We start from the raw sequence: 72089 nt of genomic DNA, 5'->3' as shown, positions 1-72089 counted from the left end.
ATCTAGTCAAAAATAGGGAGACAAATGAATGGCAACCTCAACCTTGCAGCCAAAACCCAGATTTAATACACATATCCCTGGTGCATGATAAAGACATAGTAAACCATATTTTTAATCCAGATTTGCAAACATGGAAATCATGAGAAGAAACACACATTGAGAAATTTATGACAAATCTTCAAAAATTTGTGTGCCATCATTTGATCTCTCTTTGCAAAATCTAAACTTAGTTTTTTGTTTTTTTTCCATGAATCTTTCTCTACTGAAAAGAATACCACCCCTTTGTTTTCCTTACCAAGAGTCTTCCTGGTCTTTTCCCTTCAAGAGCTCACCTTTTTAATTATTCCAAAACCAATTGAAATATTGGTTTTCAAATACTTTATTTCTTGGCCTTTCACATATGGGTCGACTCTTTGCATTTTTCTCTTTTCATGTTCAAACCAACTTTGTCTCATTCATGCTCAACATGATCTTTCATCAAAGAGGACTCACTTTGTCATTAAACCTTAATGTTCAAGTTTGTTACGTGTATATTAAGTATGTGTTCAAAATGTAGGTCTATTGATGATTGTTCGCAGGTGCCACAGATTCCAAGTTAGGGCCCGTCAAAGTTTGATAATTTTTAGCACTTAGGGTGCTCAAGGGATGATGCTGGTAGGGTATGACCCCGAGCGTTCGATCGAGTGGGGGGGGGGGGAGAAATAAGAGCATGCATAGGGTAATAATTCCTAACTGGACATGTCAAAGCTGATGATTTGTTATGATAACGAGTGAAACAATAAATTGGCCATGCGACAACATTCGATTGAATGAGACTGATGATTTTTTTGCCAACCGAAAAAATGCTGCCCTAATAAAACAATAGGGAAAATTCAAAAACCGAGATAGGATTTTGTAGGGACCCCTCTCGTGGACCCATAGGTTCAAACGGATCATTTACAGGTGCCACGGATTCCAAGTTAGGGCTCGTCAAACTTTGATAATTTTTAGCACTTAGGGTGCTCAAGGGACGACGTTGGTAGGGTATGACCCCGAGCATTCGAATGAGTTGGGGGGGGGGGGGGAATAGGAGCATGCATAGGGTAATAATTCCTAACTAGACATTTCAGAGCTGATAGTTTGTTATCACGATGAGAAGAACAAGAAATTGGCCACGCGACAACATTCGATTGAATGAGACTGACGATTTTTTTGCCAATCGAAAAAAAATTGGTGTAATAAAACCGTAGGGAAAATTGAAAAACCGAGATAGGCTTTTGTAGGGACCCCTCTCATGGACCCGTAGGTTCAAATAGATTATTTGTAGGTGCCACGGATTCTGCATTAGGGCCCGTCAAAGTTTGATAATTTTTTAGCACTTAGGGTGCTCAAGGGACGACACCAATAGGGTATGACCCCAAGTGTCAAGTATTGTTCATTAAATGAATTGTATTGTTCATTATACAAACAACACTTAAGATGAAATGAAATAAATTGTATTGTTCATTAAATAACAATTATTAACCATTGTTAATTATTGGAATGAAGATTAAAGATTTCCATGATAACACCATGCATAGATGAGCAACAATTTATATGATCAAATATCAACTTCTGTATATCTGAAAATGTCAAATGATTACAAGTGTATGTCCATACACAAATATGGCATAAACGCTAACTCAAACAAAATGTATGTCTATATACATGAATGTATGTCCATATACAAAATATACATGCCAACTAGACATGTAAGCATCCCAAAACTATCTATAACATCCTAAGCTTCTAATGGATCATCAAAATCGATCTTCACTGCACTGTTCGACTCTGAAGGATCTTGCATAAGAAGAAACAAACCATGATTAAGATTAGTTATATTATATAACTCACATTCGAAAAGTTAACATAAAAATGAACTATAATTGAACTATTCTTGTTTAACTCATCTTGACATTTTCTCTTTGGCTTTGCAGGACTCTTGATGTATGTCTTTGATAGAGGAGGTATGTTTTCAATATTTTCATACACAACCTACATACGTTCACAAACATGACATTGATACAAGTTAGCATATAATTTTCACTGATAATAACAAATTATATCTACTAAACATAAAATAAAATAAACACACATGTACTCAAGGCATCTCTTCTTCTTCTTCATCTTCAGGTAAACTGGGTGTAGTCAACAAGGATGTGAAGCCAATAATTCTCTGTACATATACACAACAAGTATATGAAACTATCAATCTATGTCTAGACATGTATAATCACTATAAGTTATTTAAACTATTCATTCAGTCATATTTGCATTCAATTACCTTTCCCTTGTCTCCAACTACACTACTAGATCCTAAATCACACTGCCCTGCACTCATGATGCTTGTGCCCTACAAGAGTAAAATAAGATATACATGCAAGTTACTACATAGTCTAATTAATACCAATATAAATGATGAGCATGTATGTACAATAAAATGCAAACGAATAGGTGCAATAATATATCTACCATCAAGCTATCAAGGCCAACTGAAATGGCCATCAAGGTGCCCTCCTGAATCTATGTCAAATCCTCCTTGGTCATCAAATGTTAAATAGACAATGTAAATAAAAATTAGTACTTAATATTATCTATATTATAAATATTCATTTAAAATATAGCATGAACTGTGAAAATACAAATCTTACCACTACATCATCAATGTATGATGACGGTGCCTCCTCGCCTCTAGCATGGGAGGACTCCCCGAGGTTTCCTCCAGTTTGTGTCATAACATCTGGTGCATCGTGCATCTCATGCACCTCATAATCTACATTGTCCATAGGAGGATCAATAGGTTGTCCAACTGGACCCAAGAATACGTGCCCACACACAACACAACTACGGGGCACACAAATGTGTGGAGCCAAGGATGACATGTCAATGCCAACCATCAAAAGTAGGCTGAGCTACTGACCCAACCCAAGAAACCAAAAGGCTACTCAAAGAGTGAATTGTCGATATGGTCTGTGATGCCACCTCACAAATGATATTTGGATGCTGCACTGGAGGTGGGGGATCAATAGGAGGAGGGGGGATATATGGGCCCTAGACTACTTTGACTACCCCAGGTCTATTTTGGGGCATACCTAAACCCACACCCTAGAAAGGTTGGATGTCAAAGTAGTTCACATGTTTTTCTAAAACAAACTCAGCATACAATTTTTTATGAAGTAGAAGGGGACATCAAAATTGTTGTTGGGTGGTTTGTTGAAAATCTTCCACCAACGATCCCAATTTTTTTTCAAAATACCATCATTTGTGCACCATTTAATAGAGAGTTTTATTTTTTTGGGGTCTACGGGTTGACCAGTGTGGGGATTCACAAACAATGTGGTGATAGCGGCTTTGGATATCTCAAGATCATTGATCTCCTTATAGGACAAGTCATCCACATATTGTTCCCTCATAGAATCTCGCCACAAAAGGGTGGCACTGTGCTTTGTAGTCATGGTTTCCATACTCTTTATGATCGATGTGAGAGGATCAAACATTGGGTTTAGGCGAGGGATCCTACGATATACATCTACAATCCACCTTAATTCATTCAAATTTTGTGCAATTAAATCCTCAATTAAGGAGGGGTTTGGCAAAGGAGGGTTTGGTTGTTGCGGTTGCGGTTGATCAATGTTTTCACTGTTATCCCCCATTTTTAACCTAATTGAATGTAAACAATTGAATTTAGTTAACAAATTTAAACAATTTTGTATATGATTTAAAAAAACCATATTTTCAATGAAAAAACAAATAAACATTAAAAAAAATACAAAAATTGAATGAATATGATTGAAAACAATAAAAATCTTACCTTTCAATGTATTTTTTTAGCAATTTTTGGGTGAAAAACCAGATACCAGATCCAACTAGATATTGGATTCCCAAAAATCGCCCAACCCATGGGTTAAAAATAACTCACGGGCTGCCATAGTCCAAATATGTTGTCTCAAAAAATCGAATACCGATTTTATTGGATATCCGGTTTTTATACTTAAATTATTTTAAAATAACATTATATTATATAATATAATAATATATTATATAATATAATAATATATTATATAATACGTATTATATAATATATATAATATAATATATTATTGTATTATATAATAATATTATATATAATATAATATAATATTTTATAATCTAATATTATATTATATATTATGCATTATATAATATATAATATAATATATAATATAATATAATAATATATTATATATTATATAATATGTAATATATAATATATTATTATATACATTATATATTATATAATTTATTTTTTAATTTAAAATTACAAATAAAAATCAGATATCCGATTTGCTTAGGTGTTTACCATGCCAAGGTGTATTGACACCCAGGCCAAGCAAAAAGTCAACATGGATTTTTGCATTTTTAGGCGAGTGGAGAAGGCTATTTTTTTCACATCGCCACTTTTTGGCCCCCCATGATCCTACACTAACCCTCATGCAAAACCATAGTAAAGTGTTTCCCTTGTCCATTTTTTAACATTTCAATTAAATCATTTAAGATCCCCATAACAAAATCGGTAGCACACATGGCCACATTCTTAAATAAGCACATAATGGCATAAAAATATAAAAAATATTGATTAAAGAACATATGCAAGTGATAATAGTATGTTCACAATTCAAATTCACTAGCACATGAACAATAACATACACAAAGCATTTCATGACGCATTTCATGGAAAAATTGGTAGACTATGATAAAAGCAGACTCAACCTAGCGGTTACCAAAGTTACTGAAAATTGGAAAAATGGTTCCTTCAAAATTCATGGAGTGAGATTCAAGCTGGATGCAGACCTCATTTCCATGGTCACAGGTATGCCCCATTCTAGTCTTAATTTCTTCTGAGACCTGAAAGTGTCTAATAATGCAGTGAATATTTTTCCACGTAAAGAGAAGGAGAGAGTAAAATTATGAAAAGCTTCAGGGGGTATTATGATGCTTCTAATATCAAAAAAATCTAGGTTTGTGTGCTTAATGCAATTATGGAATATATAATTGTGGAGGGTTGTTTTACCAGGGTCCACACCTACCATTTTTTTCTTCTAAATCACTTTAGACATGAGAAGAGGATTTCTTTGCCCTATTACCTTTTCAGGTCTTTGTCGCGGTCTTTGAATAGGCATAGTAAGAACCCCTCTTCTCCTATGCTTCATTACAACCTTATTTCGCTCATTTATGAGCATTGCAAGATTTTGGCTATACAGGAAAATAAAAGGTTATCAATGTCGCTGGGGAAAGGAAAGAGGAAAATTGAGGAATGTGGGCCCAGTGAGGATGAGTTAATACAGAGAAAAAAGGTTTTAAAATCTACTGTGGAGAAAATTCAAGAGGAAATGGGTAAACAAAAGGATATAGAGGTTGATTCTGAGGACATGGGAAAAGATGGGAGTGAGATGGAGACTGATGAGTCAGACAGAGAGGAGAGCTAAAAAGATGAGGAAGTGGGGGAAGAGGAAGGAGGAGTAGAGGATGTTTCTAATCAGAATAGCTCTACCCACAATGTCAGTATTGGTAATGTTAACAACCAGCCTATGGAGGAGAAGGACAAGGAAAGGGAAATGAAAATTGAGCAGGAGAAGGGTAAGGAGGAAATGAGAAAGGATCAAGATAAAGCTAGAGAATGGGATTATTTTGGATAATCTCAAAAACTAGTCTGAGGCTCGTATGGGTTTTGAAAGGTGGGTATATGAAAGAATCAAGAAATTGGAAAAAATTGATAAGCAGCAGGAAGAGCAGAGAAAGAAAGATGAAAGTAACTAGGAGCAATGGAATAAGGTTATGGAGGAAAAAGTGGAGAAGCGGGAAGCTCAGATTAGTAAGTTGGAGGAAGGAAAGACAGCCATGAAGAACTTTTTGGTTATGATCCTAGAGATCCTTACCTCTGTGACCAGGAATATGGAGGAAATTGCCAATTTCCTTGAAGGCTCCAGCACTTCCAAACCTGTTGTGGACCTAGATGGTGATGAGGATGCTATTGAGGTAGGGAACGTGGAAAGTGTTCCTGGTGGTGCGGCAAAAAGGACTAGGGCGAGTATGAAAAAAGTTGCTTTGGCCTCTTCCAAGGAAATCCCAATGCTCAGGGATAATATCAAAGATTTGCAAGGGATTAGTGGAAATTTGGCTAATGCCCTTAAAAACAATAAGTAATTTGTCTTTTGTCTTTTTTATATTTTGGCTGGATGTTGTTGGTTTTGTTGGGCTTTTATGCTGGTTATTGCCTAGAACTATGTTGGTTTTTTTGCAGATTGTCTTTTCTCGCTTCTTAATGCTCTTATCTTTTAAGGATCTTTTGTAAAGGGTTTCGGGATCCCTTCAAAACCTATTTTTCCCGTAATAAAAAACACACACAAATTTATTATGTTTTAGTATATAAAAAACATAAACAATACTCAACTTGCAAATTATTTTAGGTTTATGGTACATTATGTTTCTCTTGCCAAGGTGTTGATTGCATAAAGTTCCTAGGTGTTGATTGTGTAAAGTTTCTCAAAATTTCAATAAAATAAATGGGGTCTGGTATATCATGTACCTCCACCAAAAAAAAAAGTTTCTTTCAAGTAAATGCTTAAAGAAGTAAAAAAATAAAATAAAACAAAAATTTATGCAATTAAAAAAACTTCAAGTTATATGCATTGACATTACAAACATCCACTAACAAAACATTCAAATTACTTAATATTCATTTCATTTTGTGTACAATTAAAAACTCAATACTGAACTTGTAAATTATATATAATTATATTATACTGAATCCTCACAACCATCTTAAAGTGAACATGGTGATCAACCAATCTTATCTTCACATGAAATTTCCTCATTTGATGGCATAAATACCTCATCATTAATGGGTCTTAAATCAATAAATAAATTAATAGCATCTTTTTCATGGCCTTCATCACCTTCAAATGTAGGTAAATAAAAATCAATAAATTCATCATCTTCATAGGCTTGATGCCCGTATTGTTGCTCAAGCCCTTCAAATACTTCAACAAACTCATCATGATCTTCATCTTGGTCATATGCATCAGTCACAATAATTTTTTTTTATCATAGTCCATATTCTCCATCTATATCTTCATGGGGGACATTTGCATTTTCAAGTAAATAATGGTCCTCTACGTTTTCTTGGGTAATAATCAATCACAAATGACCAACTAGGTTGTTCTAAATTTGCAATGAGAAATATATGGTGCCATTGATTTGAAAACACATAAGGTTCAAAAATTTCATACCTAGATGTATTGATCACATGGAATCCATTGTTGTGCAACAAGATAGTTTTATGTTCACCCACTCTGATAAGCTTGTAACATTCAATATGAAAAGTAACTTTCTTGAAAGATATTAAAACAAGCTCTATAATATCCTCCAACACTCCATAATAGAAAAGTGTTCTTATGATTGGTTGTCTATCATTTGCATGTGAACAACATTCCACCTCAAATGATGTTGAAACTCCACAATCATAAGTTTTTCTCTTTTCATCAACTTTTTTGATGAAAAAATGATGACCAAAATTCTACATTCCTTTGTAATATACATTACCTAAATTCATACAAATATTAACTAATTAGATTCAAGGATACAAAAGTTAAAAGATAAATTAATAAATATGTCCAATATGTTAATATATATGTATCACCTCCCCATTTATAGATCTTTTAATGAAATTCAATTATTTTGTCACTCTATTCCTCCCCTTTGTTGCCTCATGTTCAATATTGTTCTTTAGTCAATTCCATAAGCATTTCTACGACCATTTTATTTTATGGCTTGCAGGCAGTCCTTGAATAGTGTTTTGAACATGTGTATTATATATTGGCCCATGCCTTTTCATCATCTAATTTCTTTTGTTCAGCATAATTCTCCATCCATTCCAATATAAAGCCAGAATTGTATGCAATATACAAATGTAATGCCTCCCACTCAACATCTACAATGAAAAATAGAATCGTTCAATGAATTAATAATTATTTAAAGCCATGTATTATAAAATTTGAGATAAAAAAAAAACTACTTCCAACATTTTTGTATACCTTTTATTCCTCTTTGAAGTCCCTTGACTCTCTAATTCTTCTCCTTCAAATTATTGAGGTTGGCTATAATTTTATAATCAGGGAGCTTCAAGATACAACTAGGGTAAGTAGTCACTCAAATGAACCATTTCTTGGAAAAGCATGTAACCCTCAACCATGGACCCTTCTGATCAACCCTTTTTCCTCATAAATTGTTTTAAAACCTTCATATATCTCTCCATGAACCACATTATTTGAATATGAATAGGAACACTCTATTAGGTGTATAAGGTAGTGCTCTTGAGAATCAAGAAAGCTTGGAGGGAAGAACATTTGAATATCACATGTCACAGTTGCCAATGTGGAGACCCTGGAGAATAATGTTATTTTTTCAGAATTTAATAAAGATAGCATCAATTATCCTATTGCCATGCTTCATATTGTGAAGGATGGAGTGATGGAGTTTTATAATATTATAGAATGTGTCTACTCAGATATTGAAAATTTGAAGACTAAACAGGCAGACTCTTCTAAGAAAGTGGACATTCTAGAAGCTGTCAGGACAGGTAATCTTAGTTCCTTGCCTAATTATCTGAAGGAATTAATAAAAGCCATCAATGATACATAGGCTATTACTATATCTTATGGTTCCCAATTTAAGGTTGTCGAGGATAGGTTCAATAATGAGTTGGAAAAGAGGGTTCACAGTCATGAGAATAACCTGAAGAAAATTGGAGAACAAAGCCAAAAATTTCTAAAAGCCTCAGTTGATAACTTCAGAGTGATGATTAGTAAACTGGAATAGATCTAGCTGGAAAAGAACATGATAGATATTTCTAAGGATAAGGTTTTGACCCTCAAAGGTTTGGCTACTGGACATGGTAAAAGAACTCAGGCGAGTACGAGGAAGATGGCTCAACAAGCTAAGGAGCTGGATGATCTTAAGAGTGTTGTTGCCTCAATGGTCCAACTGGAGAAAGAAGCAGTGGAGCTTCTCAAGATTTTTTCTTAGTTTTGTTGTTTTGTGCTCTTGGCTATATCATGTTTAATAATTTTCTCATTAAGCACTTTTAACTACCTTTGTAACTCTCCCCTTTGATGTGTAATATTCCCTTTTTAACACTTCCTCCAGTTGGATATTTAGATGGCTATTCATAATTTTTCTTAGTTCTGTTGTTTTGATTATAATTAGTAACACCATCTGAATAGCCAGTTGGAGGAAGTGTTATAAAGGGATTAAATTTATTGGAAGAAGAAATCTTGGGAGTTTTGGCTTCAAGGGGGGATAGAATACAAAAATATTTCATGATTTAGCTAAATGAGAAGGGTTGTTGACTTGATACACCAAATTCAGAATGGTTTAGGAGAAATTCTTATAGACAAGGTGAAGATTAAAGATGAAGTAGTTTTCTTTTTCTCATCACTATTTTTATCCATAGATGTTAGGGACAATGAAATAGAATTAAAAACCTACGAAGTTTTATAGCATATTCCTTCTTTGGTAGCTAATCAAAATAATATTAATCTCTTGAAGCCCTTCTCCCAAGAAGAGGTAAAGAAGGTGGTTTTTTCTATGCGTCTAGATAATGCTCCAGGTTTTGATGGATATGTTTTATTTTTATTTTTTAAATGTTGGGACCTTTTGGGATTTGATATTTGGAGAGTTGTGGAGGAATCTAGGATAAATGAAAATATATTGAAACATTTTACACAAAACTCATAGCCCTCATTCCTAAGATGTCAAATACTTCTTCTTTTGTTGGCTTCAAGCCTATATACCTTTGTAATATAATCTGTAAAATCATTACAAAAGAAATTTCAGTCAGACCATTGGCTAAGATTATTCCTAACATCATTTCCCAAGAACAAGGAGGGTTTGTTTGTAGCAGGGAGACATATGAGGGGGCTTTGGTTGCTCATGAAATCATTCATTTAGTTACAACTTACAAGTGGGAGGCAATGATTATTAAATTGGATATGCTTAAAGCTTATGATAGAGTAAGTTGACACTTCTTACATCAGGTTCTTCTCAAATTCGGTTTCTCTATGAAGTGGAGTAGGCGAATCATCTCTTGTATTTCTGGGGTGAAATTTTTAGTCATTGTTAATGGAACTCCCTTAGGTTTCTTTTCATCTTCTTAAGGAGTTAGACATGGTGATCCTTTGTCTCCATCCCTCTTCATTATTATGGAAGAGGCCCTTGGTAGCATCCCTCTTCATTATTATGGAAGAGACCCTTGGTAGGATGATCAAAGCACTTCATCACAATATTATGTGGAAAGGAATTTCTCTACCTAGAACTCAGATTGTAGTGTCACACATCTTGTTTGTTGATGACACAATGCTATTTGGAGAAGCATCTTTTAGGGATGAAAATATCAATAAATAGACTTTAGATAGTTATTGTCATATTCTAGGCTAAATACTTAATGTTTCCAAATCTAAAATATTTTTTCTCAATTGTGCCTCTCAGGTCTCTAACAGATTGGTATTTGTTCTTATCTTCAAGAAGGCCTCCCTTCCCTATAAATATCTTTGCATCCCTTTTTTGGTATTACATGAAGATTGCATTGAAGAAGTATATTAGGAAGTGTTGCCATTGATGTCAATAGCAACCTGTAATGAAGTAGTATAGAAACCAGTAATGAAGCAGTAATGGCATATGGTAATGAAGAAGTAGGAATGGTTATGATCAAACTGGTATATTTCATGATGAGTTTATGAGATATGTGAGATCGAAAAATATTCAAGTAATGCGGTTACAGGTGATGATTTTTGTCATATTCATGATCGCAAGTGTTAGTGTGAAGTACAGATTAGTTTTTGAGTCTCAATGAAGATCAACTGGTAACCCTATCTAGTTGAGAAGCAAAACTCTAACCGATGAATCTTGGAGATCCGTTGTGATGATTTATGATCAGATGATGATCGGTGATGAAGATTCCACAAAAGCATGTTGCATGTGATGAGTTTCTAGAAGGTTTTGGCGTGTAAAGATAGCCGTTTATCTTGAGAATGATCAAATTCATAGTATGAAGTGACAAATGTGTGTTGTGTTATAAGATTCAAAGTGTGATGATCTAGGAGCGGTTGTAGATGCCTAGAAGAATGTAAAGATGTTGCAATGTAATATAACAGTCAAGATTAAACCAATGTGTTTGTAATCTCTATGAGAACTTTAGTGTTTGTGTTGTGTTACTTTCCCAATGTATTTGTTTATAAGGTTGATGGATTGATTGAATTAGTGGTTGGAAAATTTGATGAATTGTGGAAGTGATTGTTGTCGAACAAGAAGGCATATCTACAAAATGATGTGAAGGCATATAGGAGTGGAAAAGGATATGATTTACAAAGGAAGTGTTATTTCTAGACCGGTCAAAGAACCTATTGTTCTCTAACCATTAAAGCAGTTTGAAATCCCCTCATAGGGTATGCTCTAACAGGCTTGTTGTTGAAATCCTGTAATCAGGTGATCCATTAGCTTGGATTTGAAATCCTCCACTGAGGTTACCTTTAACAAGGTATTACCTTTAATAGGGTATTTGTAGTCAATCCCTTAATCAGGTGGTCCTTAACCAGATCCGTTCCTAAGAAAACATCCTTGTATATTCTTCTAACCAAGCTTGGCTCCTAACAGGGTGAACATTAGAAGAGTTCAAAGAATACTTGTGGGTATTCATCCCCATCATGGTTTTTCCCATTTGGGTTTCCATGTGAAAAATTATTGTGTCAAGTGGTGAATGATTTTATTGATGTGTTTTTGGTATGGTTGATATGAATGATTGGTAAATCTGCATACATATATTTAAATAATTAGAAATAATTAGAAATATTTTATTATTAGCATTCGTGAAGTGACTTAAGGTTTTGATCAAAGGATATTTAAGTTTCAGATCTATTGCATTATATCACTAAAGTATTAGGTCAACCGGTAAGGTTTAACAGAGCAACTATAGATTTGTTAAAGTGACTAAACCGATAAACTTTGTGAGTTGATTGTAAGTTGAAAATAAGTTTGGTGAAAATTCAATTGATTTTTTGACTATTGATTCAGCCCCCCTCTCAGTAGTTGACCAGATCTTTATAGTTTCATCATATTATCAATTGGTATTAGAGTATTCTAGGTCCTCTCAAGCATAAGCCTAATAGATTGAGGAAAAGATCTAGGAGAAAATGATGAAGAGAGAGGGTCCGAAGTTCAATAGAGATAACTACAAATTTCTGGAGTGATAGGATGAAGATTTACATCAAGAGCTTAGGAAGTTAGTATTGGGATCATGTTGTTACTAAGTATAACTTGCCTAGTGGAACTTTGATAGATGATCAGAAGAAGGAGCAATAGGAGAACAACAAAGCATTGGAAGCCATCATCAGTACCTTGTTAGATTTAGAATATGTTGATGTTCATGGATTGGAGACTGCATATGAAGTTTGGAAGAAACAGGAAGAAATTTATAGCGGTGATGAGCATGTAAAGATAGCCAAGGAAGAGAGTCTCAGAGGAAGATTTCTTGATATGACAATGGTTTAAGGAGAAAACATTCAACAGTATTGTAAGAGAATTAAGGAGATAATTGGAGAAATCAAAAGTGTTGGAGGTACAATGGATGATGCCACTATGGTTAGCAAGGTATTAAGAACCCTTCTACTAATCTACATTATCAGAGTTGCAGCCATTCAAGAACTCAAATCTATTGACAAGACAAAGGTAACTCTTGACTCTATCATTGGTAAATTGACTGCATTCAAATTAAATGGTTTTGAAGGAAGTGTTCAGAGGTCAAAATCTGCATTTAAAGCCTCAGTCTCAACCCCACCAGTAAGGAAAAGTAGAGAAGTAATTTATAGTCATGAATCTAGATCCAGTAGAGAGGTAGATGATGAAGATAGCTTGATGGAACTTGAAGCATTGTTGGCCAAGCGATTACCCAGAGGTACCGGTAAGTATAAAGGTAAATTACCACTGAAATGTTTTGCATGTAACTGGATAGGACATATTGCAGATAACTGTCCTAATCGAGATAACAAGGAAAAACACGATAAATATAGGAAGTTTAAAGGAAAAGGAAAAGTAAATTGTCTCATTGCAGTGGATGAAGGTATTACAGATGAAGAATCTGAGGTAGATACAAATGAGGACATTGTCTTTGTTGCTATCAAAGAAGACATGTCAGATCTAAAGGCATTGGTCTCTCACTTGGATAACTCAGATGACTGGATTATAGATAGTGGTTGTTCACACCACATGTATGGTGGCCGGAGCAAGTTTCAAACATTGGATGAATTTGATGGAGGTGTTTTCAGATTTGTGAATAACTCTCTCTGCATGGTGAAAGGGAAAGGATCAATTTCCCTTAATGGTAAGAGTTGTGCAGATGATGTCTACTGGGTTGAAGGTCTGAAACACAATCTTTTGAGTGTTTCTCAACTCAATGACAAAGGTTACCCATTATAATTCAACAATGGAGTGTGCAAGATCTTTGGAAGCAGAGGTGAACTCATTGCAACTGGCAAACAAACCAGAGGTAACCTATTTCACTTAAACTCTAAAGTCAACGGTTGTTTGATTGCAAAAGTAGAAGATAGTTGGCTTTGGTAATGGAGGTTTTTCCATGTGAATTTTGATAACATTGTAAGAGTCAACAATTCAAAATCAGTAAGAGGATTGCCATAGTTAGACAAATCGGTGAATACTTTGTGCAAGGAATGTCAGTCAAGGAAAATGATATCCTCAACCTTCAAGAGCTAATATTTATCAATTGAACATTTGCTAGACTTGGTTCATACTAACCTATGTGGACCAATGAAGACTAGGAGTATTCAAGGAGATCAGTACTTCATGATATTTACCAATGACTACTCAAGGATGATGAGGTTCACATTCTTGAAAGACAAGACAAAAGCATTCAACAAATTTAAAGCATTCAGAGCCTTGGCTAAGAATGCAAGTGGAAGGAAGATAAAATGTTTAAGAACTAATCAAGGTGGTGAATTTACTTCAGAGGAATTCACTAGATACTATGAAAAGTAATGGGATCAAGAGGCAGTTATCTACACCAAGGACACCACAACATAATGGTATTGCAGAAAGGAACAACCTAAAGTGGTTGACACTGCTAGGACTATGTTAATCGAAGGAGGTGTAGCTAAGAAATTTTGGAGAGAAGCTATCAGTAGAATTGTTTATATAATGAATCAGATACTGGTCAAAAGAGGTAATGACATAACACCCTATGAATACTAGTATGGTAGATCACCAAATGTGAGTTACTTCAAATTTTTTGGTAGTAGATATTTTATTAAAGAAGTGATTATATTGGAAAGTTTGATGCCAAAAGTGATGAAGGAATTTTTATTTCTTACTCCACCAAGAGCAAAGCTTATAAGTGCTACAATAAGAGGACTAAGAAGATCATGGAAAGTATCATTGTCTGAGTAGATGAAATTCCTGAAAAATCAAAAGAAACCAGCAAGAAGAAAGAAGAAGAAGAACCAAACACACTGTTTTTGGAACTCAAACCGGTAAAGCTAGAAGTTGGAGGACTGAACATAGAAGCCCCAGTTCAACCAAAATAGGAAGGTCCAACAGAAGATGAAGAAAGTGAAGAAGAAGAACCTGAAAACCAAGATCATGTTATTCCAAGGTGTGTCAGACTCAATCACAGCCCCGATCAAATTATTGGAGACAAGAATGCAAGTGTGTTAACTAGAAGAAGGCTAAGAGAAAACTCTTGTATGATCTCCACCATTGAGCCTAGAACAACAAAAGAAACCTTTGCAGATGAAGACTGGATCAAGCCAATGGAAGACGAACTTGATTAGATAGAGAAGAATAATACAAGGTCATTGGTACCCAGACCAAAAAATAAGAATGTAATAGGCACAAAGTGGGTATTTAGAAACAAATTGAATGAAGATGGAGCAGTGGTCATGAATAAAGCCAGAATGGTATGCAGACGATATGCACAAGAGGAAGGGGAATATTATGGTGAGACATTTGCACCATTAGAAAGATTGGAAGGAGTAAGGATTCTACTTGCATTTGCAACATACAAAAGATTTAAGGTATATCAAATGGATGTTAAATCAACATTCTTAAATGGAATGTTGGAAGAAGAAGTCTACATAGAACAGCCAGATGGTTATGCATTAACTGAAGAAAAGGATATAGTGTGCAAGCTACATAAGGCACTATATGGATTGAAACAAGCACCAAAAGCATGGTATGAAAGATTGCACTCTCACTTAGTAAAGATAGGTTTTCAAAGAACCAATGAAGATAGTAACATATATCTCAAGACAGAAGGAGATAAAATACTAGTAAGTGAGGTATTTGTTGATGATATCATTTTTGGAGGTAATGATGATATGTGTCATGATTTTTTTAATGAAATGAAGAATGAATTTGAGATGTCACTGGTAGGTGAGATAAAAAAATTTACAGGTTTACAAATCCAACAGATGAAGGAAGGAATTTTTATCACGCAATCTGAGTATGTGAAGGAAGTATTGAAAACTTTTTGAATGGGAGATTGTAAACCAGTTGGAACACCAATGATTACAGGTTGTAAATTGTCAAAGGAAGATGATTCTACACCAATTTATGAAAAAGAATATAGATCCATGATAGGTAAGCTACATTATGTTGTCCATAGCAGACCAGATATTGCTCATGCAGTAGGATTGGTTGCTAGATTTTAGAAAAATCGAAAGGAGTCACACATGATTGCAACCAAAATAATTTGTAGATACTTGAAAGGCACAATAGATTATGATTATGGTATCCATATGCAAGAAACTTTGACTTAAATGTCTGTACCAATGTAGATTGGGTTGGGAGTGTTGATGACATGAAAAACACAATCGGAGGAGCAATTTTTCTTGGAGACATATTAGTGTCATGGAGAAACAAGAAATAGAGTTGTATCTCTCAATCAAGAGCATAAGCTGAGTATGTTGTAGCTTATATGAATTATACCCAAGCAATTTGGCTGAAACACATATTGGAAGGTTTCAAGCTAGAGATATCAGAACCGATAAGAATTTTATGTGATAACACAAGTGCTATAAATATTTCTAAGAACTTGCTATTGCCTGCTAGGACAAATCATATAGAGCTGAAGTATCATTTCTTGAGAGAGAAAGTTCAAAGAAAGATATATCACTGGAGCATGTTTCCACTAAAGAACAACTAGCAAATATTTTAACTAAACCTCTACCTAATGCTACATTTGCATATCTTAGAGGTGAGTTAGGGGTTGTACCCCTACATGAAGTCAATTAAGCAAATATGGAAGACATCAATCCTGAAGCCTATTGAGAATCTTGAAGGAGGATTGGTGAAGAATGGAGCTACTCCAAAGGGGGAGAAGCTAATTGCAGATCGATGAAACATGGATAAGAAACAAAATGGTTTACCTTCACTTTGGCATTGCTATAAAAGGGGGAGAAAAGTATATGATTGATATCCTTAGATGTTAAGGAGAGAAGACAAATCGAAATGACATTTATATGTTAAGGAGAGAAGACAGATTGCAAAGACAGATTGCAGACCAGTTACCAGCTAAAGATATGAAGATACAATTGAAAGATAGTATATGTTGAAAAATGTAAACTAGGATTCCTATACCTAAATCATTTGATGGATAGTATATGTTTTACTCTCAATCATGACAATCAATTGGTATTGATATTTGTGTTGCCATCAATGCCAAAGGGGGAGAATGTTGGCATTGCATGAAGATTGCATTGAAGAAGTATATTAGGAAGTGTTGTCATTGATGTCAATAGAAACTGGTAATGACACAGTATAGCAACCAATAATGAAGTAGTAAAGGAAAATGGTAATGAAGAAGCTCGAATGGTTATGATCAAACTGATATATTTCATGATGAGTTTTTGAGATATGTGAGATCGACACATATTCAAGTAATGCAGTTACAGGTGATGATTTGTTTCATATTCAAAATCGCAAGTGTTAGTGTGAAGTACATATTAATTTTTGAGTCTCAGTGAAGATCAATCGATAACCCTATCTAGTTGAGAAGTAGAACCCTAACTGATGAAGCTTGGAGATCAGTTGTGATGATTTATGATCGATGATAAAGATGCCATGAAAGCATGTTGCACGTGATGAGTTTCTAAAAGCTTTTGATGCATAAAGATAACCGTTTATCTTGGGAATTATCAAATTCATAGTATGAAGTGACAAACATGTGTTGTGTTACAAGATTCAAAGTGCGATGCTCCAGGAGCAGTTGTAGATGCCTAGAAGAATGTAAAGTTGTTGCAATGTAATCTAATGGTCAAGATTGAGTCGATGTGTTTGTAATCTCTATGATAACTTTAGTGTTTGTTTTGTGTTATCGAACAAATGTATTTGTTTATAAGGTCAATGGATTGATTGAATGAGTGGTTGGAAAATTTGATAAAGTGTGGAAGTGATTGTTGCCAAACTAGAAGGTGTGTCTGTAGAATGTTGTGAAGGCAGATAGGAGCGGTAAAGGATCTGATTCAACGAGGAAGTGCTATTTCCATATCAGTCAAAGAACTTGTTGTTCTCTAACCATTACAGTAGTTTGAAATCCCCTCACATGGTAAACTCTAACAAGCTTGTTGTTGAAATCCTCTAACTGGGTGATCCATTAGCTTGGATTTGAAATCCTCCACTAAGGTTACCTTTAATAGGGTATTACCTTTAACAGGGTATTTGTAGTCAATCCCTTGGATTTGATCCTAACAGAACATCCTTGTTTAAGCTTCTAACCAGGCTTGGCTCCTAACATGGTGAACATCAGAAGAGTTCGAAGAATACTTGTGGGTATTCATCCCCACCGTGGTTTTTCCCATTTGGGTTTCCATGTGAAAAATCATTGTGTCAAGTGGTGAATGATTTTATGGATGTGTTTTTGGTATGGTTGATATGAATGATTGGTAAATCTACATAGATATATTTAAATGATTGGAAATGATCTTAAATATGTTATTATTAGTATTAGTGAAGTGACTTAAGGTTTTGATCAAAGGATATAAAAGTTTCAAATCTGCTGCATTATATCACTAAAGTATTAGGTCAACTGGTAAGGTTTAATAGAGCAGCTGCAGATTTGTTAAAGTGACTAAACCGATAAACTTTGTGTGTTGATTCTAAGTTGAAAATAAGTTTGGTGAAAATTCAGTTGATTTTCCAACTAGTGATTCACCCCCCCTCTCGATAGTTGACCGGATCTTTATAGTTTCATCATATTATCACCCATTGTTCTTAGGGTAATAAAGGTTAGTTTTGATCAAGTATTGTTATGCCCTGCATATCTATTCCCCATTAGTTTTCTTCTCTTGAAATATGGGTCCCCTATTTTTGCCTTGTGTTGCTTATGTTCTTTTGGCTTTTGTTTCTTTCACCTCGGAACTCTAGAGTCCCGAGGTCTCTTTTTCCTTCTTTCTTTGCTTTGGCCACCTTGGAACCCCAAACGTATGGAGTCCCGAGGTTGGTTTCTTTGTCTTTTATTTTGTGTTCATTACCTTGGAACTCTAGAGTCCTGGAGTCCTGAGGTGCGTTGTGTCTGATCCACCCCAGAACCTCGGAACCCTGGAGTCCTGAGGTGGATCCTTGCTTGCTTTCTTCTCTACCTCGGAACCTTGGAACCCTGAAGTCTCGAGGGGTAGTGTTTTGTCTTGTGTCTTTCTGTCGAGATCGGAACCTCAGGACCCCAGAGTCCCGAGGTCCTATTTAAAGCACTCATATGGACAGGTTTGGGAGGGGGTATAAATATGAATAATGAACTTTTAAAGTTCATTTGTGCATTCAGAGCTTTTGCTTCCTTACCTCTTAATCATGAGCCTTTGAACTACCTAGCTTCCTTTTACATTCTTGGGCATTTTGATTCACTAGGGAGGTGATTTTTCTTGCTCTTTTGGTCATTTGTAGGTTAGATCTTTTTTTTTCTTTTCTCTTTGTCGCAGGTTTTATTTTTTGTTTTCTTATTTTCTCATTTTTTGTGTTTTCTTGCATGTCCCCGTGTGCCCTAGTTCCTACTCCAGAACCCCAAAGTTCTGGGTTATTTTCTCTTCCCTACCCCAAAACCTCAAAACCTTGAAGTTCTAGGATTTTTTTGATTTCCTTTGATGACCCCAGAATCCTGGAACCCCAGAGTTCTGGATTATTTATTTTTGTGAGAAAGTGATAGATTACCTACCTTTTATAAGTCCTCTTGTTAAAATTTCTATTGCCCATCTTTTACTTGGCTCGAGACAATGAGATCTCAAGATGAGCCTAAATTACCTACCCCAGAGTTCTGAAATCATTTGTTATCTACCTAGCCTGGAACCTGGAACCCTGAAGTTCTGAACTTCTTCCATGAGTACCTAGCCCAGAACCCTGGAGTTCCAGACCCTTTTTTAAAAAGAAAAACTCCCTACCCCGGGACTTCGGAACCCCAAAGTCTTGAAATGATTGAACTTTTTATGTTTTTGATAAGGAACTGATCCTCATTTTCTTCTTATAGGTTCAGGTAGTTAGATGGACTCATCTTCTAGCAAAAGAAGCAGAGATATTGACAAACTTCTAGCTACCATGAAATACCACTATCAAGGACAAGTGTACTCCTCAAAGTTGGATGATCAAATCAAATGGGTCACTGACACGGAAATTGGCCATATCAAAATTGAAGATATCAGAACCCAACTAGATAAGCTAAGATTGGAGGCTATACACAGGAGAATTACAAGATCAGGCCTAGTGGAGAATTTATACTGACAATTGCTCAGTTCTACGACCTACATACTAGAAAGTGCACTGATGCACAGGGAAATATAGTTATAGACTTGTCTCCTAACATGCTGGGATTCATGTTCAATATCCCAACCAAAGATGAGATATTCCTCTCAACTAAAGAGGAGGCCTTAAAGGTATGGAATGACAATGTTGTAGAAAACAGAAGGCACATGAATGAAAACTAGTTGGAGGAAGAGAGAAAAATAGGTCTCAAGACAACAGAGATCCTGAGGGAAGACTTCAAGGAGCCCCAAAGAGACTTGATTATTATGCTGAGCAGGGCCTTTGGAAAGCCTGATTGTAAACATTTAAATCCATGGATGCTCCAGTTTATGACCACTATCCTAATAGGAAAACAATATTTTGATTGGCTGCAGATCCTCTCTAACAACATCTACAAACAAATGAAGGAAGTCCACCAGACCCAAAAATTATTTTTCACATCTTATGTCATCTGGGTGGCTGCCAGAGCTGGAAAGTTTCTGGGACTACAAGTAAACAGTCAGTTAGGAGAAGAGGAAGGATAGAAGAAGGTATGGGAATATTATTCCCAACTCCCCCTAGTGAATGCAAAGGCCCATTTCAAAAGAATTATTAGTGCCTTCATTATTCCAATAATAATTAAATTAATAAGCAACACAGGATACCAGATTAGCCCAGAGGCCATGGCTATTATCCAAGAGTGGGCATGTTGGTTTATCCAAAACCCACACTCTACTTACATTAGGGTCAGCGGATTCACAGGGAACCCAATGTTGCTTCCCAGATACTACAATCATAGAGAAATTTTGTTGGAATATGTAAGGCAACTATTGGGCCTCCAATCTCTCTTATCATCAAAACATAAAACATGCATTGATTTTTCAGTATCTATTGGGTACTTCTCATGCTCAAAGATATAGGTTGCAAAGCTAGCAAAGCCAGAGCTTCAAGATTTGAACTTGAAAGAATATGATTATGCTAGAGAATTTTATGATCCCTATGGGAAGCTCAAACAAGCTATGCCCAAGGGATATGAGGGACACAAGCTGAGACTAGAGGATTTTTGGGTCACCCTCCAGGACAGTTTTGAGGTTAGAGAGAAAAACTATAATAGGTTATTTGTGCCACAAATAAGAGATTTTGAAATTGAGACCAATCTCCCTAAAGACCCCAGGAATGATGGAGACCTACTTGATGCAACTTATAAAGGATTAGAAATTGATAAGAAGCCTCTCTCCCCAATAAGGTGGTCTGTGAATGAGGACGTGAATATAGAAAAGATTTCTCAAGTTGTCATCAATAGGACCAAGCAATGGCTAAGCCAAAGGGTCAGGCCGAGTGCCTCAAAGGGAAAACAAAAGGAGTCTACCTCAAGGGTACCTCAGTCAAGGGGTTATAAGGAGTATGCTCAGAAGATGAGATCAAACTTAAGAAAGAATACATCTACTAACACCAATGAAGAAGTGGGGCCCAAAGATAGCAATGAGGACTTAATGAGAAAGCTTAGTGAGAAGCTGAGGGAGTCTAAATTGATAACAAAGGCAACAGACCTCAAAGTGATAGATGGATTAGGAGTAGTAACACTAGCCAAAGTCCTTCCACCAAGGATAGCTATAGGGTAGACTGTAGGAGAGGGTACTCGAGAGCAGGAGGAAGAAATAGAAATTATTGGAGATATACCTACTCAACCACCTTCAACAGCTGCCACACAAGATCTAGGTACAAATGCCCCTGTACCACCACCAGTTAACATACCTATAAGGTAGCCTAAAGTGCAAGGTTTCAGGTCTAGCACCAAAGGAATAAGAGTTAGGAGCATTGAACCTGATTCAGATCAGGAGGAAGAGGATCTCGAGCAACATTAGCCGCTAGGAGGGGAAAAAGAATGAGATGAAGAAGAAGATCTGTTGAATGAGAGATTGGTCTTAACTCCTCAAGACCAAGAAGACCTCTATAAAGATATAGGTCTAGGGCAAGGTGGAATAGAGGCATAAGAAGATAAGGAGGAGATAATATTCAATGTCATCGATAAGTTTAGAGAATTACACAAGAAAGAGGCTCTCCAAGACAATCTAGCCCACCAAGTTATCTCACCTCAACATCCCGAGCAAACAAAGGTAGAGGAAAGAGATGAAGCAGAGGATCAGGGGTAGGTTCATGTTATCACTGTAGATATAGTATCACATCAAGGTGATGAATATCAAGATATACAACAATGGCTCGAGTTCACTTTTGAAAGGAAAAAGAGAAAAGCAGAGCTTCCTAAGGTCACTTTGCAACAAGTAATCACCGAGGAGCCACCAAAGGTTAAGAAGACAAAAACCATACATCATCTATCAAAAATGGGCTCCGGTGAAGTGATTGTAGATGTGGCAGTTCCACTCTAGGTTTAAGGTTAAACTTCTCCTAAATATCAAGTATCCCAAGTGAATTTGGGTAAGCAAACAAAGTGGGGAGAGCTGGATACTCTAAAATTAGCCACAAGTGTTGTCAGGGGGCCTGTAGAGAAAGAACATACTTCAAACATGGAGCTCAAAGTGCAACTAGGGCAATACAAGAAGCTACTAATTGACATGAGAAAACCTCTAGACTCCTGTAGGGCTAATAACCTACCTTCAACCTCATCATTGCCAGAAGGAGAAGTGAAGGCACTAGTGGAGGTGAGACAGGTGGTCGCTGCAACTAAATCGTGGGCCCAAATATATGCAGCAAAAATTAGATTATTTTTGTAGGATACCATGGTGATATACCGAGAGGCAGTACAGGTAGGTGGAGATTTAGCTTCTTGTTCTACGCAATGGGAATGAAAGCTAAGCATTTTTAATAAGCAGTTTTGAATTTTGAATAAAGTTCTGCCTCTAGGGGAAGAGGTAATAATGGAGAAGGATCTCTTAGGAGGATAAAGTTGTAAAAACTTGCAATCTTATGCATGCATTTTGAAGCTAAAGATTGAAATGCTTCAACAGTATGTAAAAGAGATGGCAGAAATTTGAGTTTGTCTCCTCAGAGAAATTTTGAGATATGAGAATTTTGTGAAGCATATGCTTGGAGCTTTTGGGTTAGGATTAACCAACACCACCATAATGGAGGAAGAACAAGTTTTGAATCAATAGGATGCATATGAGGCCCTACATTTGGGACCTCTGACCTAGTTTGATGTCGCTCTCATGGACAGTTATGCATACTTGATCACCCAGTGTCAAGATGTGGCGGAGACTATAGGGGAGTTAGAGAAAGGAAAGAAGCATGCAAAGGAAGTTTTGACAAAATAGAAATTCAGAATTAAAGACATAGCTAATCCTCCTGTTCAAGCAGTTGCATGCATTATGGATAATTACATATATTTTATTAAAAAGTGAAAGATCAACGCACAGTTGCTAAAGATAGTAGGCATTTTGCATGACTCCCAATTTTATATTTTCAGCTACATCTCCAACTCGAGTTCTAGTTATGAGCAAAATTCTACATGACTACGAAAGCTTGGCTCACCTAGCATGGTCTTCGTAGTGCTCATGCAACCTCCATTTCGTAGTGGTTAATTGGAGTATCAAGGCAGAAACTTGCAAGTTAACTGTGACTTCTAGTTTGAGTTCTTAATTTAGGTTAGATTTATTTCCTAGATAATAGGGTAGAAAACTTCTATAAATTGAGAATTTGGATTCATTTGTAAGGGTCTCCAAATTGATGATTTGTGGCCCACTTGGAGATTTTTAGAATATTTTGTAGTTTATTTTCCAGAGAACCCTAAATTTTAAAATATATAAAAAAGGAAGTTTGACCATTAATAACCAATGAGATTAGTTTCGACCAGCAGGCTCCTTAATAGGTATAGCTACACCAACCATTGGGCTGCCCATCACCATCATGACCCGACTATAGAGACATTGGAGTAGTGAGTCTTCCAAAGCTTATTACTTTTCAAGAGAGGTGGTGAGTGTTTACATTGGCTACTTGACTGTTGGCAGGTGTGTTAAAGCGGTCGTCGACAAAAACTAGCTCTAGGAGGGCCTAGACTATGTTGGAAATGTGCCTCTAATTTACTTGACATGTTTGGGTTGATCGGGCTAGCCTACATCGATGGAACAACAGAAGTGTTACCTTCTTGGTAGTAGAACACCTTCTGATCGATATGACTTACACCAATATCTTTCTCTCTTTTGGGATAACTTCTACTCTCGGGATGACTACATGAGAGTTGTGCCAATCACCCGATGAAGCTATCTTAGGCGGTCCGAGTTGTCATCACCTTTCGAGGGTTCCGGTCTGGAGTTAAGCCGATACCTAATGAAGTCACCTTCGGCGATTGGGTCGATACCGGCTATCGGGTTAATGTGTTGAAGGCTACGTCGAAGTCCCGATGAGTCTGCCCTATTCTGTCTCAGAGTGCTTCGCTCATCGGGATAGCAATTTTGGGAGTGAGCTGATGACTCGATGAGGCCACTTTAAGTTATCGGGGTAACAATGCAGATCGGAGTAACCTCATAATGTCTGTTCCGATGAGCCGATGAGAATGCTCTCAGTTATCAGAGATTAGGGTAACAATTCATCTATCTGGCCAATGACTTGATGAAGTTGCCTTAGGTGATCGAGAATCATCAGGTGATCGGCTCTACTATTTGAAGACTATATCGATGGCCAATGGAGCGAAGACTAATGTCGGTGTGAGATTGAATCGAGATCCAAAAAGGTGACCTCTCAGACACTAAGGATGTGACTGTCAGTGTATATGAATATGAACCGACCCGACCCGACTCCCTGCTACATGTGGGATAATTGTTTTTGATTGAATGTAGACCGATGTAGGCAGACGGTTAGAATTCAAGCCATTGCTAGAGTTGTCAGATGAACGGTCAACCAGTTTCGTATTAGAAGCAAAATGTGAACCAAATGTGGAGTAATGAGTTATGATAGTCAGTGAGTGTCCTGTAATTGTTATCCAAGTGTTGTATGTTACATCTGGAACTATTGTTTGACAGAGTGAAAGGAAATCTGTAGACTGAACTTTATTCTATTTGACATACTGATAATAAAGTATTTTTCTATTGGTGGTGGGTTTTTCTCCCGAAAGGGTTTTCCCATGTTAACTCTGTGTGGTCTATCTCTTTGTTGTTTAATTGTGTATGCTCATGCTTGTGTTGTATTCTGTAAAAGTTGAAAATTTGGAAACACTAGTTTGTTTTCCCCTACAAATTGACATTAGGGAAGCGAATTTATGCACTTACTTTCCTTACAAGTGGTATCTAATCTTGGCCCATTTTGTTATCCTTGTTGGGTAGGGTTGGTTTTTTGCGTCAATTCTGTTTCAGTGGGAGTCTTGCACCGTGTCTACTTGTTTATTTTATAGGTTAAGATGGTGAGCACCTCAGGGCACATAGGCATGGAGAAATTTAATGGTTCGAGTTTCAAACTATGGAAACTCAAGATGGAAGACTTACTGGTCGACTGAGATCTTTGGATTGCTATGATTGCATAGAAACCTTCAGGCATGAAGCAAGAAGATTGAGACTTAGCCGACTAGAAGGCAAGGGGTCTAATCAGGCTATGTCTTGCTGATTTTGTTCTGTTAAACATCCATGAGGAAAAGACTACACATCTTCCCTAGAGTAAGTTGGGAGATATTTATCAAGGCAAATCCTTGGTGAATAAACTTTTCCTGAGGAAGAAATTGTCCTCTCTGAAGATGGACGTAGGAACACCATTGGTCAACCACTTGAATGCAATCAGCATGGTTCTTGCATAATTAACTTCTGTTGGTGTGTCCATTCAGGAAGAAGAACATTGCATGCTTCTTTTGTGTTCATTGCCTGACTCTTGGGAGCACTTAGTGATGGCTATCGGTAGTACTATGACCCAGTCCAAGATGGATACTATGGTAAATACTCTTTTGTCAGAAGAAATGAGAAATAAGTCTTCTAAGATGACAAAAGATGCATTCTCTGTTTGAGGTAGATTGAAGGACAAAGACAAAAAGAAAGGAAAGAAGTCCAAGTCTCAAGAGAGATTTAAATCTCCATGCAAGAAGTCAAAGGTGAAGTGCTGGAACTGTGGGCAAAAAGGGCATATCCGAAAGGATTGCATGAAGGAGAAGAAGAAGAAAAAGCATTTTGACATTGAGTCTTCTCAAAGTGATGCAGATGCATTTGTAGCAGCCCTCGCAGTGCCTACTTCAGATGACACCTAGTTAGTAGATTTTGGTGCATCTTTCCACGTGACCTCCCATAAGGAGTGGTTCTCGAAGTATGAACCGTATGCTAGTGGAAAGGTATACCTGGCTGGTGATTCTATGTTGGAGATTGTAGGGAGAGGTAGAATCAAAATTCAGTTCCCAGATGGTAGAGTGAAGGGGATAAATGGAGTTCTTCATATACCAGGCATGGCAAGAAATCTTCTCTTTGTACGTAAACTTAATGATGCTAGAGTACAAGTTACATTTGTATTTGGTGATTGCAAGATGACTAGGGGTTCCATTGTATTAGCAAAGGGTGATCATTTTGGTACTTTATATAAGTTAAATGTTGAACCCATATGTTGTAATGTGACCTTTGGAAAGTCAGTTAAGGCAACTGTAATGATGCATAATGCTAATTCATTGGAAGCTAAACTTCCTACTATGAAAAAAAATTCTCTAGCATAATAGGTTAGGCCACATAGGTGAAAAAGGTTTAAAAGCCTTGAAGAATAAGAATTTGGTTGAAGGTCTGGATGATTGTAGTTTTGAGTTCAATTTCTACGAACACTGCATGTATGGAAAACATAACTAAGTTCAGTTTTATTCCAGTTCTCATAAGTCTTCTGATATTCTGGATTATGTTCACTTTGATGTGTTTGGTCCAGTGGATGTGCCTTCTCTGTCTAAGTCTAAATACTATGTATCCTTTTTAGATGATTATTCAAGAAGGGAATTTGTGTACTTTCTTAAAAGTAAATCAGAAGTGTTCAGTCGGTTTAAGGAGTTCAAGAACCTTGTTGAAAATCAGACTAGGAGAAAGATTAAATGTTTAAGAATAGACAATGGTGGTGAATCTTGTAGTGCAGATTTTGACAAATACTGTGTTGATCATGGAATTAAGAGACATAAGATTCTACCTTACACTCCATAACAGAATGGAGTTGTTGAGAGGTTGAATCAGTCTCTAATGGAGAAAGCAAGAAGCATGTTGAGCGAGGCTGAGTTGGAACAAAAATTCTGGGTTGAAGCAATTGCTACAGTGTGTTACCTGCTGAATCATTCTCCTACTTCAGCATTGGTTGACAAAACACCTATGGAAGCATGGTTTGGTAAGAAACCTTCTTTAAGACACCTTCATGTTTTCAGTGCAGAGGCATATGCTCATGTGCCTAATGTGAATATATCTAAATGTTACCTTGCCAGTTTTCCTTCATAATAAGAGTAAATTACCCTTTAAAATTTTATTCGAAGTCCTGACCTTTCTTAGAACTCCTCTGTTCAAATCCTTAATCCACTTGTAGATTGTCTTTAAATAAAAAATGCCAAGTTTTAATGGTCAGTTGAACCCCTTGAACTCATTGAACTACTTTGAACCAGGTTCATCAGGTTCATTTAGGTTCCGCGGGTTCTTATGTGTCTAGGAGGTTTTCCTACTAACATTTACTCAATGTGTTTTGCAGTGGTACTTTTATTGGTCATTCCTGGTAAAGTGTTATATCATATCTCTCCAGGAATTGAACTCTTTGAACCTAGTTCAAATGGTTCAGACGTGTTCAATATGTTCAACACAGTTCAAATGGTCAGAAGAACTTGACATAGGTTACTTCCTTTCAGAAGAGAGTTTTCTTGGGCGTGGTGTACACCTTGAACTACTTGAACCCCAATGAAGTCTATTCAGAATGTTCATGCATGTTCAAATCCGGTGGGTCCCACAAAGATTTGATGGTGCACTTATCGCTAAAATATGAGGAAGGCGAACCATATCTTGGGTGACGTCAACTGCTTAAGTTTTCAAGGAAAGTAATCATTTTGGGAACTAGCAGTTATTTCAAAAATGCCGCCATGCATTCAATGCGTGCGTGCGAGGTCCAATCCACCAGCTCAACACACTTAAACTGACAATTGGAATTACTGCACTTAATAAGTCCATATTATTTCTTTTGCTATAAGGTATGAAAGAATTAATTCTCTAAAAATTTGTTCCTCGTCGCTGTGGAGTTATTTTTCTTGGATACAAGGTTTGTTTGTTGGTAGTCATCTGATTGCTCTCAATTGTGAAGGTGAGTCCATTTCCTATCCTCTATAGTAAATTTTACCTGCTTTTCTTCTCTCGTAGTAAGTTTTGCTAAGAAAATAAGGCTTGTCATTTACACATTATGAAGTCCACACTGCACCTTTTTGGGAATGTTTTTAGCCTCGCATGTACAGAGCCCATAATCAGTGATACAAACTTAAAAGGGGAAAATCTTGAAGTTTTAAAGGAGAGGGTGTTCAAGGGGATTGATGGTTCCTTTGGTGTGGAAATTCTGAGTAGTAGTCTCATAGAGGCGGCAACCTTTCCCCCAACGATCTCTTACCCAGAATTGGTTAGGGAATGTATTGCTAGGTATGATCCAGTTTCCGAAACCATCAGGAGAGACAATGCTGCAACCCTCCTTGCCATTAACCGCGAGGTAATTTCCTCTATTTTCAAACTACCTGATTACCCATTCTCAAACTTCTCTCCCACCCAGTCAATTACTGAGTTCAACACAGATAGAACTGGGCACTAAAATACTATAGAAAAGTATTGGTTGAAGGTTCCCCAAAGGGGGGGGGTCCAGATTGCCCAAGAATCCCAACAAGAATCATATGCTTCCTCATATTCATGACATCATGTTACTGTTACACTGGGTCAGAGGCTCTGCGGAAGCCTACAGTTTCGATGACTGGATATATTTTTATGTGCACCTAGTATTAAAGGGGAAGCAATACCTCGACTGGGCAGAGTTGATTGCCGCTTCCATGAGGAAGCAGCTAAGTATGGCCAAACAGTTTAAATAGAATTTCTTCATGTCTTCATATCTTATATATTGTTTGGCATGTGTTAAGGAGATAGTTGGAATACCTAGACAACCCGCAGAGGAGGAGGTCTCTGTATATGATTTTTATCCTATGTTGAAAAAGGATAATACCTTGCAAGATTTTGGAAGGATACACAACGCCTTCCTGGGAGATTTGTGTTACAAATTGAAGAGCATGAAAACCAAGAGAATGTCTAAGGATGCATAGGCATTGGTGAAGAGATTTGGCAGCTTCTTTATCCAGTTCCCACGCTTTTGCTACATAAGGGTTGGCGGTTTTGAAGAAGAGCCCTTCAAGCTTCCTCATTTTTGTTTAGATTGTTTTGTTTTAGTAGAGATTTGTAGACAGCTGGTTACTGTGATTAAAAAGGCTCTACTTAGGGACCAATGGGAAACTCGTTTTCCTATTCAGTTGGGTACGCTATCCTACAATTCAATGTTGGATGCTTTGAGTATTGGAGCGGACCTGAAGAACTTCTATTTTCCCCTGTACCACGAAAGAAAAGGCTTTGATAACAAGGGTTTCTCCTGAAATCTTGGACTAATGTCATATCTCCCAATTCCACAATTAGAGGACTTCTGGGAGGATTGTAGTGATGAACTCAAAGTGTTCAAGAGGGTAAACATGAGAATGGTGTTGGAGCAAGTCATTTCACTGCAGATAAAGTTGGACATAAAGGGATTGAAGAGGATTATCTAGAAGTGTTTGAACCTAGATACTTAGCCCAAGCTGAAACCGAGGTGTCCTGTATTAACTGGGACAAGGAAGAGGAGGATGATATACAACTAAAAACAAAGGGTTTTGGAGAGAACCACAGAGTGGGTTGAAAGGAAGAAAGTAGGGAACTTAGGCTCCAAGTCTAATTCTGCGAAAAATAGTGAAGTTGCCCTACGTTCACCTAAGCATTTTTCTAATAATGCTTCTATGTCTGTTCATGCAGGTAAGATGTAAATTCTGGGGTCTTCAGCAAAAGTCAAAAAGTTATTTCTCATTTAAATAACTAATAATTCCTCATCATATAATCTAATTATAATAATTATATAATTGTTTTTTTGGATAATACGAATTTGGGAAAAAACACTTATTGTATCATCTTTCTTTGGTAGTATTATGATTATAAATTAAGATACAACGAGTATAAAGATACAACGTTTATTAATTTTTTTTTTGATGAATAGGCCTTCTCTAGTAATAAGAAGGCCTATGGACATGTCCCACTATTGCACTCATATCCTTTTTATTAAATAGGAATTAATAAAGATACAACGCTTATGTTGGGACTTATTGCTCATTATGTGAAAATGACAATACATGATCAACATGTGCCACAGTTGATCAGGTATTGTCAACTATGGCACAAGTCTCACATTAGGCATAAGTCTAATCTGACTTTGGACTTCTCTACTCCTCGACATACCAGGTCACAAAGTGCTTCCCAAAGAAGGATGGACCAAACCAAGGATACAAAGATGAAGGATAAGATTCTTGATGCTAAGATATTTGAAGTTGAAGATCTTGACAGTGACATCATCCATACAATGGATTCCCATGCGGTTACCACCCCCCCAGAGTGGTCGAGGGAGCAACCAGTTCTTGTGTAACCCCTAAGTGGCTAACCACTTCGGTAAACAAAAAACATAATTTCATTCCCGTGACTATTCCAATTCAAGATATGGTTATTAAGTACAGAGAGAAGGGCCCCAAGCCAAAAAGGTTCAAAACAGCTACTCGACTAGATAATGATGAAGGAATCGGAATGTGGGTTGCTGAAATTGCCTCATACAAGCCTAAGGATGAAAACAAGGAAGCCAGTGCAGAAGATTTTGAGATCACTAAGGTGGAGCTGGGAAACATGAGTAGGCACTCAGATAATCATTTCTTCCAAGTATCAGCAAAGAAAATGCTCACCAAGTCAGAGAAAGATGGGCGAGAAAAGAGAGAGCTAAAGCGACATATAAGCATTCTTGCTTAGTTCATTGACAACATTGGTTGCTTCGGAGCAATTCCTATATCCCATGCTACAAAGAACTTTGATCCTACTTCACCAGAAAATAAAAAGCTAATGAGTCAGGTTCAACGGGCTAAAAGCATTGCAAAGGCTGTGGAGAGATGGATCGAAGGAATAATTAAAGATAGAGAAAAGTATATCATGAACTCCCGGAAGTTATGTGATGAGATGCAGAGCCTCATTGCAGAAGTTCAAAACCAGATTTCACCATGGGGGAAAGGGGAACATAAATGGGAGAATGTCTTGTCGATGTTCATGAAAATAGAAGAGTATGGAGTTACCAGATTCCTGACAGAGCATTCAATCAAGTTGGTAATAGATGAATGCCAACTATTTGTTTTGAAGAAGACCATAATGTGGCGAGTGCTCACCTTCAAATCTGTGATTTTTGATGCCAAGACTTTTGTGTATGAACTTCAGGATCTCCAATGTAGTTTAGTTAAGGACAACAAAGTGGTTAATCCTGACCATGATTGGCAGTTGGGGATTTGCGGGTTGAACACGTAGGATGCAGTAAAGGTTTCCAGGCTATACATGGAGAAAATTAGAGCTCAAGGAAATTTCACCCCTGAGGATATAACACGGGTCGCTCGGATCAAGTCTATGATGTTTATCGGTAATGATCAGTTACCGAAACATGTTGAAAAGATGGTGAAGCACAGATGGAACAAAGAGGCTGTGAAGGCAAAACTCAATGCTATGAAGACTCCGAACCAATCGATAGTCCAGGAACTCACAACTGCTCATGATGCCCAAGAAAGCAGAGGAGAAGATGATGATGGGAAAGCAACATAATGCGTTGATTAAGGCTTTGTTTTTATGTAGTTTCCATGCTTATGCAAATGACTTCGGGACATTTGTCCCAAATATACTTTGTTAGTTTTCATAACTGATTTAAAGGACGTCGAGTTTTTAGGGAGACCTCCTCTATTCTAAAGACTATAAATTAGATGAAGATAGATGGAATAAGGGTTAGATTTTGTTTAGAATTTTGGTTAGTTTTTGGTTAGTTTTCTTTTGTTTTTTGAAAGTTCTATTTTATTGAAGGAAGTCTTCAGACTTTAAGGATCTGGAATTGAAAAGGATTTTGTACATGTATTGTTGTGTCTTTGTTGCATAAGATATATATATGTATAAAGGATCATATTATTTTTGGGAGAAGGAAAACATTTGAGTTTTGAATCTGTGTAGTGGTATATCTTTGCATATATTGATCTAATCAAACAACAGTGATCGCCTCTCCAATGTAGAATATTATTATTTTTTTGGGACTCCTTCCTATGAGATTTTAAAAGATATGTGCTTAAAGATAGACTTGGTCTCTCTTATCTATTTTTATGAACTGTTAAACTGGTGTTCTGAACTTTGTTTCAGACACTTCTATCTCTCGTGTTGAAGCATTTAGGAAACTATTTTTTCTCTGAAATATGTGTAAATCATTAGCCTCTCACCTAAGAATGAAGTAGGCAGCCTTATAGGCTTTCAGGTTAAAAGCATACCAATTAAAAATTAATTAGATTATTCCCTGAATAACTAATGTAGGGAGTTGTACCTATGAAAAATTCAAAGGGAAGTAGTATATATTGCACTTGCCCAACTGTTTAGTTAAACCTTTGTCTTTAAAAGAAGGTGACAGAGTTTGAAATTAATCATTTGGAAGAAAGGCAAAATTTGTTCACTAATAGATTTTTGGCAACTCTGCTGGGGAGAGTAGAACATTCAATAGACCAGCGTGCTACGAGCATGTAAGAATTGAACTCATAATCAATAATAACCATAGTTTTTCTTTGTCTGAGATAGATTCCCATAGCACAGGAATATTGCTAAGGTTGAAAGAACTGTTTAAAGATCTAAGGAACCCTAGGGGTGACAACACTGGATTCTCGTCCTTATACTAGATCGCAAAGGACAGAGGGAGTAATTGATAATTATTTTCAAGAATTGCAAGGGTTATCATTTGCCACAAATTTCACTCCCAAAAAGAACACTAAAAGTAGACCTTCCTCTCCTATCAGAACCACTTCTATACCGTCCTCTTCAAGCCCCTGGCAAGAACTAATGCTTACTGGAGTTCAGGCTCCTCCTCTTGTAACTATTTACCCTGTGTTCATTATGTCCCAACTATGGGGTAATGCTGTCTGACCTCTTGCCCTCAGAGCCCATAATCCACTTCCAAAAGGGGCGAGGGATGTTTTACCTAAGTATAATGGGGATGGAAAAGTCACAGTTGAAGAACACTTGAATTATTTTAATGTAGCTACTGGGATACTAGCACTACAGTATGAGGATGTGGCTGTTAGGCTTTTTGCTCAAACTCTTACTGAGGGGGCAACAGATTGGTTTAGTCATCTACGAGCGGGATCTATAACTGATTGGCAAACAATGAAAAATGCTTTTGAGAAATGATTCAAGAGTGCTAATGATGAGCACTCGCTACTGGCTCAGCTCACTCAAATGAAAAAAGAAATTCATGAGCCAATGAGGGACTATGTAGCCAGGTATAATAAGATCATCCATAAAATCCCTCTAGCTAAAAGACCAATTGCTGACAATCAATAATGTTTCTTTATAAACTCCATGCCTCCCAATGTTGGTTTCTGCCTCAGAAGAAATAGGTTGGCTGATCTTGAGACTACACAAAATGAAGCTATACAACTTGAAGATGATCTAATAACAATCGGGAAATGGAGAAAGGATGTGCAATTCCTCAAGGTCAACCCCAGGCATCCACCTCCTCTACTAACCCAGTTGTTCAATGGCTCGTCAATGATATGATTGCTTTGAAGAGGTAGATACCAAAGCCTAGAGTTTCCTTCCCACAACCCTATCAAGATATAAGCAGAAAAACCCCAAACCAGTATAACTATGGACAATCTTTGCAATTGCCTACTGCTCCACAAAGATTGCAAATAGAGGCCCCTCCTGACAAGGGTGCTATGTGCTCTTTTCACCTCACTATAGACCATGATGGGGGTTCTTGTCCTGATATGATAAGACATGTTCAAATGAAAAGCACAAAGGATGAACTAGGTGAGTTCATTGAAGTAGAGAAAATTCAAGAGGTACCTGGTGACTCTGGATCATTCTACCTCAAATATGAGTCAAATTAAGAAAGAGGTGGTAATATTTTGGCAACTCTTGAAGATCTTGTGTGTGCAATCCTTACAAGGAATTAATGAACTTCCCAGTCTATCCCTTTTATGAATCCTTCTGGAGCTAATTTCAAAGGTAAAGAATCCACAAGTAATAGTTTTCCCTCTCATGCAAAGACTCCTGAAGTTAAGATTTTGCAAAGAAATCATGAAAATAAAAATAGCTCTTCTTCTTCCTCCTCCTTTGACATAATTGAATTTTGTAAAGCTTTAACTGTTCAACTTTCCACTACTGAATATTTGAAACTGAACCCGAAGGAACTAGACAAACTGGTCAAGTATGTAAAAGGAGACTCTCCTTTAGAGTCCTCAGTGCATGAATGTGTGGGGAATAGTAATTTGTTTACTACTGAAAAACCTGCATCTATTTCGTGCCCTTCTACTGATTTGGTTAATCCTTGTGCTTTCCATAATGCTGAAGATAGGCTTGACATTGAGGTTCTGAAACCTGAACCTTTTTACATATCCCTTCTCTTGAATGGTTAGAAGCTTAGCAATTATATAATAGATTTAGGAGCATCAGATAACATAATGTCTTCATCTGTTGCTAGGTCTTTAGGTTTAATGCTCACTAAGACATTTGGGAGATGTTATTCAATGGATGGGAAGCAGGTCCCTCTTATCGGATAGGTAAAGGATGCTCAAGCAGTGCTAGCAGCATGTCCTGATAAAAGGGTAAAATTGACTATTTTGGTTGTTGACATTCTTGCAAGTTATGGGATGCTTCTAAGTAGAACTTTATGTAAGGAGCTTGGGGGTGAAATCAAGATGGACTGGTCATAAGCTATTATTCCACTTGGGAAATAGAAAATCAAGCTTGAACCTGAACCAAAAAATAAGTACACTGTCTTTGCTTCTTATAACCCTAAAGCCCAGATTTTGTTCCAAGAATGTGAATTTGGAAACTATCTCATCCTTGCACCTGGTGAAAAAGAACTTGAAGAAGCAGTTGATGAACATGGCGGATTGTGGCAGATGGAATTTGACGGAAGTCGCACCAACTCTAGCTCTGGAGCAAGGGTAGTTTTTTTGTCCCCTAATGGTAATATTTTTCCTTTTTCTTTCAAGTTGGATTTTAAGAATACTAATAATACTACAGAGTACGAGGCATTACTATTAGGATTAAATGAAGCTAAGTGTAAACGTATTAAATTGCTCAGGGTTAAGGGGGATGTGGAGCTGATTATCAGATAGGTAAGAAATGTCTATTCAGTTAAGAATGATAGATTGAAACACTATAGAAACAAGGTTTGGGATGAGATAGAGTTTTTTGATTCTTTCTCAATTGAAGCTATATCAAGGGATCAAAACACTAGGGTAGATTCATTAGCTGTTTCAACTTCTCTTTTGTTACCGCACCCAGACTTTAAGGATGGTTCTTACAAGATTGAAATGATTTATAGGCCTAGCATCCCTAATAATGTAAACTATTGGCAAGTATTTGATATGGATGCTCAGATCAAAGACTTTCTAGAGTGCACTCGTTCATTCTCCCAATCATATTTTGAAGGTTCTGAAGACAGTTGCAAGGAATTTAGTCCGGATTTGGGTGTTGATCCTGCAAACAATTTCATTCAGTTTAAAGGGAACAAAATTCTGAAAGGGCTAGTGACTCTGCAGAGGTTTTTCACCTGAAATGATGCATTCATAGGCAAGAAATCCCCTGAGGATGATGGGAAAGGAAGTTGTGAGAAAATTAATCTGGGAGACGCATCGAATCCTAAAGTGGTAACAATTGGCAAATGTTGCTCTCCTAAGGAAAAACAAATACTCGGCATGCTACTGAAGGAATACATTAATGTATTCACTTGGTCCTATTATGATTTGAAGGAGTTTAGGGATGGGCATTTTCAACATCAAATTCCATTGAAGCCTAGTGTTTCTCCTTTCAGACAAAAATTGAGAAATTTCAACCCCATGATGGAAGATGCAATCTTTAAAGTGGTCGATAAAATGGTTAAAGCCAGAATCATATATCCAATTCATCAGTCTACCTGGGTAGCCAATATTGTCCTTGTGAGGAAGAAGAATGGAGAAATTCAGATTTATGTGAATTTTCGCAATCTGAATCAAGCAAGTCTTAAGGATAACTATGCCTTACCCAATATGGATCATATTTTGCAAACAGTATCTGGGTCAGAAATGATGTTAATGTTAGACAGTTTTTCTAGTTACAATCAAATTAGCGTTGCAAAGAATGAACAACACGAGATGACATTCATCACTCCATGGGGAACATTCACATATAATTGTATGCCATTTGGTTTGATAAATGCCAGAGCAACCTTTCAAAGGGATATGAATTCTTCTTTTAAGGATTTTCGTGACAAAATTATTGTTGTTTACCTGGATGACCTGATAGTGTTTTCTAAAGAGAGGAAGAATCATCTCAAGGATCTGAGGGCAGTTCTGCAACGTTGTCGAGAGCATGGAATCTCCTTGAACCCAAAGAAGTCAGTTTTCTGTGTAACTAAGGGCAAATTGTTGGGGCACATCATTTCAAAAGGAGTCAAGATTGATCCCGAGAGAGTCAATGTAATTCAACGTCTCAGCTTACCTTCAAATCGGACTGGAGTAAGGTCTTTCTTCGACCAGTTGAATTTCTTAAGAAGGTTCATGCCAGAATTTGCAGAAACTACCAAACACATCATCAACCTGTTGAGCGAAAGACATCCTTTCAAATGGACTAAAGAAGCCAAAGAAGCTTATGAAAGAATCAAGAGTTCAGTTGCTACTGTACCAACTCTCATCAACCCAGTTTCAAAAAGGATTTCATTATATACTGCTATGCCTCAAAACATATGATGTCTGGAATACTATTGCAAATGGATGAATCTGGGATTAAAGCACCTATAGCGTTCATGAGCGTTCCACTCAAGAAACATGAGCTTAAGTATTTGCTTTCAGAGAAACAAGCCTTTGTTGTGGTCAAAGCTGTAAAACAATTTTGATATTACATTTTGCACTCTCATGCTGTGGTTTTTGTTCCAGATTTTGCTGTAAAAAGCATTCTAACTCAGCAAGAAGTCGGACTCAATAAAAGAGTGACATGGGTAACAAAAATCTAGGAATATGATCTAGACATTCACCCTACAAAGATAGTCAAAGGACAAGGCTTGTGCAAATTGATAGTAGAAAATAAGATGGCAATAGAAAAAGAGTTTCCATTGACCCTATTTATTGGATTGCAAGATACATGGTTTTCTGATGCGGCCTACTATTTGACTTACGACAGCTGCCCAAGTCATTTGTCAACAAAGGAACAAAGGTATCTTAAGTTAAAAGCTGCTAAGGATGTTATTTGGCAAGATGTCATGTACAAAAAAGGTTTGGATGGTACTTACTTAAGGTGTGTGGATAAGCCTCAACAACAAAAGCTTCTGGAAGTTTATCATGATGAAGCCTGCGGCAGGCATTTCTCCTCCTTTGTGACTGCCTTTAAGATTTTAAGGAATTACATTTATTGGCCTGGCATGTTTTGAGATGCGTATGTTTATGTTAAGGAATGTGAAAAATGCCAACTCTTTTCTAGGAAACCACATCTAGCGGCTCTACCTTTAAGGCCTATGGTAATAGATGAACCCTTTAAACAATGGGGTATTGATTTCATTGGGCCAATAAATCCTCATTCTAGCACTGGTCATATGTACATTTTGATAGCAACCAATTATTTTACCAAGTGGGTGGAGGCTATTCCCACTAAAAAGGTGAATTTAGAGGTCGTGTGTAACTTTCTCAAGGATTACATTCTGGTCCATTTTGGGGTTCCTCAAAAGATTGTTGTAGATAACACATCGTATTTCTCCTCTGAAGAACTAACAATGTTTTGCTATGAACATCAGATTACTCTCCCACATTCTTCCGATTACTTTCCACAGGGTAATGGACTGGCAGAATCAAGCAACAAGAACCTGATAGCGATTATGAAGAAGCTGGTTGATGAAAATGCTCGAAATTGGCATAAGAAGGTATATGAGGCCTTATGGGTAGACAAAATTATGCCTAAAAGAGCCATCATAATGGCACCTTTTGAGCTTGTATATGGGATTGGTGCAAAACTTTCTTTACCCCTGGAATTGTTGGCAACCAAACTTTAAACAGTAATTGAAGATTCTTTTTTTCAGAATGCTCTAGAAAAATGGGTCATGTATCTAATGAAGCTAGAAGAAGAAAGAGAGATGCTAGTGGACAGAATTACGAAACATCAGAATAAAGTGAAGAGGATCTTTGACATGCGAGCTCAACCAAGAGGTTTCCTTACAGGAGATGAAGTATTGTTATGGGATAAAAGGAAAGAACCAAAGGGTGCTCACGGTAAATTTGACTCATTATGGAAAGGCCCATTCAAGATCTATGAAGTGGTGGGATAAAATGCTTTTAGACTCAGCTATTCCAATGGAATGGTTATGCCCTATACCTATAATGGGAAAGATCTCAAGCTCTACAAACTGTGAATCCTATGGTCAAGAATTCATGTATATAGTAGTTTAGGTGTTTTGTTTAGTGTCTGTTTAGATGTGAGTCTTCTTTGTTCCCCTATAAGTTTATGGCTATGCGAAAACAGAGATTTAGAGTTCTTTGCATTCTTCTTCGCAAAATGCAATCCCCAGTCAAAGCCAATGTTACTATGTCATTTTTCCTTCATAATAAGAGTAAATTACCTTTTAAAATTTTATTTGAAGTCCTGGCCTTTCTTAGAACTCCTTGGTTCAAATCCTTAATCCACTTGTAGATTGTCTTTAAATAAAAAATGCCAAGTTTTAATGGTCGGTTGAACCCCTTGAACTCATTGAACTACTTTGAACTAGGTTCATCAGGTTCATTTAGGTTCCGCAGGTTCTTAGGTGTCTAGGAGGTTTTCCTCCTAACATTTACTCAATGTTTTTTGCAACAGTTCTTTTATTGGTCATCCCGGGTAAAGTGTTATATCATATCTCTCCGGGCGTTGAACTCTTTGAACTTAGTTCAAACGATTTGAACGTGTTCAAATGGTCAGCAGAACTTGACATAGGTTACTTCCTTTCAGAAGAGAGTTTTCCTGGGCGCGGTGTACACCTTGAACTACTTGAACCCCAATGAAGTTTGTTCAGAATGTTCATGCATGTTCAAATCTGGTGGGTCCCACAAAGATTTGATGGTGCACTTATTGCCAAAATATGAGGAAGGCGAACAATATCTTGGGTGACGTCAACTGCTTAAGTTTTCAAGGAAAGTAATCATTTCAGGAACTGGTGGTTATTTCAAAAATGCCGCCATGCATTCAATGCATGCATGTAAGGTCCAATCCACCAGCTCAGCACACTTAAACTGACGATTGGAATTACTGCACTTAATAAGTCCATATTATTGCTTTTGCTATAAGGTATGAAAGAATTAATTCTCTAAAAATTTGTTCCTTGTTGTTGCGGAGTTATTTTTCTTGGATAGAAGGTTTGTTTGCTGGTAGTCATTTGATTTCTCTCGACTGTGAAGGTGAGTCCATTTCCTGTCCTCTCCAGTAAATTTTACCCGCTTTTCTTCTCTTGTAGTAAGTTTTGCTGAGAAAATAAGGCTTGTCATTTACGCATTATGAAGTATACACTGCACCTTTTTGGGAATTATTTTAGCCTTGCATGTACAGAGCACATAGTCAATGATAAAGACTTAAAAGGGGAAAATTTTGAAGTTTTAAAGGAGAGGGTGTTCAAGGGGATTGATGGTTCCTTTGGTGTGGAAATTCTGAGTATTGGCCTCATAGAGGCGACAACCTTTCCCCCAACTATCTCTTGCCCAGAATTGGTTAAGGAATGTATTGATAGGTATGATCCAGTTTTCGAAACCATCAGGAGAGACAATGGTGAAACCCTCCTTGCCATTAAACGCGAGGTAATTTCCTCTTTTTTCAAACTACCTGATTACCTGTTCTTGAACTTCTCTCCCATCTAATCAATTACTGAGTTCAACGCAGATAGAATTAGGCACCAAAATAATGTAGCAAAATATTGGTTGAAGGTTCCCCAAAGGTGGGGTCCAGATTGCCCAAGAATCCCAACAAGAATCATATGCTTCCTCATATTCATGACATCATGTTATTGTTACACTGGGTCAGAGGCTCTGTGGAAGCCTATCATTTCAACGACTAGATATATTGCCATGTGTAGCTAATATTAGAGGGGAAGCAATACCTCGACTGGGTAGAGCTAATTGCCGATTCCATGAGGGAGCAACTAAGTATGGCCAAATAGTTTAAACATAATTTCTTCATGTCTTCATTTATTATATATTATTTGGCATGTGTTAAGGAGATAGTTGGAATAGCTAGACAACCCATGGAGGAGGAGGTCTCTATATATGATTTTTATCCTATGTTGAAAAAGGATAATGCCTTGCAAGATTTTAGAAGGATACATAATGCCTTCCTGGGAGATTTGTGTTATGAATTTAAGAGCATGAAAACCAAGAGAATGTCTGAGGATGCATAGGCATTAGTGAAGAGATTTGGCAGCTTCTTTATCCAGTTCTTGTGCTTTTGCTACATAAGGGTTGGCGGTTTTGAGGAAGAGCCCTTCAAGCTTCCTCATTTTTGTTCAGATTGTTTTGTTTTAGCAGAGATTTGTAGACAGCTGGCTACTATGATTAAAAAGGCTCTACCCAGGGACCAATGGGAAAGTCATTTTCCTATTCAGTTGGGCATGCTATCCTGCAGTTCAATGTCGAATGCTTTGAGTATTGGAGCGGACCTGAAGAACTTCAATTTTCCCCTGTATCATGAAAGAAAAGGCTTTGATAACAAGGGTTTCTCCCGAAGTCTTGGACTAATGCCATATCTCCCAATTCCACAATTAGAGTACTTCTAGGAGGATTGCAGTGATGAACTCGAAGTGTTCAAGAGGGAAAACATGAGAATGGTGTTGGAGCAAGTCATTTCACTATAGATAAAGCTAGACATAAAGGGGCTTGAAGAGGATTATCTAGAACTGTTTGAATCTGGATACTTAGCCCAAGCTGAAATCGAGGTGTCCTGTATCAACTGGGACGAGGAAGAGGAGAATGATATATAGCTAAAATCAAAAAGGGTTTTGGAGAGAACTGCGGAGTGGGTTGAAAGGAAGAAAGCAACGAAATTAGGCTCCAAGTCTAATTCTGCAAAAAATAGTGAAGTTGCCTTGCATTCACCTAAGCATTTTTCTAATAATGCTTCTATGCCTATTCATATAGGTAAGGATAAAAGGTCATCTCACATTAGGCACAAGTCTAATCTGACTTTGGACTTCTCTACTCCTCGACATACCAGGTCACGAAGTGCTGCCCAGAGAAGGATGGACCAAACCAAGGATACACAGATGAAGGATAAGATTCTTGACACTTAGATATTTGAAGTTGAAGATCTTGATAGTGACATCATCGATACCATGGATTCCCATGTGGTTACCATAGCTTTGACACCACCCCCCAAAGTGGTCGAGGGAGCAACTAGTTCCAGTGCAACCCCTAAGTGCCTAACCACTTCAGTAAACAAAAAATGGAATTTCATTCCCGTGACTATTCCAATTCAAGATATAGTTGTTAAGTACACAGAGAAGGGCCCCAAGCCGAAAAGGTTCAAAATAGCTGCTCGACTGGATAATGATGAAGGAACCAGAAATTGGGCTGCTGAAATTGCCTTATACAAGCCTAAGGATGAAAACAAGGAAGCTAGTGCAGAAGATTTTGAGATCACTAAGGTGGAGTTGGGAAACATGAGTAGGGACTTAGATAATCATTTCTTCTAGGTATCGGAAAAGAAAATGCTCACTAGGTCAAAGAAAGTGGGTGAGAAAAGAGAGAGCTAAAGCAGAATATAAACATTCTTGCTCAGTTCATTGACAACATTGGTTGCTTTGGAGCACTTCCTATATCCCATGCTACTGAGAACTTTGATCCTACTTCACCAGAAAATAAAAAGCTAATGAGTCAGGTTCAATGGGCTAAAAGAATTGCAAAGGCCATGGAGAGATGGATTGAAGGAATAATTAAAGATGGAGAAAAGTATATCACGAACTCCCAAAAGTTATGTGATGAGATGCAAAGCCTCATTGTAGAAGTTCAAAACCAGATTTCACCATGGGAGAAAGAGGAAAATAAATGGGAGAATGTGTTGTCAATGTTCATGAAAATATAAGTATGGAGTTACCAAATTCCTGATAGAGCATTCAATCAAGTTGGTAACAAATGAATGCCAACTATTCGTGTTGAAGAAGACCATAATGTGGTGAGTGCTCACCTTCAAATGTGTGATTTTCGATGCCAAGACTTCTATGTATGAACTTTAGGATCTCCAATGCAGTTTAGTTAAGGACAACAAAGTGGTTAATCCTAACCACGATTGGCAGTTGGGGATTTACAGGCTGAACACACAGGGTGCGGTAAAGATTTTTAGGCTATACATGGAGAAAATTAGAGCTGAAGGCAATTTCACCCCTGAGGATATAACATGGGTCACCCAGATCGAGTCTATGATGTTTATCGGTAATGATTAGTTACCGAAACATGCTGAAAAGATGGTGAAGCACAAATGGAACAAAGAGGCTACAAAGAGAAAACTCAATGCTATGAAGACTCCAAACCAATCGATAGTCTAGGAACTCGCAACTGCTCATGATGCCCAGAAAAGTGGAGGAGAAGATGATGATGGGAAAGCAACATAATGCGTTGATTAGGGCTCTATTTTTATGTAGTTTTCATGCTTATGCAAATGACTTCGGGACATCTGTCCCAAATATACTTTGTTAGTTTTCATAACTAATTTAAAGGAGGTCAAGTTTTCAGGGAGACCTCCTCTGTTCTAAAGACTATAAATTAGATGAAGATAGATGGAATAAGGGTTAGATTTTGTTTAGAATTTTGGTTAGTTTTTGGCTAGTTTTCTTTTGTTTTTTGAAAGTTCTATTTTATTGAAGGAAGTCTTAAGACTTTAAGGATTTGGAATTGAAAAGGATTTATACATGTATTGTTGTGCCTTTGTTGCATAAGATATATATATATATAAAGGATCAAACTATTTTTGGGAGAAGGAAAACCTTTAAGTTTTGAATCTATGTAGTGGTATATCTTTGCATATATTGATCTAATCAAACAACAGTGATCACCTTTCCAATGCAGAATATTATTATTTTTCTGGGACTCCTTCTTGTGAGATTTTAAAAGATATGTGCTTGAAGATAGACTTGGTCTCTCTTATCTATTTTTATGAACTGTTAAACTGGTGTTCTGAACTTTGTTTCAATCACTTCTATCTCTCATGTTGAAGCATTTAGGAAACTAACTTTTCTCTGAAATATGTGTAAATCATTAGCCTCTCATCTAAGAATGAAGTAGGCAGCCTTATATGCTTTCAGGTTAAAAGCATACCAATTAAAAATTAATTAGATTATTCCCTGAATAACTAATGTAGGGAGCTGTACCTATGAAAAATTCAGAGGGAAGTAGTATATATTGCACTTGCCCAACTGTTTAGTTGAACCTTTGTCTTTAAAAGAAGGCGACAAAGTTTGAAATTAATCATTTTGAAGAAAGGCAAAATCCATTTGCTAACACTAAGTTGGATAACAAAGTGATGAAATGTATATTCATTGGCTATGGAGTTGGTGTGAAAGGATACAAACTTTGAAATCCAGTGACTAGTAAGGTTGTATACAACAGAAGTGTGATTTTTGATGAGTTGAAGCCTATGTCACTAGATCATAATATAGAAAAGAAAGGAGAAGTTGAGATTGAAATTCCTCTAGCCAAAGAAGAATCTCTAGAGATACCTAAAGATGAGAAGAGCTCAAGTAGTTCAAATATTTCTGAAGAAGAACATGATGATGAGCCTCCTGTGGAACCTTTAGAAACCTCAACACCAAAGTTGAGAAGATCTACTCGAGAGAGGTGACAACCTAATAGGTATACACCTAATAAGTATAGTCACTCTATGTTGAATGTTAATTGTGCTTATGCTTTACTTGCAAATAGTGATGAGCCTAGGACTGTCAAAAAAGCAATTGAAATGCCTGATTCAAATTCCTGGTTGGAAGCCTTGAATGATGAAATGTCATCATTGGATAAAAATGGAATTTGGGATTTGGTGCCATTGCCTAAAGGTAGAAAGCCTATAGGCTGCAAATGGGTGTTCAAAAAGAAGTATGGTCCAAATGGTAGCATTGATAAGTACAAAACAAGACTGGTTGCAAAGGGGTATTCACAAAAGGAAGGTATTGACTATGGGGAAATATTCTCTCCTGTAGCTAAGCTGACATCTATCAAATTTCTCTTATCACTTTACAACAGCATATGATTGGGAGATTTAGCAGATGGATGTGAAGACAACATTTCTTCATGGTGATCTTGAAGAAGAAATTTATATGTCCCAGCCTGATAACTTTGTGGGAAAAGGTAAAGAACATCTGGTATGCAAACTCAAGAAGTCTCTGTATGGTTTAAAACACTCCCAGAATGTGGTATCAAAAGTATGATACATTTGTTTTGTCCTTGGGATTTGTAAGATCAAAGGCTGATCATTGTGTTTACTACAAAACTAATGGTGATAGGATTCTTATCATAGCTTTGTATGTAGATGATATGTTGTTCATAGGAAACACAAAAGGAATGATCTCAGATTTAAAATCTCAACTTTCTATGAAATTTGAAATGAAGGACTTAGGACTAGCAAATTACATACTGGGAATGGAGATAAAAAGGGATAGATCTAAGAGGAAAATTTGGCTCAGCCAAAGAAAGTATATAACCAATGTTCTTGACAGGTTTCATATGTCTGATTGTAAACCATAGGTTGTTCCCATCTTGCAAGGAACTAAGTTGCCTGTGCTTGATAGTCCAAAATCTCCAAAAGAGATTTAAGACATGAAAAATGTACCTTATGCAAGTGCTATAGGTAGTTTGTGTTAGGATTCCCACAGATACTGAGAGGGGGGATGAATCAGTATCTAACCGATGAATAGAATTTCTTAACTTAAAACATGTAGAGCATATTATAACAGTGTACCGGTAAGCAAGAAATAGTGTAATAAATAGAAATGAAAGAAACCACATGAAAATCACACCATAACATAATGATTTAATGAGGAAACCTAGTGTGAGAAAAACCTCGATCGGATTTGTGACCCACAATATTCACTTACTGGCCAATAAGAGAATATTACTTACAAGAGGGGCTTGTACATTTAGGAAGGCCAAGTGCCTAGAACTCACTACACAATGGGAAGTCTCATTGAATTACAATGATGGATTATACAAATCCAATAACTTGTACTACTTTACAATAGCATCTTCAATGCCAGATTCAGTACCGGTTTCTGCTTTGTTCTTTACATATACCCCTTAACCTATATTTTGCATAATAGGTCTACTTAATAATTTTTCTTATCCATATTCCTTATTACAAAATGTCCTACAATGACTTTTCATATATATAAGTCATTTTACAATGATATCAAGTCGGCTTACAAAGTTTTTCAATAATAAACAAAAATATAACATATCAAAAATCCTGTCGGACTTTGTGTTGGTATGCTTCCTTTCTCTGTGTCGGTGCCGATGTTTTGAGTGCCGGTGTAGAGTGTGTTCTGTTGATGCCGATGTAGTGCCTTTCCGGTGCCATAAGATTGTAAGGTTTCCATCAATGAAAAAACCTTTAATCACCTTCAATGTCTCATTGGAGTGTGCATATGCCAACAATCTCCCCCTTTGGCATTGATGGCAACACTCATGAGAAATTTTAAAAGTGTATCCAAAAATGTGAAGTCCAAAAATGTTACCAAAAATGTGTGCTCCCCCTGAGCATATGATTCCTGTGATATTGAATTTTCTCATACCACTACTCCCCCTTTGGCATCAATGACAAAGGTTGTCAAGATGTCAGTAGAGTTTGTAGTTTCAACCTTGTAACTGGGTAGTTACAATTTGAAATAGATTTGCCAAAATTAAGTTTATACTCCATAAACTTTTTACTATCTTTGATAGTTGTCTCTGTCCTTTGAACTGTACCGATGAGTTGCTGCATGTGTTGTGCTAGTGTCCTCTATCCCTGTACAAGTGCCTTAGATATATCTTTCTGCATGAATGCTAGATAGTCCAATCTTGGACTCAATCTTAGTCTTAAATGCCTTGCCTTATCTACTATTATGTCTGTAGTCACATAAATCTGTCCACTTAATTAAATGAATACTTAGTATTTATTTGATTATTTAACCATCAATTAATAATTAATTAAATTAATATTTAATTAATTCATCTTAACCCTCTTCTCCTATTAATTAAATAAATTATTCAATTTATTTGATTTAATTCACTTAACCAAATTCATACCATTAATTAAATAAATAAATCATATTTGTTTAATTAAATCTTCTCTCACATTTAAATAAATTAATATTTATTTAAATCCCCCAAAATCCCACCTCTCACATTTAAATAAATTAATATTTATTTAAATCCCGCAAAATCCCACCTCTCACATTTAAATAAATTAATATTTATTTAAAACCCCCAAAATCCCACCTCTCACATTTAAATAAATAAATCATTTATTTAAATCACCTTTATCCTCCACCCACTTGTATTTTCCTACAAAAACAAGTTGCACAATTATTTTAAATAAATAATTTATTTAAAACACCTTTATCCTCCACCCACTTGTATTTTCCTACAAAAGCAAGTTGCACAACTATTTTAAATAAATTATTTATTTAAAATCCTATTTATCCTCACCCACTTGAAAGCTTTAATGGTTTCCCTTAAAGTATTCAAACTTGATGGCTTTAAAGTCTTCAAACTTGATGGCTTCCTTCTATAGTCTTCTTAAGACTTTAATGGTTTTCCTTAAAGTCTTCAAGCCTTTAATGGTTCCCCTCAAAGTCTTCAAGCATTTTAATGCTTTATCTTCCTTTTTCTCATTTAAATAAATTAATATTTATTTGAATATTTATCCAAATACAACTTGCACACATTTATTGAAATAAATGAATTTTTATTTTAATAAAATCCTATTTTCCCTCACCCCCCAAATCCACTTGCAAAATCTAATCCCCTTCTAGGTTCTTCTAACCCCTTCCTAATTAGCTTAATCCATCCCCTAATTATTGTCACATTCCTAAGCAAAATGGAGTCACTTCTCAAAGCCTAAAAGTCTTGGATAACCTTTGAAAGCTTCCAACCTTCAACCACTAAATGGCTCAAAGTCTTGGATAACCTTTGAAAGCTTTCAACCTTCAACCACTTAATCCCCAAAGTCTCCAATAACCATTAATGGTTAATTCAACCCTCCCACATGGTTAAAACATTTGTTTTGACTCAACCTCTACCCAACCCAAAGGGCTCATCAGGCCATTAATGTTTTGACCATGATTATCTCTTAAACATTTGCACAAAGGTTTATCCTTGGATTAACTCTTAATCCAATGGGTAATCTTAATTTAGACTTGACCCTTACCTTCTAGATAACCATGAGGTCTTCTCAGGCCTTTAATGCCTCCAACCTCTTCTCTCAACCCAATCCTATGTTGACACTTGTCACCATTTTATTGGTGCCAATTGTGCACATGGATCCCCAACTTTCAAACTTGGCCCTTGATTAAACCATTCAATCTTAACCCTTCATTTTTCCATTTCTTCTATAAATAGAACCCTTCTCCTCAAGCAAAAGGAAGCATTTTAGAGTATTGTTGTTATACTGACATTAGCATAGAGCTTTCTCATAGCATCACTATCTACACTTGCATAGCATTTGCTTATCATATTCAACCATCTTGAATCTCCATATGGCATCCATGGCTAGTGCTAAAAGCTGAGAGCTACACTCATTTGGGACTTGGAGAGGAGAAGAACAAGGGAGAAGCATCAAAAGGCATCATGGAAGCATCTTAGGGAGGCTCTTCTCCTTTCTTTTATTTTGTTAAACTTCTTTCATGCTTTTTGAAATCTCTCTTGATATGTTTGGAATGGTTTTTAGTTCTTTGTTTTGTTTTTATGGTTGAAACTAACTTATTAACATTGAACTTTGTTGTTGCCTTGTCCCCATTTCCATGACATCAGAAGGTTGCGTGTTCAATTCACGTCAGGTTCACCAAATGATGTCATGGAAATGGGGACAAGGCAACAACAAAGTTCAATGTTAATAAGTTAGTTTCAACCATAAAAACAAAACAAAGAACTAAAAACCATTCCAAACATATCAAGAGAGATTTCAAAAAGCATGAAAGAAGTTTAACAAAATAAAAGAAAGGAGAAGAGCCTCCCTAAGATGCTTCCATGATGCCTTTTGATGCTTCTCCCTTGTTTCTCTCCTCTCCAAGTCCCAAATGAGTGTAGCTCTCAGCTTTTAGCACTAGCCATGGATGCCATATGGAGATTCAAGATGGTTGAATATGATAAGCAAATACTATGCAAGAGTAGATAGTGATGCTATGAAAAAGCTCTATGCTAATGCCAGTATAACAACAATACTCTAAAATGCTTCCTTTTGCTTGAGGAGAAGGGTTCTATTTATAGAAGAAATGGGGAAATGAAGGGTTAAGATTGAATGGTTTAATCAAGGGCCAGGTTTGAAAGTTGGGGATCCATGTGCACAATTGGCACCAATAAAATGGTGACAAGTGTCAACATAGGATTGGGTTGAGAGAAGAGGTTGGAGGCATTAAAGGCCTGAGAAGACCTCATGGTTATCTAGAAGGTAAGGGTCAAGTCTAAATTAAGATTACCCATTGGATTAAGAGTTAATCCAAGGATAAACCTTTGTGCAAATGTTTAAGAGATAATCATGGTCAAAGCATTAATGGCCTGATGAGACCTTTGGGTTGGGTAGAGGTTGAGTCAAAACAAATGTTTTAACCATGTGGGAGGGTTGAATTAACCATTAATGGTTATTGGAGACTTTGGGGATTAAGTGGTTGAAGGTTGAAAGCTTTCAAAGGTTATCCAAGACTTTGAGCCATTTAGTGGTTGAAGGTTGGAAGCTTTCAAAGGTTATCCAAGACTTTTAGGCTTTGAGAAGTGACTCCATTTTGCTTAGGAATGTGACAATAATTAGGAGATGGATTAAGCTAATTAGGAAGGAGTTAGAATAATCTAGAAGGGGATTAGATTTTGCAAGTGGATTTGGTGGGTGAGGGAAAATAGGATTTTATTAAAATAAAAATTCATTTATTTCAATAAATGTGTGCAAGTTGTATTTGGATAAATATTCAAATAAATATTAATTTATTTAAATGAGAAAAAGGAAGATAAAGCATTAAAATGCTTGAAGACTTTGAGGGGAACCATTAAAGGCTTGAAGACTTTAAGGAAAACCATTAAAGTCTTAAGAAGACTATAGAAGGAAGCCATCAAGTTTGAAGACTTTAAAGCCATCAAGTTTGAATACTTTAAGGGAAACCATTAAAGGTTTCAAGTGGGTGAGGATAAATAGGATTTTAAATAAATAATTTATTTAAAATAGTTGTGCAACTTGCTTTTGTAGGAAAATACAAGTGGGTGGAGGATAAAGGTGTTTTAAATAAATTATTTATTTAAAATAATTGTGCAACTTGCTTTTGTAGGAAAATACAAGTGGGTGGAGGATAAAGGTGATTTAAATAAATGATTTATTTATTTAAATGTGAGAGGTGGGATTTTGGGGGTTTTAAATAAATATTAATTTATTTAAATGTGAGAGAAGATTTAATTAAATAAATATGATTTATTTATTTAATTAATGGTCTGAATTTGGTTAAGTGAATTAAATCAAATAAATTGAATAATTTATTTAATTAATAGGAGAATAGGGTTAAGATGAATTAATTAAATATTAATTTAATTAATTATTAATTGATGGTTAAATAATCAAATAAATACTAAGTATTCATTTAATTAAGTGGACAGATTTATGTAAATACATTTGCCCCTCTTTGAGACGGTGCAGTTTATCGCGTCGTTTCAAAGAAAGAAAAATAGGTGTGAAGAAATGCCCCATAAAATGTAAATTTAATGGGTGGTATGCCACCTCGAGGGATGGGCCGAATTTTTTTGAAAAATCGGGCGATCTCTCGAAAAAGAATGAAAAGCGGAGGGGAGGTAGAATAGAAGAAATTAGAACTAATGATGAAAGAATGGGAGAAAATGGAGTGAATATGAAGAAACAACAAGCCAACGAGTACCCTGAGGTCATGCAAGAGATACATAACAGATGTAGTGTGGGGTTTTGATTGATACTATACAATTGATCAAAATTGGTTGGACAATCTAGTGCAATCGGTTGAATTGCCCCGGTCAAGTCAAAGCGTGACAGTTGATGTTAGTTGGTCGCTTGGACATGATAAAGTCTGAGTAAGTGAATCAAAGTGACCTGATGGTGACTTAGACAATTGATGTAATTGCCCAATGAAGTCAAGGTATATGAAGCAAAATAATCATTGAGACGTAGACAATTGATGTAATTGTCCGTTGGATTGTGTTTGATTGGTTGATCAATTGATAGTGTGTATGTGGGATGGATGATTGTGGTGAATCATAGCTGCCCCGTTGAGACTAGGTCATTATGATAAATGTCTGTTGTAGTCTAGGTTTGCCATAATCGATTACCTGTTGAGACCCGAAGATACGTGATCAGAGTATCTGTTGATAGTCTAGGTGTGTGGGAGTCGATGTATCTGTGTAGACAGAGTAACTGGCTTAATTTATTGGATGACTTAGGATAGGAAACACAATCCCTCCTATTTAGAGATGGATGGTGATGAACGTGGCTTGATTAGTTTGATTGGGACACGATGTAGGGTATGTGATGCTGATTGTTGAGATGGGGAGGGTTGGGGGGGTTCAATGTTAAATAGAAGAAATGGAGGACCTATTACATTCCTATGGAAGAAGAGGAAAATAGAGTATCCATTGTCATTACTATGTATGCATGATATGCAGCTATTTATGAATGTATGGATGGGTGGAATGCAATGAAATGCAATATATACAGATGAGATGAGATGACAATCCATAGTGCTCTATTTTCATCATTGAGCTTTAAAATGTTGGAAGAGAATACAAGCATCTTGACATAATGATTCAAGATGACCTGAGTATTCCTTACATGGATTTTATATAGCAAGTTAATACAAACGACTTGATATAAGGGATCAAGTCGACCAGAGTATTGCTTGCGGAACAGACAAGGATTATCTCTATTCATGCATGACTTGGATCGTCCTCCTTGATCTTAGGCTGATCATATCCTGAAACAAGTGCATACCGTACTAAGAAATAAAAACCTTTATCCAAATTGGATGAGGAGGAACGAAAGAATGAGCATTGTACCTGTAAACAAATAGTATATACATAAAGAATAAAAGAATATGGATCCTTGGTAATGGTTCATGCTCATATGGTCAAGGTATACGCTGTAGTCAGCAAGCCGTAATGATCTATGACTGTATTTGGCATAAGATTACGTAGCTTAATGAACTTCCCACGTAGACACCATTAGTACATGCCCCAGAACTTCATCGGAAATAATGCACAAACGATACAAAACAATGCTGAAAGATCCCGATACAGATAAACAAATGAATTACTCACGAATCAACCAAGCATTTGATAGCTTAACATAATTTTCTTGTCAAAGAAAATGTCATTTTTGTCTTTGTTTTGGTAAGGAAGGATGCATCCTTGTTTAAAGACAGTTTCTGATTTGTTGGATGTGGATTGTGGTCGATTGATAAATGGTCATTGTGTGAGTACTGTGTTAATGTTGGTTTTGCATCTGCTTGAATGAATATGTACAAGGTGTTGCCATGTTTTTGTGTGATTTTCGATGGGTTTTTCGATGTTTTTGGATTTTGTGTAATAGTTTTTGAATGTTTTTGGATTTTGTGAGTCATTTTTGAATGTTTTTGGATTTTGCGAGACATTTTTGAATGTTTTTGTATTTTGCGAGACATTTTTGAATGTTTCTGTATTTTCCGAGACATTTTTGAATGTTTTTGCCAATGAATCACCAGTAATGTAGAATCCACTTCCATCAATAGGTTAAAGGCATTGCCCCCAGTTTTAGACATGACTATGAAAAAGCGGGATGCAAGATGTATGGAGTACTATCATAATTGCAGAGGAATAAAAAGCCATGGTTGACGGATGGATGGATGTATGTATGAAGTAGATGTGATCACAACAAGTCTGAAAGACAATGGAGCCATAGCCTTTACGAGTGGCACCTGTTTTCTAGGTTTTCACCATCGTACTTACCCAAGGTGCCACCAGAGTGGTTGTTCACCGTTTGGATGCATGATTTTTCTTTACTTTTTTTTGTTTTGAATGGTTTTGTATTTTCTTTAGGACATTTTCTGAATTTTTTTGATATTTTCTGATATGTAGGGGAGCCTGATGCTCTGTATACCTTAGGTATAAAACCGTTTGAGGTGCATGCTATTGATTGGATCTGCGAGCGGTTCTCCGTCTGATGTAGCCAACTGATATGCCCCGGACCCGAATACAGCAGTGACAACATATGGGCCCAACCAGTTTGATTCAAACTTGCCTTGATGTTCTCTGTTTGGTTGGTTGCGAGGATTTTCTCGAAGAACAAGATCACCTACCTCAAATGTACGAGATCTAACTCGGTGATTGTAGCTTCTACTCATGCGCTGCTGATAGGCTTTGAGGTGATTGTATGCAGCTTGTCGCTTCTCATCTAGTAACTCTAAGTCCTGAAGACGAGATACTCTGTATGCTTCATCATCGATGAGATTGTGCAATGAAACTCGTAAGGATGGTATCTCGACCTCAATAGGTAAGATAGCTTCTGCACCATAGACCAATGAATAAGGAGTTGCACCTGTAGGGGTTCGAATGCTAGTTCGATATGCCCATAGCGCTGGATTCAATTGAACATGCCAATCACGGCTGACATCATTGACTGTCTTCTTTAGGATCCTCAATATGTTTTTATTGGATGCTTCGGCCTGACCATTGCCTTGTGGGTAATAGGGAGTGGAAAAGCGGTGTTGGATATGAAATTTCTCACAAAGCTCACGAACATCCTGATTTTTGAAAGGAAGACCGTTATCTGTGACAATGGACATGGGCACACCATACTGGCAGATGATGTAATTGAGGATGAATGAGGCGATCTGCTTGCCGGTGACTTGGGTAAGTGGAACAACTTCGATCCACTTGGTGAAATATTCGGTGGCGGTAATAATGAATTTATGGCCATTGGATGAAGATGGATGGATTTTACCCACAAGATCCAGAACCCATTGACAAAAAGGCCATGGTGTTGTGATTGGTTGCAGTTCTTGAGCTGGTGCATGTATTAGGTCGCCATGAACTTGACATTTTTTGCACTTCCTAACAAAGTAGTAGGAATCCTTTTCCATAGATGGCCAATAGTATCCAGCTCGCATGATCTTCTTGGCTAGTGACGGACCACTTGAATGAGTCCCGCAAATTCCTTCATGTACCTCTTCCAAAACCTTTGTTATCTCATCTTGTTCCAGACATCGAAGGAGAGTACCATCAAGACTACGTCGGTAAAGGGTTTCGGCAATAATGGTATATCGAGCAGTTTGGCGAATGAAGGTTTTACGTTGGTTATTTGATTGGTTGGGAGGAAGGGTGTGATTGCGGAGATAGGTGTAGAACTCACCGTACCATGGGGATTCAGAACCAACGAGGCAACATATCATTTCAGATTCGGGGATATCATAAGCGGGGATCCAAAGCTGTTCTACCAAGAACTCGTAGCGTGTTGAATTCTGTGGAAGATCTAGTAGAGATGCGATGGTAGCCATGGCGTCAGCAGCTCGATTCTGATCTCTTGGTATCTGCTCAAAAGTGATAGTAGTAAATGATGTCTTTAGAGTGTCCACCATTTGGTTATATGGCATGAGTTTATCATCCTTGGTCTGATATTCATCGGTTGCTTGTCGAATGACTAGTTGGGAATCGCCATATACTTGCAATTCTTGTAATTTCCATTGTATGGCTAGCCTGAGTCCTGTGATCAAGGCCTCATACTCTGCTATGTTGTTGGTGCATGGAAATGTGAGCCTGTAAGACTTCGGGATGCTATCACCCTGAGGTGTGATAAACAGAATGCCTACCCCCGAGCCGTGCCTAGTGTATGAACCATCAAAGTATAATTTCCATGACTGTGCTTCTGTAATCATGAATATCTCTTCATCTGGAAAATTGGAAATGAGAGGATGATCACCTATGAGAGGTGCATCGGCCAACTGATCTGCAATAGCTTGACCTTTGATAGCTTTACGGTCCACGTACTCGATGTCAAATTCACTTAAAATCATCACCCATTTGGCCAAGCGGCCTGTCAATGCTGCTTTGCTAAGTAAGTACTTGAGTGGATCAATCTTTGTGATGAGTTGCACCTTGTGTGTTAACAGATAGTGCCTCAGTTTAGTGGCTGCCAAGATTACTGCTAGGCAAGCTCGCTCAATAGGTGTGTAATTGAGTTCATAGCCCACCAGTGTGCGAGAGATGTAGTAAATAGCACACTCTTTTCCTTCTGCATTATGTTATGCCAGTAGTACACCCAATGCTGTACTTGTCGCTGAGATATAAAGTAACAATGGTCTACTTGGATCTAGTGGCATCAGCAATGGTGGATTTATGAGATAGTCTTTAAGCGCTTGAAATGCTTGCTAGCATCTGTCATCCCACTGAAAGCGGATGTTCTTGTGTAGCAGGTGTGTGAATGGGTGACACTTATCAGCCAATTGTGCAATGAATCTGCGGATGGATTGAAGCTGTCCTTGTAGTGTCCTTAGCTGACTGATATTCTTTGGTGGTGGCATGTCCATGATTGCCTTAACCTTTGCTGGATCGACCTCAATACCTTTGCTTGAGACAATGTATCCTAGAAGCTTCCCGGAGGTCACTCCGAAGACACATTTCTTTGGGTTGAGTCGAACATGGTATTGTTCCAGTCTATCAAAGATTTTATCTAAGATGTGAAGATGTCCTTCTCTAGTAAGTGATTTTGCTAGTAAATCATCCACATAATCTTCCATTATAGTATGCATCATGTCATGGAAGATGGTGGTCATTTCTCTTTGATAGGTCGCTCCTGCATTCTTTAGACCAAAAGGCATTACATTCCAGCAGTATGTGCCCCATGGACATGTGAAGGCTGTCTTATGTTGGTCCTTGGGTGCGATCTTTATTTGATTGTATCCGGAAAAGCCATCCATGAGTGAAAGCATGGCATGTCCTGCTGTCAAATCTACTATGATGTCGATATTTGGTAGAGGGAAGTCATCCTTAGGACATGCCTTATTCAGATCTCTGAAGTCTGTACAAATGCGGATGCCCCCTTTTGGTTTGCCAACTGGTACAATGTTGGAGATCCATTCTGCATAATCAATTGGTCTAATGAAACCAACATCCAGGAGTTTCTTGAGTTCTGTTTTGACTAGCACGGCAATCTGAGGATGCATCTTACGAAGCTTCTACTTGACAGGTTTGGCTCCTTTTGCTACTGTGAGATGATGCATGACTAAATCAGGATCAAGCCTAGGCATGTCTGCATATGACCATGCAAAGTTGATCTGGCGCTGTTGGAAGAACTCTATAAATTGAGGCTGTTCCTCTGGAGTGAGAAGAGATGCCAGATGTATGATATGAGGGTTTTCAGGAGTCCCCACATTGTATTCTTTAGTCTCCTCAATGAGAATCGTTGATCGTTCCTGTTGTGTACTAGCAGGGAGAATGTCAAACCCTTCATCCTCAAGTGCCTCAGAGAGGTTTTCACCGTTGGATACGCTCTTTCTTTTTACTTTTGTTGGATCAAACAGTGCCACAGTGTGGTTTTCACTGGAAGATCCATGTTTTAATGTTATATTTTTGCAGCTGAAGTGTTTGGCATCCGCCCTGAAGTATGCTGCGCTATTAAGTTCAATGGTGAATCCAGCTTTGTGATCCCCGCTTGGTAGATTATCCCTTAATTCTAAAAAGTCAATGATAGCCTCATCGTTCTGGAAGAGGTCAAGACATGGGGGATTTGATTGGTTCCATTCGATGAGTTCAGGGTGGATAATGGGCATTACTTCATCGATTAGATTAAGTTCATTAGAGGTATCAGTGAGGGTTAAGACAATGTGGTGAAGGTCATTGATGGTACTCTCCCTGTCAGAATCAGGCGTAGGATGAGACGTAGGGTCTGTGGAAGATGTTTCCAGCTCAGGTACCCAAGTGGTCTTTATCTGTGCTTCTCCGTAAACAGGTATGTCTTTGCGGGGTGGAGGTGGTGATGTGTCTTCCTCATCTGAAGTATTAAGTTGCACTGAATCGAATTCCCACTCATGTGAGTCGGTCTCTGAATCACTTTCCAGCATCCGATTGCTATACCATACTGGGATGTCGCTGGAGTTGAATACTGCAGGCGTAACTGGTTTATGTACCTTTGAGGTGATCGGTGCTGCAGGAACCGTGATGGGGATAAAAGAATTTGTCACTGGAAGTATTGGTAGTATTGATTTAGTGGCTTCTGTTGGAACGGCTGGTGCCATAGATGCTACTGCAGGTTCCAATATAGTTGCTGCTATGAATGGTTTTATTGATGTGATGACTGCTGTGGATGGGATTACTGGTTTGATTGGTGGGATGTTTGGTATTGTAGATGGTTGCGGTGGAGTTGTGAGCCTTGATGGGGTAGTGGCAATATTGCTTGATGGTGCTTTGATTATGAAAGGTGTCCTCTTTGCAGTAGGTGGGCAAAATGGTTTGCTGGGTTTTCCTTTAAATCTGAGTTTAGGAAGGATCTCTTGTTCAAAGCCTAGGCCTGTATTACCTTTGGGCTTGAATTCCGGCAGCAGAGGTTCATGTCGTCCTTGTTTGTAGTATCCCAAAGCACTCTGACCATCATATCCCATTCTTTGCATAATGAGGAGGCCTTTGCCATACTGTTCTGTAGGAAGTGTAACTCGCGGTATGTCAGTGGTGATGGGATCTTTATAGATCCAGTCCGCTAGGTCCTCATCTTGTGTTTCTTCCTCTTGACTCCTTCCAAGGACAAAAGGTGTCCAAGCACATGCTGGCGTGATTAGTCATTGCTGGAGTAACTGCTGTGGTTTACCATGTGTTTTAGGAGAAGTGGGCATTTGTCCCACACAAAAGAGTTGACTTAAGTTATATTCCCCGGGACCTTCCTCTGCGACTTTCATTTTAAGCTTTTCTTGCTTGGGTATAGGGGTGTTCAAACTGGCAAGAGAGGTGGGACTTACATATGATGTAGAGGAAATGGCTTCCCTATTATTAGGAACAGTAATTTCTGGTTGATGGCTGATATTATGGCAAAATGCAAAGGGATTTGCATCACCCAGGATTGTGATCTCTGCACCATTATGTGGGAACTTGATACATTGATGGTAGGTAGATGGAACGGCTTGCATGGCATGTATCCAAGGTCTTCCTAATAATAGATTATATGGCAGAGGAAGGTCCAGAACCTGACAAATTATATGTTTTACCACAGGGCCCACTCGGATTGGTAGCACCACCGCTCCTTTGGATGAACGCTCTGCATCATCATAGGCCTTGATGGTGATCTTCTTGCGAGGATCCACTGATTCTATTGCATATCCCAATGCTGTGACCAACTGTAGTGTACAAATGTTTAGGCCTGCTCCATTATCTATCAAGACTCGCTTGATCCTGTGTTGGTTGATAAAGCCTTCAATGTGTAGTGAAGCGTTATGAGGTTGTTGGAAGGAAGAGTTGTCACTTTCAGAAAAAGTGAGACAAGGTGATGACTTTAGATTTCCAACCATGGCTTGAAATTGGTTTGTGTTCAGGTTTACAGGGACTGACGCCTCTTGGAGTGCTTGATCCAAGATTGTTTTATGAGATGGCGATAGGCGCAATAGTTCTAAAATGGATATGAGCGCAGGCGTTTTATCTAATTGTTCCACAAGATTATATTGCTTTGGAATGGAGGTGGTGCCCTGTGGAGCTGCCTTGATGGTGACCTTGCCACGACGTGTAACAACATTGCAATTTGAGGTGGGATTTTTGAAGGTTATAGTTGCAATTTGTTCACTGGCATCATACAGGTGATTTACAGTGTAGTTATACGCAGCCTGCGTATAATCAGTGGTATCAGTGCCTCGCCGGGAAGTGGAAGGACCCCTTTGATCTTGCGATGGAAGTGGATTCTTGAACATCTGATGATCATTATTGGTTGTTTTTGGGTCATGCCCTTCAATTTCAATTTCTCCTTGGTCAATAAGATCCTGAATGAGATCTTTCAATCGGTGACAATTACTTGTCTTGTGTCCTCTTCCTTGATGGAACTCACAATGTTCAGCATCCTTCCACCATGCTGGTTTGACTTGGGGCTCATAATTTGATAACTTAGGTAGAGTGATCAAATTCTGAGAAATAAGTTGTCGCATCACCATTTCAATGGGTTCCCCTAAGGGAGTGTATGTGCGTTTTTGTTTTTGTGGACAGGGTCTTGGTTCATCATGAGATGTGATGCGACCTTGATTAGGAAGAACATTTGTGTTATTTTGAGGTGGAGGATTTTGTCCTGCAAATCGAACCACAGGTTGTGCATTTTGGATAGTTCGAGCATCCACAATCCCATCGTTGACGATATTTTTATTCTTGTTCCAGAAGTTTGGTTTATCGCTATTGAAGCGCGGGCGAGGACCATCTTTTGGTTCATTAAAGATTTTGATGAGTCCTTTCTTGATGAGTGCCCTTTCACATTTTAAACCCTTGGTGATCATATCGTTAAAAGAGTCTGTGTCTTTGACATCCAGGTGAAATTCCATTTCTTCGTTTAAGTTGGAAATGAAAATTTCCACTAGTTCTATTTCAGGTAACTGAAGAGAATGTCTGCTAGACATTTGGCGCCATCGTTGTAGGAATACTGAGAATAGTTCACCTGGTTTTTGTTTGGTATTGCACAGATCAGCCATGGTGATGTCGCGTTCAATGTTATAAGAGTAATGAGATAGGAACTTCTGGATGAGTTCCTCAAATGTTCTAATGCCACCTGGAAGTTGGGAAAACCATGATGTGGTTGTTCCTCCCAAGCTTTGGGGAAAAAGGCGCATTAGGTATGTGTCCTCATAAGCCACTTCAAGACAAGCAGAATGAAATTCTCGGACATGATCACGGGGATCCCCCTTTCCTCTATATTTTTCAAATTTGGGTGTTTCAAACCCGCGTGGAAAGGGTGGCATATAAAGATTCCTATCAAACGGATAGGGACAGATGTCGTTAAGTGAGAATTGATTGGTCTTAACACCACTATGAAGTTGTTGGGCGAGATTCTCGACTTGTTGCCGCAACATCTCCATTTCATTTGGAGGAGGAGGTGGTGGGTTACCTCGAGGAATGTTATATCTGATGTGATCTCTACCTCTTTCCTCCTCATGGCGACTTTGTATTTCTGATGCATGTCTTAATTGGGAAAGATCAAAGTCAGAGGGGAGTTTGGCTCCTTCTTGAGCGAGTTTTAAGAAGTGAGCATCCGCATTACTCCTGAGTATTTCGTCAAACAGTCTGTTAAAGAGAGGGTTATGCTGGGCCCTCTCTATTGTTGCAGGAGTGGGAGTACTTGGGTTTTCGTCATTCATATTTCCTCCAAGTGCTTCTTGAAATTCATTGAGGTTGTCCTCTTCTTCCTCAATTTCTATTTCTCGTTGCCTTGATCGGGATCGGGTTTGAGCCATTTTGTTTACAAGTTTGGTTTTGAAGTTGATTGAAGATGATGATGAGTTGTTGATGAAATGAAAGATTGATGGTTGGTGATTTGTGTTTGTATGTAGATCTCTAGCACTTTGAGATAGATGTAACCGAAATTCCTTCTTTGAATTGCTTGCTTGTTTTGATAGATTTTGGATGTGATAAGGTGTAGAGAAATCTGAGATGTGTTACAGATTTAGACTACCTAGCAATGAGAGGATTCACTCATGAACTAGTTTTAACCTGCGTAGATGTGTCTCTTAGGATGAGCTTATCCTAGATGTAGAAACAATCTAAAAAGTGATGTGATGTGTTTGATTCAAGCAATATCTAAAAGAGAACTTGGGACAAGAACCTCTTAATGTTTTGAGAGTTTTGGGATGAATTGATGATGGAATAATGATGTATGAATGAGATGATGGATGTTTTGTTTTCAACTTCAATAAAAACTTTGTGTTACAAATGGAACAAACTCTACTTCTTCCCTTTCAGACGTTGGTGGCATTTCTCGAGCTGTGTTGTAGGTGATACAGATGTTTGGGAAGAAGTTGGGATTAATCTTTCCTCCTTGATTTTTGTGATAACTCAGAGCTCTATATTCCATAAAAGCTCTGCGGTTCAATGATTCGGAATCAAACTCGTTTGTTTTACCTTGAAGATAGAGACGCATGCGATGTAGAAAGACTCTATGTGAGACAAAGATTTGTCTATTGAGATAGAAGAATTTCCTCCTTTTGATCAAAGCCTTTGAGCTTAATGGTCTTCTTTTCAAGGTAATATTCTGATGACACTTCTTCTTTCGCAAGATGTGAAGAATGGTCATAAATTTTGTCTCTTTGTTGTTTGTACTTTGTTTTTGGTATTTTTGTTTGTTTTTGAGAAATGTTGGATGAATACTGTGTTTTTGGGATTGATTTTCTGATTTTTCTTTGACAAGGAAACAAAGCAAGCACACAAACACAAGAATGTTGCCTCAAAGGCACAAATGAGTATGGGTCTAGATCAACCCAATCCTTGGACTTGTTTTTGACCCTTCCTTTAGATGTATTTTAAGGTGTATTTCCAAAGCCTGAAGTCGGCTCAATTTGTACTTGGTCTTTAAAATGAACACACTTCAAACACTTTTTATCCCTAAGGTCAAATGGCCAGTTGTGATAAATTTAGCCCACATCTTGATATTTCTTCGACTTTGGTACTACATACCTTTTGAATCCCGCCGTGGCAGGTAAGGATGTGATATACTAAGTCTTGCACGAGCATAACAAATAGATGATCCCTATGATGGGGGAGTCACCACTTTTATCAAGCCACAAGTGACTTTTCAAAAAGCTATGTTTCTACTCAAGGAAATATGTATGGTGAGTATCTTGGGAGCAAAACCATCTATGCTCTTGCACTAAATTATATCTCAAATATCCTCAATCAATAGAACGGGTGGGCTACTACTTAAAGGTGTTTAGTCATGTTCGATATTTTTGGACATAAGTTCATTCTGCAGTGACTCACTTAAGAGCCTTGTAACTGGTGGTGGGGCCCATTTGTCCTTTCGGCCAGTTACACTGTAGGAACAGCTATACCCAAGGCTACAGCTTTCGCTCTCACCTGATTTCTATAGCGGCTCGAAGGATTTACCGCTCGAGGTCGTTCCCAAGAGTATCGATCCCTTGGCAGACCTCTCTTAAAATTATAAAATGTGAGCGTTACTAACACTTTTCTCTTGCACCTAGGACCACGAGAGCCAAGGGAGAGGATAGTGTGTGTTAGAGGTAGGACCACTTGACCAACTCTTTTGCACAAGTGTGCCAAACACAAAATTCACTTGTTCCTTTTAATTTGTCATCGCAATGATTTTCTATCTATTTGGAGATGTTGCTCCAACAATCATGGTGTTCTTTTTAATTTTCAAAGGCAATTGTTGGAGTAAACTAGAATTTGAAAATCCTGGTCAACTTAATGAAAAACACGTTTGCATGAAGTAAAATTGCTTTAAAAATGAGACAAGTTGATTGTGAATTTTATTTGCACCAAAAATGGAAGTGTGGATTGTAAGTTTTATCTTGATGCAAGAAATAAAATTTGCCTTGTTGATTTTAAGCACCAAAAGAATTTGTTCCTAACTTTGCAAAAAAAAATTTGCGTGTTTGTTTTTGTGATTCTTTTTAACGTTGAACAAGTGTGATTCTTTTTTAGAGCTCCAAATGAAAGATATGGTTCTTTTTAAAACTCCAAATGAAAGTGTAGTTGATTTTAACCCAAAAGGAAATGGGGACACGTCAGGTTCACCAAAACAAAGAACTAAGAACTGACCTCCGGGAAGCTTCTAGGATACATTGTCTCAAGCAAAGGTATTGAGGTCGATCCAGCAAAGGTTAAGGCAATCATGGACATGCCACCTCCAAGGAATATCAGTCAGCTAAGGACACTACAAGGACGGCTTCAATCCATCCGAAGATTCATTGCACAATTGGCTGATAAGTGTCACCCATTTACACACCTGCTACACAAGAACATCCGCTTTCAGTGGGATGCCAAATGCCAGCAAGCATTTCAGGTGCTTAAAGACTATCTCATGAATCCACCATTGTTGATGCCACCAGATCCAAGTAGACCGTTGTTACTTTATATCTCAGCAACAAGTACAGCATTAGGTGTATTAAAATGTAGTCACATAAATCTGTCCACTTAATTAAATGAATACTTAGTATTTATTTGATTATTTAACCATCAATTAATAATTAATTAAATTAATATTTAATTAATTCATCTTAACCCTCCTATTAATTAAATAAATTATTCAATTTATTTGATTTAATTCACTTAACCAAATTCAGACCATTAATTAAATAAATAAATCATATTTATTTAATTAAATATTCTCTCACATTTAAATAAATTAATATTTATTTAAATCCCACCTCTCACATTTAAATAAATTAACATTTATTTAAATCACCTTTATCCTCTACCCACTTGCATTTTCCTACAAAAGCAAGTTGCACAACTATTTTAAATAAATTATTTATTTAAAATCTTATTTATCCTCACCCACTTGAAACCTTTAATGGTTTCCCTTAAAGTATTCAAACTTGATGGCTTTAAAGTCCTCAAACTTGATGGCTTCCTTCTATAGTCTTCTTAAGACTTTAATGGTTTTCCTTAAAGTCTTCAAGCCTTTAATGGTTTCCCTCAAAGTCTTCAAGCATTTTAATGTTTTATCTTCATTTTTCTCATTTAAATAAATTAATATTTATTTGAATATTTATCCAAATGCAAATTACACCATTTAATTGAAATAAATGATTTTATTTTAATTGAAAATACCAAAATTTCTCCCACTTGCATTTTCCTACAAAATCCACTTGCATGCCTAAACCCCTTCTAGAATTTTCTAATCACTTCTAAATAACCTAACCCCTTCTCTAAACTTTGTCACATTCCTAAGCAAAAGGGAAGTCAATTCTCAAACCCTCAAAGTCTTTGATAACCATTAAAAACTTTCAACCTTCAACCACTAAATGGCTCAAAGTCTTTGATAACCATTGAAGGCTTTCAACCTTCAACCACTTAATCCCCAAAGTCTCCAATAACCATTAATGGTTACCTCAAACCCTCCCACATGGTTAAAACATTTGTTTTGACTCAACCTCTACCCAACCCAAAGTTCTCATCAAGCCATTAATGTTTTGACCATGATTATCTCTTAAACATTTGCACAAAGGTTTATCCTTGGATTAACTCTTAATCCAGTGGGTAATCTTAATTTAGACTTGACCCTTACCTTCTAGATAACCATGAGGTCTTCTCAGGCCTTTAATGCCTCCAACCTCTTCTCTCAACCCAATCCTATGTTGACACTTGTCACCATTTTATTGGTGCCAATTGTGCACATGGATCCCCAACTTTCAAACTTGGCCCTTGATTAAACCATTCAATCTTAACCCTTCATTTCTCCATTTCTTCTATAAATAGAACCCTTCTCCTCAAGCAAAAGGAAGCATTTTAGAGTATTGTTGTTATACTGGCATTAGCATAGAGCTTTTTCATAGCATCACTATCTACTCTTGCATAGTATTTGCTTATCATATTCAACCATCTTGAATCTCCATATGGCATCCATGGCTAGTGCTAAAAGCTGAGAGCTACACTCATTTGGGACTTGGAGAGGAGAGAAACAAGGGAGAAGCATCAAAAGGCATCATGGAAGCATCTTAGGGAGGCTCTTCTCCTTTCTTTTATTTTGTTAAACTTCTTTCATGCTTTTTGAAATCTCTCTTGATATGTTTGGAATGGTTTTTAGTTCTTTGTTTTGTTTTTATGGTTGAAACTAACTTATTAACATTGAACTTTGTTGTTGCCTTGTCCCCATTTTCATGACATCATTTGGTGAACCCGACGTGAATCAAAGAGCAATCATTTTGAAGACTACTAACTTTTGAATGTTTTAATTGACACACAGGTCATTCTCTTGCATTTTTCTTCTCAATTTAGCACCTTCGCAAATTGATACTTTAACGCTATTGTCTATAATGTTGCTCTTTCATGTTAAATAGCACTTCTGTTTTCACACAGAGTAGAGCTATTGTAACAAAGAGTTGTAAGAAAATTCCTTGTAACCGAAAACCAAAAATTTTAGGCTTGTATAAGCCCACCAAAACATGCAGATTTTTCTAACTAATTATCTTTTGTGCAGGTTTTAACTAACCCCTACAATAGCATTATTTTTAGCAATTTTAGCTTAGGAAATAAATTTGTTCATATTGCTAACTTTGTCTTTCAAGTTAGGATAAAATAAATTCATTTTCCTTTTGGGTTAAAATCAACTACACTTTCATTTGGAGTTTTAAAAAGAACCATATCTTTCGTTTGGAGCTCTAAAAAAGAATCACACTTGTTCAAAGTTAAAAAGAATCACAAAAACAAACACGCAAATTTTTTTTTGCAAAGTTAGGAACAAATTCTTTTGGTGCTTAAAATCAACAAGGCAAATTTTATTTCTTGCATCAAGATAAAACTTACAATCCACACTTCCATTTTTGGTGCAAATAAAATTCACAATCAACTTGTCTCATTTTTAAAGCAATTTTACTTCATGCAAACGTGTTTTTCATTAAGTTGACCAGGATTTTCAAATTCTAGTTTACTCCAACAATTGCCTTTGAAAATTAAAAAGAACACCATGATTGTTGGAGCAACATCTCCAAATAGATAGAAAATCATTGCGATGACAAATTAAAAGGAACAAGTGAATTTTGTGTTTGGCACACTTGTGCAAAAGAGTTGGTCGAGTGGTCCTACCTCTAACACACACTATCCTCTCCCTTGGCTCTCGTGGTCCTAGGTGCAAGAGAAAAGTGTTAGTAACGCTCACATTTTATCTTTTTAAGAGAGGCCTGCCAAGGGATCGATACTCTTGGGAACGACCTCGAGCGGTAAATCCTTCGAGCCGCTATAGAAATCAGGTGAGAGCGAAAGCTGTAGCCTTGGGTATAGCTGTTCCTACAGTGTAACTGGCCGAAAGGACAAATGGGCCCCACCACTAGTTACAAGGCTCTTAAGTGAGTCACTGCAGAATGAACTTATGTCCAAAAACATCAAACATAACTAAACACCTTTAAGTAGTAGCCCACCTGTTCTATTGATTGAGGATATTTGAGGTATAATTTAGTGCAAGAGCATAGATGGTTTTGCTCCCAAGATACTCACCATACATATTTCCTTGAGTAGAAACATAGCTTTTTGAAAGGTCACTTGTGGCTTGATAAAAGTGGTGACTCCCCCATCATAGGGATCATCTATTTGTTATGCTCGTGCAAGACTTAGTATATCACATCCTTACCTGCCGCGTCGGGATTCATAAGGTATGTAGTACCAAAGTCGAAGAAATATCAAGATGTGGGCTAAATTTATCACAACTGGCCATTTGACCTTAGGGATAAAGAGTGTTTGAAGTGTGTTCATTTTACAGACCTAGTGCAAATTGAGCCGACTTCAGGCTTTGGAAATACATCTTAAAATACATCTAAAAGAAGGGTCAGAAACAAGTCCAAGGATTGGGTTAATCTAGACCCATACTCATTTGTGCCTTTGAGGCTACAATTTTGTGTTTGTGTGCTTGCTTTGTTTTCTTGTCAAAGAAAAATCAGAAAATCAATCCCAAAAACAAAGTATTCATCCAACATCTGTCAACACAACCACAAAAACCAAAAACAAAGTGCAAACAACACAGAGTCACAACTTTTATGACCATTCTTCACATCTTGCGAAAGAAGAAGTGTCATCAGAATATCAACTTGAAAAGGAGACCATTGAGCTCAAAGGCTTTAATCAAAAGGAGGAAATTCTTCTATCTCAATAGACAAATCTTTGTCTCACATAGAGTCTTTCTACATCGCATGCGTCTATACCTTCAAGGTAAAACAAACGAGTTTGATTCAGAATCATTGAATAACAGAGCTTTTATGCAATATAGAGCTCTGAGTTATCACAAAAATCAAGGAGGAAAGATTAATCCCAACTTCTTCCCAAACATCTGTATCACCTACAACACAGCTCGAGAAATGCCACCAACGTCTGAAAGGGAAGAAGTAGAGTTTGTTCCATTTGTAACACAAAGTTTTTATTGAAGTTGAAAACAAAACATCCATCATCTCATTCATACATCATTATTCCATCATCAATTCATCCCAAAACTCTCAAAACATTAAAAGGTTCTTGTCCCAAGTTCTCTTTTAGATATTGCTTGAATCAAACACATCACATCACTTTTTAGATTGTTTCTACATCTAGGATAAGCTCATCCTAAGAGACACATCTACGCAGGTTAAAACTAGTTCATGAGTGAATCCTCTCATTACTAGGTAGTCAAAATCTGTAACACATCTCAGATTTCTCTACACCTTATCACATCCAAAATCATCAAAACAAACAAGCAATTCAAAGAAAGAATTTTGGTTACATTTACCTTTAGAGTGCTAGAGATCTACAATCCACCAACCATCAATCTTTCATTTCATCACCAACTCATCATCATCTTCAATCAACTTCAAAACAAACTTGCAAACAAAATGGCTCAAACCCGATCACGATCAAGGCAACGAGAAATAGAAATTGAGGAAGAAGAGGACAACCTCAATGAATTTCAAGAAGTACTTGGAGGAAATGTGAATGACGAAAACCCAAGTACTCCCACTCCTTCAACAATCGAAAGGGTTCAGCATAACCCTCATTTTAACAGATTATTTGATGAAATATTAAGGAGCAATGCAGATGCTCACTTTTTAAGACTCGCTCAAGAAGGAGCCAAACTCCCCTCAGACTTTGATCTTGCCCAATTAAGACAAGCATCAGAAAGACAAAGTCGCCATGAGGAGGAAAAAGGTAGAAATCACATCAGATATAACATCCCTCGAGGTAACCCACCACCTCCTCCTCCAAATGAAATGGAGATGTTGCGGCAACAAGTCGAGAATCTCGCCCAACAACTTCATAGTGGTGTTAAGACCAATCAATTCTCACTTAACGACATCTGTCCCTATCCGTTTGATAGGAATCTTTATATGCCACCCTTTCCACGTGGGTTCGAAACACCAAAATTCAAAAAATATAGAGGAAAGGGAGATCCCCGTGATCATGTCCGAGAATTTCATTCTGCTTGTCTTGAAGTGGCTTATGAGGACACATACCTAATGCGCCTTTTTCCCCAAAGCTTGGGAGGAACAACCACATCATGGTTTTCCCGACTTCCAGGTGGCATTAGAACATTTGAGGAACTCATCCAGAAGTTCCTATCTCATTACTCTTATAACATTGAACGCGACATCACCATGGCTAATCTGTGCAATACCAAACAAAAACCAGGTGAACTATTCTCAGTATTCCTGCAATGATGGTGCCAAATGTCTAGCAGACATTCTCTTCAGTTACCTGAATGAGAACTAGTGGAAATTTTCATTTCCAACTTAAACGAAGAAATGGTATTTCACCTGGATGTCAAAGACACAGACTCTTTTAACGATATGATCGCCAAGGGTTTAAAATGTGAAAGGGCACTCATCAAGAAAGGACTCATCAAAATCTTTAATGAACCAAAAGATGGTCCTCGCCCGCGCTTCAATAGCGATAAACCAAACTTCTGGAACAAGAATAAAAATATCGTCAACGATGGGGTTGTGGATGCTCGAACTATCCAAAATGCACAACCTGTGGTTCGATTTGCAGGAAAAAATCCTCCACCTCAAAATAACACAAATGTTCCTCCTAATCAAGGTCGCATCACATCTCAAGATGAACCAAGACCTCGTCAGCAGAAACAAAAATGCACATATACTCCCTTAGGGGAACCCATTGAAACAGTGATGCGACAACTCATTTCTCATAATTTGATCACTCTACCTAAGCTATCCAACTATGAACCTCAGGTCAAACCGACATGGTGGAGAGATACTGAATACTGTGAGTTCCATCAAGGAAGAGGACACAAGACAAGTAATTGTCACCGATTGAAAGATCTCATTCAGGATCTCATTGATCAAGGAGAAATTGAGATTGAAGGACATGACCCAAAAACAACCAATAATGATCATCTGATGTTCAAAAATCCACTTCCATCACAAGATCAAAGGGGTCCTTCCACTTCCAAGCGAGGTACTAATACCACTGATTATACGCAGGCTGCGTATAACTACACTGTAAATCACCTGTATGATGCCAGTGAACAAATTGCAACTATAACCTTCAAAAATCCCACCTCAAATTGCAATGTTGTTACACATCGTGGCAAGGTCACCATCAAGGCAGCTCCACAGGGCACCACCTCCGTCCCAAAGAAATATAATCTTGTGGAACAATTAGATAAAACGCCTGCGCTCATATCCATTTTAGAACTATTGCGTCTGTCACCCTCTCATAAAACTATCTTGGATCAAGCACTCCAAGAGGCGTCAGTCCCCGCAAATCTAAATACGGACCAATTTCAAGCTATGGTTGGAAATCTAAAGTCATCACCTTGTCTCACTTTTTCTGAAAGTGACAACTCTTCTTTCCAACAACCTCATAATGCTTCGCTACACATTGAAGGCTTTGTCAACCAACACAGGATCAAGCGAGTCTTGATAGATAATGGAGCAGGCCTAAACATTTGTACACTGCAATTGGTCACAGCATTGGGATATGCAATAGAATCAGTGGATCCTCGCAAGAAGATCACCATCAAGGCCTATGATGATGCAGAGCGTTCATCCAAAGGAGCGGTGGTGCTACCAATCCGAGTGGGCCCTGTGGTAAAACACATAATTTGTCAGGTTCTGGACCTTCCTCTGCCATATAATCTATTATTAGGAAGACCTTGGATACATGCCATGCAAGCCGTTCCATCTACCTACCATCAATGTATCAAGTTCCCACATAATGGTGCAGAGATCACAATCCTGGGTGATGCAAATCCCTTTGCATTTTGCCATAATATCAACCATCAACCAGAAATTACTGTTCCTAATAATAGGGAAGCCATTTCCTCCACGTCATATGTAAATCCCGCCTCTCTTGCCAGTTCAAACACCCCTATACCCAAGAAAAGCTTAAGATGAAAATCGCAGAGGAAGGTCCTGGAGAATACAACTTGAGTCAGCTCTTTTGTGTGGGACAAATGCCCACTTCTCCTAGAACACATGGTAAACCACAGCAGTTGCTCCAGCAACCACTAATCACGCCTCCATGTGCCTTAATGCATTTCATTCTTGGAAAGAGTCAAGAGGAAGAGACACAAGATGAGGACCTGGTGGATTGGATCTATAAAGATCCCATCACCACTGACAAACCGCAAGTTACACTTCCTACGGAACAATATGGCAAAGGCCTCCTCATTATGCAAAGAATGGGATATGATGGTCAGAGTGCTTTGGGATACTGCAAACAAGGACAACATGAACCACTGCTGCCAGAGTTCAAGCCCAAAGGTAATACAGGCCTAGGCTTTGAAAAAGAGATCCTTCCTAAACTCAGATTTAAAGGAAAACCTAGCAAACCATTTTGCCCACCTACTGTAAAGAGGACACCTTTCATAATCAAAGCACCATCAAGCAATATTGTCACTGCCCCATCGAGGCTCACAAACCCACCGCAACCGTCATCGGTGCCAAAAATCCCACCAATCGAACTAGTAATCCCATCCACAGCAGTCATCACATCAATAAAACCATTCATAGCAGCAACTATATTGGAACCCGTAGCAGCATCTATGGCACCAGCCGTTCCAATAGAAGCCACTAAATCAACACTGTCGATACTTCAAGTGACAAAACCTTTAAACCCCATCACAGTTCCTGCAGCACCGATCACCTCAAAGGTACATAAACCAATCACACCTACAGTATTCAACTCCAGCGACATCCCAGTATCGTATAGCAATCGGATGCTGGAAAGTGATTCAGAGACCGACTCACATGAGTGGGAATTTGATTCTGTACAGCTTACCACTTCAGATGAGGAAGACACGTCACCACCTCCGCCACGCAAAGACATTCCTGTTTACGGAGAAGCACAGATAAAGACCACTTGGGTACCTGAGCTGGAAACATCTTCCACAGACCCTACGTCTCATCCTACGCCGGATTCTGATAGGGAGAGTACCATCAACGACCTTCAGCACACTGTCTTAACCCTCACTGATACATCTCCCGCACTTAACTTAATCGATGAAGTAATGCCCATTATCCACCCTGAACTCATCGAATGGAACCAACCAAATCCCCCATGTCTTGACCTCTTCCAAAACGATGAGGCTATCATTGACTTTTTGGAATTAAGGGATAATCTACCAAGCGGGGATCACAAAGCTGGATTCACCATTGAACTTAATAGCGCAGCATACTTCGGGGCGGATGCCAAACCCTTCAGCTGCAAAAATATAACATTAAAACATGGATCTTCCAGTGAAAACCACACTGTGGCACTATTTGATCCAACAAAAGTAAAAAGAAAGAGCGTATCCAACGGTGAAAACCTCTCTGAGGCACTTGAGGATGAAGGGTTTGACATTCTCCCTGCTAGTACACAACAGGAACGATCGACGATTCTCATTGAGGAGACTAAAGAATACAATGTGGGGACTCCTGAAAACCCTCATATCATACATCTGGCATCTCTTCTCACTCCAGAGGAACAACCTCAATTTATAAAGTTCTTCCAACAACGTCAGATCAACTTTGCATGGTCATATGCAGACATGCCTGGGCTTGATCCTGATTTAGTCATGCATCATCTCACAGTAGCAAAAGGAGCCAAACCTGTCAAGCAGAAGCTTCGTAAGATGCATCCTCAGATTGCCGTGCTAGTCAAAATAGAACTCAAGAAACTCCTGGATGTTGGTTTCATTAGACCAATTGATTATGCAGAATGGATCTCCAATATTGTGCCAGTTGGCAAACCAAAAGGGGGCATCCGCGTTTGTACAGACTTCAGAGATCTAAATAAAGCATGTCCTAAGGATGACTTCCCTCTACCAAATATTGACATCATAGTGGATCTAACAGCAGGACATGCCATGCTTTCACTCATGGATGGCTTTTCAGGATACAATCAAATAAAGATCGCACCAGAGGACCAACATAAGACAGCCTTCACATGTCCATGAGGCACATACTGTTGGAATGTAATGCCTTTTGGTCTAAAGAATGCAGGAGCGACCTATCAAAGAGCAATGACCACCATCTTCCATGACATGAAGCATACTATAATGGAAGATTATGTGGATGATTTACTAGCAAAATCACTTACTAGAGAAGGACATCTTCACATCTTAGATAAAATCTTTGATAGACTGGAACAATACCATGTTCGACTCAACCCAAAGAAATGTGTCTTCGGAGTGACCTCCGGGAAGCTTCTAGGATACATTGTCTCAAGCAAAGGTATTGAGGTCGACCCAGCAAAGGTAAAAGCAATCATGGACATGCCACCACCAAAGAATATCAGTCAGCTAAGGACACTACAAGGACGGCTTCAATCCATCCGCAGATTCATTGCACAATTGGCTGATAAGTGTCACCCATTCACACACCTGCTACACAAGAACATCCGCTTTTAGTGGGATGATAGATGCCAGCAAGCATTTCAGGCGCTTAAAGACTATCTCATAAATCCACCATTGCTGATGCCACTATATCCAAGTAGACCATTGTTACTTTATATCTCAGCGACAAGTACAGCATTGGGTGTACTACTGGCACAACATAATGCAGAAGGAAAAGAGTGTGCTATTTACTACATCTCTCGCACACTGGTGGGCTATGAACTCAATTACACACCTATTGAGCGAGCTTGCCTAGAAGTAATCTTGGCAGCCACTAAACTGAGGCACTATCTGTTAACACACAAGGTGCAACTCATCGCAAAGATTGATCCA

This window comes from Cryptomeria japonica, chromosome 8, assembly GCF_030272615.1.
Source record: "Cryptomeria japonica chromosome 8, Sugi_1.0, whole genome shotgun sequence".
In the NCBI taxonomy this organism is placed as follows: domain Eukaryota; kingdom Viridiplantae; phylum Streptophyta; class Pinopsida; order Cupressales; family Cupressaceae; genus Cryptomeria; species Cryptomeria japonica.
Note: the sequence above shows the minus strand (reverse complement) of the source record.